The following is a 72,089-nucleotide window of genomic DNA, read 5'->3' on the forward strand; positions in this document are numbered from 1 at the left end:
CCTGTTAAGGCATTACGGAATAACTTCCATGGTACTAGAGGGAGCTGTAGAGTGTAAAAACAGTAGAGGAAGACAGAAGATGTAGGTTGCAAGTGTTACTCTAAGATGAAGAGGCTGGGACAGAGGAAGAATTTGTGGCGGGCGCATAAAATCAACCAGAAGACTGACGACTCAAAAAAAAAAAAAAGTTAGAGTGGTCAGTTAGTACACATCCTGCACCGGCAACATCTTCGCAATTATGTACGGCTATAGAGGCAGCATCGCTCAATATTTCTGCAGGGGCTTCCAACGACTTGTTGAGTCCATGTCGCGTCAAGCTGCTGCAGTACGCCAGACAAAAGGAGATTCGACAAATTAGGGAGCTACCCGACGACTTCAGTGTATGTTCCCATGTCGTGGCATTTTAATAAACTGGCATTACAGGACCAAATGGAAGAGAATAAATTTGCGAATACTTTTGACTTCTTTTTTATTGTGAGCGCTTAAGTTCCAAGGTCTATTAGCACGAAGTTGATTTAGGCCTAATCACAGGTTTTGAATGTGACATTTCTGTTAACAGATTTTCATGTGTATAATCCTCTCTCATTTTAAACCATTCTCTGGACCTGCGTCTTATTTTTTTCTTGGTTTTCGCGTTCCTCTTCAAAAACATTGCCAGAGTCAATGTTAGAAATGTTTTACCTGCATTTGTAGTCATTAATATCAGAATACAGAGTACACGAAACGCATCTGTTTCAAGGGATTAAACTGAAAAATTTGCTTGATTTGGTAGGTGTACGGACTTGTTTGACACATCCGTTGCTAAATACGAACGAATCTTGACAAATTTTCCCTTTTGCAAGGGCCTTAAAACGTTATTAAAAGTTTAATCTTCCATTCGAAGAAAGCTAATGTAGATAATCATCGGCTTCTGACAGCAATATACCCTTTAGCAGATTTTCAGGGTCAGTCCCCTCGATCTGCGGCTTCTTTTTGTTGTTTGTATTCTTAAAACACTGCGCAGTAAATGCTTGCATTGGGCGCACAGGGAGTGTCACGTGTCCTCTACTGTGGCTGGTTCACGGAAACGAAACAGAGCAGTTAATTTGTCGGACTTTTTTCTTGTGAAGTGCTATATTTTGCCCTTTTCGTGTTTTACAGTTCCACTTCTGTCTTCCCAAGTATCAAAGGATTATTGTAAACTCATCATTTTTGTATAATTCCTAAAATAAAATGTGGGAAACGCTTTGTCTTGTCTGTCTATCAGCATGTTACCTATTGTCACACTATTGAACCGCCAACAGAATCAATTTGGAATTACGAAAGATGAAAAGATGACATGTCTGCCCACATACACACACACGATCTCGTTTCTATTGCGGGTAAACGGAAGTGCTAATATTTGAAGGTTTTGTGGCATTGTCTTTCAACGCTTAGGTGAAGAAGACATAGTTCTGTCAGTTTCTGAGAGTATGGTGCAAACATATTTTTATCTTGCTTGTTTGTTCGCGGGCTACAATGAAGCGTGGAATTAAATTAGGAGCCGTTATCTTTCTTGTCTGTGTTTTTATTATCATCGTTGCGCCAGGAAAGTTTAGTTACCAGCATACTCTAGACGTGAGTAGATTTCTCAGCGTTAGATTGTGTACAACATTGTGCAGTGCTACATTAACTGTGAAATTGTGGTTATTGCAGATGGCAATCGACTGGAAAACTGTTGATATTTTGGGTAAAGAAATTCCTGAAGAAGCTATTAAGAAAAAAAATGATGTACAAATCACTTCCCACACGCATAAAATACACGTATGTACGCCAAGTTTTGTACGAATCCAACGTTTGTTCACATTAGCGTTTTAATACAATAGTAAAACATATGTCATTTAATAGGGCGTTGACATGTTTTACCGAGAAGCCGAAATTCCAAATGGTGTAAAGGCATCCGGACAATCGCTTCTTTTCCTACATGGACGAAGTTTTAAGTCAGAAACCTGGGAAAATCTTGGGACACTGCAGTTAATGGCAGCATTAGGTCATAAAACGGTTGCAGTTGACTTACCAGGTAACTTCAAGACTTTTAAACGACACGTTATAATGACTACAAAATAAAAATGTATGTGGAATCACTAATGCATCCGGTATTTTCATATTTTAGTAGAATTATATTGGACCTCAGATATTTGCCCTCAGAATTGGAGGTACCTGTTTAATATGTATTTAAGTACTTATATTTTGACTAACTCTCGTACTTTGTGCTATGACTCCTCATTTTGATAATATTACTTTTTATCAATCTATTCATTATACTGACATTTCAGTACCTGTTTGCAATAACAATACCTGTGCAGAAGGTTGTAAGGGACTTCAAACGAAAGGACCATCTAATCTTTGTACTGAATTCACAATTTATTCAAGTGACAAAGTGGGAACTTGCCCAGAACACATTTTATGTGCTGAAAATTTCAATACATTGTATACTGTAATGATACATTAAGATATAAGTAACATGAAGCAGTAGATAGATGCCTGAACAGGGGAGTACTCTCCCCCCTCCCAGAACTTTGCAACCTGTAACTCTAGACAGAAAGTGATACCGTGAGGAAGGAGAAAGTACTTTAACCCTGTGGTGCATTAATTTCACTGCAGTGGACAACTTCTAATGGTCAATTCTCTGCCATTTTCAATCAGTCGTGAGGCTGCAAATGCAGGCAGTGCACAACACCAGTAGGGAGTGTGCACTGCAGTGATCTGTGTGCATTTCCAGCCTCAGGACTGATTGAAAATGGTAAAGTTGTCCACTGTAGTGGACACTATGTGCCACAGGGTTAAGGTTACTAATAAAATTAAATTATGTGTGTGACAGAGAGAAATGTAAACCTCATGAGAGTGAAAACATAAAGAGGATTATGAATTTGGCGGGACCATCAAGATTAATAAGCCTTTGGCGAATATTATAAATACATTCTCCAGAGAGGAAATGTATCCTGATGAGTTAAAAATAGCAATAATGGGTCCACTGAACCTACTGATTCTGGATGTCGGCTTCGTAATATAGGCTAATGTAATGGAATGATAAGGTGGCATGTCATATCCTATGTGCTTTTATACAAACAGAAAGAGTGCAGGCCACTGACAGTATTTCTTTTGTGTTTGTATCAGATTTTGAAATGGTTGGTTGGGGTGACAATGATCTGTAATGTAACCCATAGTTGAGGTTACGTTGGAACATGACAGTTTGGTTGAGGTGGCAGAGTCACAGGATGTAAATACTTCATCTTAGATAATAGTGAAATAATTACTTATCCATTGCGTGGCCCAAGGTCAAGATTTTTTTATGTTGAAAGGTGGTAGTTTAAGTCAGTTAAGTGGCATCGATTGCTTCAGTTGATCGACAAAAGATAGACTTTTGTATCAGAAAGGGAAAAATTGGCTTAACTAATTACGGAAAAATTGCAATATTGGGCTAAAACTATGTCTTACTTTCTCTCCCTCCCCAAAATTTTGGTTGTGGTGACAGACTGATATATATAGTGCAGCCTGAGGTCTAGCCTCAGTTGGAAGGTGACAGTTTGGTTGAGAATTGAAGCCTATTGTTTACAATCACACCATACTGCAAAATGCAAGGGGTTCCAATACTTACCTTGTGTCTTCCTGAAGATATTCAAATATTCTTTGATTTAACATCAGAGAGAATCCTAACCATAAACTGTATTATTTCATTTTCACAAGAGCATAATTTAATCATAGCTAACACTGAAAGAAGGTTATATATGTTGAAGAGACCTGGAGACAATGGAGGGTTTCAGAGTGATTATATAATGGTAAGACAGAGATTTCAGAACCAGTTTCTAAATTGTAAGACTTTTCAGTGGCGTATGGGGGAACTGACCTCAATTTATTGGTTTTGAACTGTAGATTAATACTGAAGAAACTGCAGAAATGTAGGAATTTAAGGAGATGGAACCTAGATAAACTGAAAGAACCAGACATTGCAAAGATTTTCAGGGGGAGCATTAGGGAATGATTGACAGGAATAGGAGAAAAGAATGCGGTAGAAGAACAATGGGTAGCTTTGAGAGATGAAATAGTAAGGCAGCAGAAGATAAAATAGGTAAAAAGATGAGGGCTAGTAGAAATCCTTGGGCAAAATAAGACTTTAAATTTAATTGATGAAAGGAGAAAATATAGAAATGCAGTAAATGAAGCACGCAAAAGGGAGTACAAATGTCTAAAAAATGAGATTGATAGAAAGTGCAAAATGCCTGAACAAGAATGGCTAGAGGATAAATGTAAGGCCGCAGAAGCATATATCACTAGGGTAAGGTAGATGCCGCCTGCATGAATATGAAGAGTTCAGATGGAAAACCAGTCCTAAGCAAAAAAAAGGAATGCAGACAGGTGAAAGGAGTATATAGAGGGTCTATACAAGGGAGATGTACTTGAGGGCAATATTATGGAAATGGAAGGGGTTGTAGATGAAGATGAGATAGGAGGTATGATACTGCATGAAGAATTTGACAGAACACAGAAATACCCGAGTCAAAACAAGGCCCAAGGAGTACCCTACACAACATTCCGTTAGAACTGTTGATAGCCTGAGGAGAGCCAGCCACGACACAATTCTTCCATCTGGTGGGCAAGATTTATGAGACAGGCGAAATACCCTCAGACTTCAAGAAGAATATGATAATTCGAATTATTTAGAAAGCATGCGCTGACAGGTGTGAAAATTACCGAACTATCAGTTTAGTAGGTCACGATTGCAAAATACTAACATGAATTCTTAACAGAATATGCCACGGTTGCAAAATGCTGACACGGATTCTTTACAGAATGGACAATAAACAGTTTAGACAAGAAAAGAGTAGAAGCTTTTAAAATGTGGTGCTACAGAAGACTGCTGAAGATTAGATGGATAGATCATGTAACTAATGAGGAGATACTGAATAGGATTGGGGTGTAGATAAATTTGTGGCACAACCTGACTAGAAGAAGGGATTAGTTGGTAAGACATATTCTGACAAGGTAACCTCCCTATCGCACCCCCCTCAGATTTAGTTATAAGTTGGCACAGTGGATAGGCCTTGAAAAATTGAACAGAGATCAATCGAGAAAACAGGAAGAAGTTGTGTGGAACTATGAAAAAAAAAAGCAAAATATACAAACTGAGTAGTCCATGTGCAAGGTAAGCAACATAAAGGTAACTCTGAACTCGGGAGCACCGTGGTCCCGTGGTTAGCGTGAGCAGCTGCGGAACGAGAGATCCCTGATTCAAATCTTCCCTCGAGTGAAAAATTTATTTTCGCAAAGTTATGATCTGTCCGTTCGTTCATTGACATCTCTGTTCACTGTAATAAGTTTAGTGTATGTGATTTGCGACCGCACCGCAAAGCGGTGTGATTAGTAGACGAAAGGACATGCCTCTCCAATGGGAACCGAAAACATTTGATCGCAAGGTCATAGGTCAACCGATTCCTCCACAGGAAAACACATCTGATATATTCTATATGACACTGGTGACAGATAATAATTGTCTGAAAATAAAAAATTGAACTCTTTACTCAAGGGAAGACTTGAACGCAGGACCACTCGTTCCACAGCCACTCACGCTAACCACGGGACCACGGCGTTCCTGAGCTCGCTTTTTCTTGGATGTTGACTATCTTCCACATGGACTACTCAGTTTGTATATTTTGCTAATTTTTTTTTTCATAGTTCCACACAACTTCTTCCTGTTTTCTCGATAGATCTGTGTTCAGTTTTTCAAGGCCTATCCACTGTGCCAACTTATAACTAAATCTGAGAGGGATGCGAAGGGGAGGTTCCCTTGTGAGGCATCAAGGGATCACCAATTTAATACTGGAGGAAGTGTGGGGGCTAAAAGTCGTAGAGGGAGACCTAGAGACTAATTCAGTAAGCAGATTCACAAGGATGTAGGTTGCAGTAGTTACTCAGAGATGAAGAGGCTTGCACAGGATAGAATAGTGTGGAGAGCTGCATCAAACCAGTCTTTGAACTGAAAACCACAGCAAAGACAGGACCTCGACACATGCTAGTTCATAGATCAGAAACCACCAGGAATGTCAAAAGTATTGTTGGTAAATGGTCTACCACTTAACATAGGCACCGAAAAAATTCATCCAATTCTGTGCAAGGTGACTGTTTGCCACATTTATATATTTAATGGGAAAATTTTAGGAAAGTGTGGTTCATCTGTAAAGGTGACCTTTTGTAAGACTCTGGTGCGACCAGTTCTTGAGTACTACTCAAGTGTTTGGGATTCCCACCTGATTGGACTAAAGGAAGACATCAAAGCAATTCAGAGGACAGCTGATTGTTACCGCTAGTTTCGATCAACGCACGACTATGACGGAGATGCATTATGAACTCAAATGGGATTGGAACAAAGACAATGTTCTTTACGAAGAGCACTATTGAGACAATTGAGAGAACCTCCATTGTAGAACTATTCTACTGCCACCAACACATATTTCTCATTAGGACCATGAAGATAAGATTAGAGATATTACAGCTCGGACAGATACATATAGACAGTTTTTCCCGTTACTCTATTTGTAAGTGAAACAGAAAAGGAAATGACTATTATGGATAAGTGTACCCTCCGGTCTGCAACATATGGTGGCTTGCGGTGTATTTGTGTAGATGTATATATTCTCATCACTACAGGATGAAGGAAAGGAAATGTTTATGAACTGGTTGTTCAAACTTCATGGGTGTTCATATTGATCAGCACTTTAATTTGAAATCAAATATTATAGATTTCCTCACATTGTTTCTCAGTAAAATTTACTGTTGACTTTGGTGATAAAAACATTAGAAAATTATTGTATTTTGCCTAGTTCCTTCTGTTGTTGTTATATGACAGAATTTTCTAGGGTAACTCCACACACAGCATTCATTGCACAGAAACGTGGTGTAAGTATGTCATCCTCAAAAAATTAGATACAAGCCAACTAATAATGCCCCTGTACTTTTCACAATATTTTTTCTCTCTTACGAAGTGCAGAATCGGGCATAATTTGAAAAATAGCATGTGCTATCTACAACTTAACCTTACTTTAGCATGGAAAGGAGCAAATTATGCAGCCATAAAAATATATCTCAACCTCCCTTATGAATTAGATACTGGGAAGTAATGAAAATGTTAAAAACAAGTAGTAATCATTTCTAATTGACAGTCCGTCTACTACATAGAAGAATTTCTGAATATGTAATATATATGTCCTTCGGTTCATTTAGTAAATTTTGTGTTAGGTTAAAATTAAAAAAATATATGTACACTCCTGGAAATTGAAATAAGAACACCGTGAATTCATTGTCCCAGGAAGGGGAAACTTTATTGCGACATTCCTGGGGTCAGATACATCACATGATCACACTGACAGAACCACAGGCACATAGACACAGGCAACAGAGCATGCACAATGTCGGCACTAGTACAGTGTATATCCACCTTTCGCAGCAATGCAGGCTGCTATTCTCCCATGGAGACGATCGTAGAGATGCTGGATGTAGTCCTGTGGAACGGCTTGCTATACCATTTCCACCTGGCGCCTCAGTTGGACCAGCGTTCGTGCTGGACGTGCAGACCGCGTGAGACGACGCTTCATCCAGTCCCAAACATGCTCAATGGGGGACAGATCCGGAGATCTTGCTGGCCAGGGTAGTTGACTTACACCTTCTAGAGCACGTTGGGTGGCACGGGATACATGCGGACGTGCATTGTCCTGTTGGAACAGCAAATTCCCATGCCGGTCTAGGAATGGTAGAACGATGGGTTCGATGACGGTTTGGATGTACCGTGCACTATTCAGTGTCCCCTCGACGATCACCAGTGGTGTACGGCCAGTGTAGGAGATCGCTCCCCACACCATGATGCCGGGTGTTGGCCCTGTGTGCCTCGGTCGTATGCAGTCCTGATTGTGGCGCTCACCTGCACGGCGCCAAACACGCATACGACCATCATTGGCACCAAGGCAGAAGCGACTCTCATCGCTGAAGACGACACGTCTCCATTCGTCCCTCCATTCACGCCTGTCGCGACACCACTGGAGGCGGGCTGCACGATGTTGGGGCGTGAGCGGAAGATGGCCTAACGGTGTGCGGGACCGTAGCCCAGCTTCGTGGAGACGGTTGCGAATGGTCCTCGCCGATACCCCAGGAGCAACAGAGTCCCTAATTTGCTGGGAAGTGGCGGTGCGGTGCCCTACGGCACTGCGTAGGATCCTACGGTCTTGGCGTGCGTCGCTGCGGTCCGGTCCCAGGTCGACGGGCACGTGCACCTTCCGCCGACCACTGGCGACAACATCGATGTACTGTGGAGACCTCACGCCCCACGTGTTGAGCAATTCGGCGGTACGTCCACCCGGCCTTCCGCATGCCCACTATACGCCCTCGCTCAAAGTCCGTCAACTGCACATACGGTTCACGTCCACGCTGTCGCGGCATGCTACCAGTGTTAAAGACTGCGATGGAGCTCCGTATGCCACGGCAAACTGGCTGACACTGACGGCGGCGGTGCACAAATGCTGCGCAGCTAGCGCCATTCGACGGCCAACACCGCGGTTCCTGGTGTGTCCGCTGTGCCGTGCGTGTGATCATTGCTTGTACAGCCCTCTCGCAGTGTCCGGAGCAAGTATGGTGGGTCTGACACACCGGTGTCAATGTGTTCTTTTTTCCATTTCCAGGAGTGTATAAAGTTACGCAAATAGCCAGCAAGTGACCACGTTTTACATGTGCAAAATCTGTATTTATAAACATGCTGACAAACTTTATATCATGGTGAGCTGTCATGAATATGGAAAAGAACTAAATCCACTGTCGGCATATTTCTTGAATAGTGAAAAGCATTTAATATGGTCAGCTTTGAGTTACTCGTTGCAAAACTTGTGAAATATGGAATTTGAGATGCTGTCTGTAATCAGGGGCGATTCTAGAAGTCTTACAAGGGGGAAGGGGGGGGGGGGGGCTAATGGGGGAGGGGTTTGGGGGAATGGAATATCATTTAACAAAAGGAGAGTTGGGGTCCTCCGGTGACATACTGGTAAAATTTTGTTACGCTTAAAGTAGTTTTTGGTAAGAGTTTTGTAGTTCAGGGTAAAAAATGTGTATTAATAAATAATAAGATGCCCATTTTAAGTTAAATGATATTTATTGGCTTAGATAGTGTGCTATTTGCCACTCTTATTCTTTTGTTAAAGTATGTTTGAAATACATTGCAACCTGTATTACTACGTAATTATAAAAAAATGGTTGAATCTGCTGGAGTAATATATTCTCTGATTTCTGAAGTCATTTTATCCAGTCTAATATGATACTCCTTTGCGGGGGGGGGGGGGGGGGGGGACTATAGCACCCCGCTCCCCTTGCCACTGTCCCTGTCTGTAACTGATGTTGTAGCTGTCTCTATGGAAAGGGGCAGTTTGCCGAAAACAGGAACTCTAATAAGTCTTTATCTTACTGGCCAAGTAAACAAAGAAAGTAAAATATATTGTTCCTACATGGCTTGGTTCCTGGTCCTGCCCTTTTCGCATTTTCGGGCCTATATTAATGACATGCCTAAGCATATTCCTAAGGCTAATTCATTTTTATATGCAGATAACACATAGGTACTGATAACAAGTGGAGAGAATACGCTTGATGGTGTAGTCAATGGAAACACTTCTGATATAAAATCCTGGTCTAAGCAAACATAATTTATGGACACACAGAAAACTATAAGCATGAATGTTACCACTTGCTTTGCAGATATACGCTGTGGCGGAAGTAGTCTTGATAATACACAAGAAAATTAAATTTCTTGGGCTTACTACACTAAAGTGGAAATAGAAGCTTCCAGAATGAATATTTCACTCTACAGCTGAGTGTGTGTTATTTTGGAAACTAGTTGATAACTACAGGCAGAATGAAACTGTGAAGGTTGGTTGTGTGTCATCCATGATAGCTCAGTTGGTAACAGCAGTGCCCACAAATGGCAAGCTTTTGGGCTTGAGCAGAGATCTGTCTCAGAGTTTTAATCTGCCAGGAATTTTCTTTCACATATGTAATTGAAAACCCTTCCACTGTACATTGTGCCTCGACTGCAAAGTGAAAACAAAGGAGCTCATCCTGATCAAAAGTTGGATATGACCTCATCAGAAGTCAGGACAGTGCATTGGCAGTGGCATACCGTGTAGTACACCTAAAATGAGACAGAAACAAGGCCGAATATTGGAGATGATGTGCTTCATTCTCAAGCAATGAATTAGAAGGATGAAACAACATAAACAAAGGCTTGCAATCTGTAATGACGTGGAACGTAGATCCATACAAGAACACACACAACTTTTTGAGGGCGTCTAAGATAACAAGTGCTTTCTTTTCAACTTGGGAGTAGTGCTGCTGAGCGGAGTTGTGTGTTTTTGACGCGTAAGCTATCGGATTCTCAGAACCGTCCTCACAGCTATGTGCAAGAATGGCCCTGTGACCATACTGAGAGACATCTGTAAACAAGACTGGGTGGTGGCTAGGATGGAAGGTAGACTGCAGAATGTAATTTAGATTTCAAAAGCGTGTTCGCAGGCCAGCGTCCACCAGAAAGCAGCATGTTTGTGAAGCAGTTCATAGAGAGGATGGGCCAATGTGGCCACACCTGAAATGAATTTACGATAGTAGGCAATTTTCTCTAAAAACATTGGAGTTTTTTGACATTGGAAGGGCGAGTCAGAGTTTTGACAGTGCCAACTTGATGATCCCGAGAAACCACAAACCCCAAACACACAATGGATGGCCGAAAAAAGTGGCACTTGGTCAAGTTGCACTTCAGCCCTGCTGTATGTAAGACTGTGAACAAGGAACATAAACTGCATTTTTCTCTTCCATGGATGCACCCATCATGACAATGGCAGAGAGGTAGTTGATGCACCCTGGAAGAGACTTCATCAATTGTTGCAGAAAATGCTGAAAAATCAAAGGGGTGCTACCAAACTGAATGGGACGTGCTGATTTTGGTACAACCCAGAGGGTGAGTTGATCATAAGGAGCTTTTTGAAAGCCTCATTCAATGAAACCTGTAAATAGGCTTTAGGTAAATTTATTTTAGGGAAAAGCTGGCTCTCTGTGAATTTGGCCAACAGCTTGTCTTGGCAGGGCAAAGGGCAAGTGTCACTGATAGATGAGCATTAATGGAAGCTTTTAAGTCACTGCAAAGGCAGAGCTGGACATTCAGTATTTAGACCACTCATTTGACATAATAGGCTGTATGACCCCAATGGTGTCAGTCTGTACATTTTTAATTTCACTTGATCGTGCAAAGCCATAGGGGTAGGGCAAGTAAGGAAAAAATGCAGCAGTACCGTAGGTTTCCTGATAATATGGGCTGTACAATAAGTGACATAACATTACTCATCTGAAAAAAAAAGAGGGAAGAACGCAGAATAACGCTTATCTAACTGCTGGTAAGGCCTGCTTGGTAACAAGGTGCAATGCATCTGCAATGAAAAAACCAAAAGCATCCAGACTGAGCAGATTGTTGGCATCAGCATCATTAACTACCAAAAAAGTTAAGGAACAGACCACAGATGTATATGCAATGGGAGCCATAAATTGCCCCCATATTGGAATATTCTGCCTGTTGTAATTCACCAAACGTCAATTAATTGGAGACAACACTTGAGATCCCAAGTCCACATAGATTTGTGTGTTCATAAATGTAACAGCTGCACCCATGTCCACTTGTAGCCTGAGTTCTTTGCCCATCACTCACACTTCAATAAACAGTTTGTCTAATTTGTAAGCAGGAGACAGGCAATTAACATCCATATCCATTTCTGCAGCTGGGAACAATACACAGATACTGTATGTCATTTTTTCCAGTAGTTGTAAGTCACCTAGCACTTAAGGCACATGGTCCTGTCATGTTGCACAGTATGGGCAAGATGGGAGTGCTGCATATGTTGTGGCTGTTTTTGTTTAGGGCACATCAATGTCCTGTGTTGCAGAGGCTGTGTATGCATGGCTACCTCACGGTCCTCCTCCTGGGAATTGACTGATGCCTGATGACCAGAAATAGAGCCACCATGGTCACCAAGCCTCAATCTGATCACCAGCAGAATGAGATACCTTGAAAGATTGACCAACATTTCAGCTAAAGATGGATTCTCCCACTGTAGTGCATGTTGATGCGCCTCCTTGTCCAGGGCAAACCGAATGGTGGTAGCACGGACCGTAGAAGTTGCATAGGAATCCTGATGAACATCAGTAACAAACTGACATATGCAACTGAGGCTGTGGAGTTTATCTGACCAAGCCCAGTGGGACTAATGGAGCTGTTTATGACAGTGATAGACCTCAGTCCATGCTGCAATGATGTATGCACTCACAGTGACAACTGGACAACAACTTATGCTTATCATTGAGCAAAGCTGATGCTGGTTCCTGGAGCAGGGCTAACTGGTAAACAGCTGGTAAATCCGAGGGGAAATTTAAGAAAGGAGCAAACCCTTACATGTTTGCAACTGTCACACCCAAAACAAGGAAGTGTTGCCAACGCCACTTCTTTAAGGGTCTCAGTCATCGGCTGCATCATCCTAAGGGGCAAATGGCGAGGAGTAGGCTGATGGCATAGAAGACTGCATAGTCGATGTGACTGAAAATTTGTGGTAGCATCCATAAGAGCTTGCTGCTGCTCGAGGAGATATTCGAGTACTGCCTCCATGGACATTAGAACCAACAAAACAACCAAATAGGCTTAACACCTGGAAGTGAACACCACACTCATAACCAGTTGTGCCATAATGCTAGACTCAAACAGTAGTGTGGCTCGACCACAAAGAACAAAAGTTTATTTGTCCACATTCAAGTAAACAACAAGCACAGAAATGGTACAATAAACAGCAGAATACAATCTGAGGTCAAGCACCTGCTGTGCTGTGCTTATATAGAGGGCTCCAGTAGATGGCATGTTGGGTGCCGTGCAGTGTGCCCAAGTCACGGACAGCGGCTGGCGCACTCAGGTGCTGTTGACAGAGTATTTGAGTATAGAATGCTGGTGGCCAGGTGCCGTGACACGTGTCCAGATGTGATGCACAGGGTTATAGTGCTGAGGATACTGGTCAATGATCTGGGATTTTTTTTCTGATTTTCAACATTAGACATATTGTCTGCAAACAGAACTGATGGGGAGCTGATATTTAATGGTAAATCATTAACACAGAATGGAAATAGGACTGAGCCAGGTATGGAGCCTTGTGAAACACCCTGAGCTATTATTTTCCAGTCAGAATTATAATTTATCCCATTTGAAGTAATGCCAACTCTTTCCTTTCTGTTGCATAAGGGATTTAAGCCATTGTAGATTGCTGCACCTAATGCCATACGTGTCAAGTTTGTAAATAAATAAGGCATAGTTTACAGAATCAAAAGCCTTTGTGAGGTCACAGAAAATTCCTACTACCTTATTGCTCTTCTCTAATGATGTACTTATCTTGTCAACAAAATTGATTTCTGTTAAAATCAATATTTGTTCCTAGAGGAGATGTTCTGCTATAACCAGCTCATCTCATTGGAAAACAGTTTCTTGTAACAGTTGTACAATGGAATATTTTGCTGTGAGGTATTGGATTTGGGTAACAGCAAATATCTCAAATATTGTAGATATGACAGGGAGACCTGAGATAGGACAATAATTTCCTATAATCTCTCTTGATCCCTTTTCGAAAAGTGTTTATCTTTGGCATACTTCAGCACACCGGGAAGCAGAATCTCCAAAACAATAATTAATTGCTTGAGCTAGTGGATGTATGATTGTATTGTGTATTGCTTTTACAACTTTAGTGGGTATTTCATACCAACCTGCAGAATTTTTGTTTTTTATGCTAAAATTGCATTCTCTGTGTCCTTCATGGAAACTTCTGAAAACTTTGTAAGGTGTTCAGAATCTTTATCAAGGCCAAAGGGATATCTATTGTTGTAATAATCTGTTACGCTGACATCAAACTTCACTACAGTTATAAAGAATTCATTGAAACATTCTTGCGTTTGGGTTGGACATACACGCTTACGTATCTGTGTACCTAATCAGTGATAATTAATTGTCCATTGTACTTTGCAACCTTACATTCAACAAAAATACTTGAATTCTGGTAATTCTAGCCATAATTATTCTGCCTCAGCGTAGATTAGTATAGCTCATAAATGTACTTTATAAAATTGTTTCTCATGGCTGCTAAAACTACATTGGTTACCTGTTTTTTCATAAATAACTCGCCCCAACTTCATTATATTGATGTACTGCGTATCATATGTACAGATATTTAATGATCACATTTAAAGGACAAATAAGAATGAAAGGAAATGAAACAAGTAAAGGGAGCAGAGACAGATGTATGGCGGTGGAAGTTAAAAGACTGAAGGGTGCGTGGGAGGGACAGTTCCCATTTACAGAATTCAGAGTTACTGCTACACAGTGTTGAGGATGAATGTATATGTATGATCCAATTAGTATGTGTTGTGAACTGCTGAATCTGACCACACTGATCTGCAAAAAGATCGTGTATGCCATTTTCCTGGATATTGGACTATACATTTTCAGATCCACCAAATAACCTTTGTATGTATAAACCAGTCAACCATAAACCGTATATCATTTTCACTTTCGTGTTTGATATTCCATACTCACTAACAAGTCTCTCAGTTATGGCCATTTTTCATATTTGTTCTACAATTGAACTGAAGGTTCCACATTATTCTCACACTGAGTGCACAAATGTGTTACATTCTAATGCGCTTTTAATTCTTAAGCCACACCTGCTGACCAGCCACAAATAGCATAACTCTTATTGTTTTGTCTGAGTAATAGCAGTCATTGTTACCAGCTTAAACAGCAACAGATCAGCATTTGATTTTGTGCCATTTACTTTCATGTGTGCTGAAGTGAATAGGATCTTATCTTGTCTGTCTTAATTTAGCTGTCTTATTATGTAAGGTTATTATTGTTACATGTGTGTATTGACTGTGTCCGGTTTAATTGCTTTTCCCTCCACATGGTAGCAGTAAGAAGTGTCTCAACTGATTCTTAAGTTAGTGTTCTTGAGGTTTTTAGCTTAAATTATTTGGTTATATTAATGCGTACTGTCTGTTCCTTTGAAAGAACAGACACCACGCAGATTCCGCAGCTTCAAAACATTAAATTTAAATGGAAGGGGGATTGCTGCTGTCAGCTACAGTGGGACATTAAGTGGAGTCAGTGGCAACAAGCGAAAATGCATACCATCCGGGATTTGAACCCGGCATCTCTTGCTTGCTAGGCAGATAGGTGGCACTCGGTGGGAGTGTGGATTGGCTGTGAGGCGTACTGAGATAGCATGTGCAGTTGCAGTAACATTGTGTCCCAGATGGCACAGTGGTTATTGCACCTGCCTAGTGAGCAGGAGATCCCTGGTTCAAATCCTGGTCCAGTACACATTTTCGCTCATTGCCACTGATTCCGCTTAATGTCCTGCTGCAGCTGATAACAGTGATTCCCCTTCTACTTACATATAAATTATTCGGTTTTAGTATTTTTTTTTTTTTTTTTTTTTTTTTTTTTTTTTTAATTTTCTTAAGCTAAGATTATTCTGTTTGGTTGTGAAAGATGCCTAGGGACCGTACTAGTTATAGAAGCTGTGTTGCCTACTGTCTACAGGCTTTGGCTGCTGTCCAGAGCTGTGCTGGAGTGAGGGTGCCCAGCATAAAAACTCTGGCACCTAAGGTGCCTTTGATGTCACCTGAGATCTCGAGCTGTACATTCTGATGTGACTGAGGAGATTGGTCAGCTATGTCAGGGGTAGAATGACAGACTGTTCACAGATCGTGAGTCTTTGACTACAAGGATATCAATTGCCTGGTTGTCGTTGACATAGTCTGTTGCTGGAAAGACTCTCGAGCTAGCCTCAGTTGTTTAATCTGTTGCAAATGAGATTGCTCTTTTTAGAATGGCCAGAAAAACACACAGGGAAAGATTTGGTCTCATTGGGTACTCATGTATCGGAGGAGAAGGGTTGGCGTGAAGAGTGTAATCGAGACTATAGAGGGAAGAAACAGCCAGCTTGGATGCCTTTGTTAGTGGCTTATTTACTGTCAAAAACAGTCACACATAGTGAGATGAATGCCAATTCAGGATGCCACACCATCTGGGAGAAGCTGTGCATGAAAAATGGCCCAAAAATATTAACTGGTTATCTATAGCAGCAAGTACATGAAGTATCAAATTGATTAAAAACTTCCAAGAAAGGTCAGTGAGTCTAAAACCATCAGTTCTCTTATCATGCTGTTGTAATGGGGAAGAGTGCAGTTTTCCAGGTTGTGAGATTCATAAGTTTAATACAGATGGCAGGGTTGAAGATCTACCGAGTGTTGTATTAAATGTCTTTTCAGAAATTTATCTAGGATAATTAGACAATCTACACACGATGGTGAGAACTTGAATCTCATGTAAACAACAAGATACGATTCCAGATTGAAAATTTTGCAGGAGCGCTTTTGCGAAGTTTGGTAGGTTGTAGATGAGGTACTGGCAGAAGCAGAGCTGTGAGGATGCATCATGAGTTGTTCTTGTATTCCTCAGTTGGTACAGTATTTTCCCGTGAAAGACAAAGATCCTGAGTTAGAGCCTCAGCCTAGCACATGGTTGTAATCTGCCAGGAAGTTTAATAAGGTATGAACTTTACAATTTATTAAAATTTGAGAAAGGAATTGGTGACCTTATGGCAATTGGATCTGAATGATTACTTGTTTCCATTTCGCGACCGATCGGACCTTAATTTTGGAATAACCCTCGTACATTTTCTTTCACATATTCATCAACTGTATAAAAAGATTTCTCTATCAGGTACTCCTTGAGAGTTAGTTTGAATGCCGGCAATATTTTGTGAAGGCATTTGATGTGTGGTGGGAGAGCATTAAACAGCTTAATGCTGGAGTAGTAAGCTCCTTTTTGAACCATAGTGAGACTTTTCAGTTCAATGTCCAGACTGTTATTGGTTCTCATGTTAAAGTCATGAAATTGGCTATTATCTTTGTAGATAGAATGGTTTTTATAGACAAAGGTCAACAAGGAAAAGATATATTGTGAGGAAGTGGTAAGGATCCCAGTCTTTCGAAACAAGTGCCTGTGATGGACACCATTCATTATTCTAATGGCTTTTTTTTAATGCAGTGATTATTTTCTTTGTGAGAAGTTGGTTCCCCCAGAATATAATAGTATATGACATTAATGAATGAAAATAGCCAAAGTATGAAGCCTTAATGGTGTCCACTTCAGCCACTGAAGCAATAACCCGTAGTGCAAATATTGCTGAGCTAAGTGTTTTATAAAGATGAAGAATGTGTGCTGATGAGTTACGTTTCCTGTCTATATTTATCAGGAATTTTGTAATCTCAGGTTTTTATATTTCTTGATCTCTGCTCTTAATGTTAATTTCTTCCAGATTTCTTTGTGGAGTATGGAATCCCATATAAAGGGTTTTATCTGTATGAGTGAGAGACCATTTTAAGAAACCCAGTTTACAATATCTTTGAAAACTTTATTCGTAGTTTGTTCAAGATTGCTGTCTGTAAAATCGTCAATTAGAATTGTGGTGTCATCTGCAAAAAGAGTAAATTTACTGATTGTAACAGAAGAAAGTGGGAGATCATTAATGAAGATGAGAAATAGCAGTGGACCCAAAACAGAGCCTTGTGGCACACCACAACTTACTGAGCCCCACGCATATGAAGCAGATTCTCTGGATGAGCCATTCAGCATTACAGTCTGCTTTCGGTCCTTTAGGTATGATTAGAGCCACAAACCAATGGTACCATCCAACCCATTATATTCTGCCTTTTTCAAAAGGACTAGACAGTTTACACAATCAAAGACTTTTGAGAGGTCACAAAAAATACCTACTGGAGACATTTTTTGTTCATGGCTTCCAGAACTTGGTTGGTAAAACAGAATACTGCTTGTTTTGTAGAAAGACCAGCATGAAATCCAAACTGACTCTTGTTTAGGATATTGTGGAAGCTAAGATGATTGACAATCAGCCTGTGCATGAGTTTTTCAAGAATTTTGGAAAAGATGGTTAAGAGGGATATTGGGCAATAGTTTGTAACATTGTTTTTCTCACCTTTTTTTAAACAGTGGTATCACTACAGCTAGTTTTAGCCTGTCGGGGACTATTCCTTCTTGCAGAGATATATTGAATTTATTGCAAAAGTCAAGACTTATATATTTATAGCAATATTCCACTATTTTACAGGAAATATTGTCCACACCAACAGACTTCTTATTTTTTAATGAGGTAATAATTCTTTCAATCTCTTTTACTGTAACACGAGGTAAGGGGGTCTATTACTGATAGCTTTCTGTAGAAGAGCCAATGACTCATCCGCAGAACCTTTACAGCTTGCCTTCTCTGCTGCTGACAAAAAGTGCCTGTTGAAGATTTCTGCAACCATTTCAGATTTCTTTACAATATTAGTATCTTGTTTAATTTCAATGGATGTCCTGTTCCCCCCCCCCCCTTTTTTTTTTATTGCTAGTTTCCCACTTTATTACATTCGAAATTGTTTGTATTTTGTTGTCAGACTTATCAATTTCAGACTTAATGCACATATTTTTTCATTTATTTATTACCTGCTTTAGGATGCTACAGTAAAGTTTGTAGTGCTGACATTTCTTTGGATCATTACAATATCCTTTGTTAATCCTGTTAGACATGGGTCTGTGGGTCCCACTCACGTGAGTAGTATTCTAGGATAAGTTGCACGAGTGTTTCATAAGCACTCTCATTTATAGAGTGACTGCATTTTCTCAGTATCCTACCAATAAACTGAAGTCTGACTCCTTTATCTGCAATGTAGTCTGTGTGACCATTCAATTTCATGTCTGCACAGATTGTTGTAGCCAGGTATTTGTATGAGTTGACTGATTCAATTCATATTATTGACATAGAACTACTTTTTTTTTAATTACAGTATCTTAAGTTGTTGAACATTTATTTATTGGTCCTGTGAATGTAGGACTGTACAGTGTACAAAAAGTATTGGACCATTTCTTAATCAATATACACATCTCTTGAAATTTTTTACAGACATCAGTTTAACAAAAGGTAATATTACACAATATTACTGTTTACACATTATAAAAACAATCTTAATTGATGGTACAGTTTTGCTTGTCTAGATATCCCCTTTCTGTAGAGATGCAGTGCTTCACAAAGTGACCCTTCACTGTTGATCTGAAAATGTTTCAGTCTATTATTATTCTTTTGGAATTTGGGAATGCATTATACAGTTTGATGCCAGGATGAGGTATGCTTTCCTGTAATGGTGCTGTATTTGTCAGTTGTCCATATACATAATTTGTTTGTCTTGTGTGTACAGATTCATTGCAGGTGATGCATGGGCTGTTACTGTTCAATTTCTCTTTTATATTAATAACATTTTCAAGTATGTAAAGACATACAAGTAGAGTACTTTATTTTTCTTGAGTAGTGGTTTGCATGATGATCTCTGGTCTATCCCTTCCATTAGTCTAATGATCTTTTTTCTGTAATCTAAATGATCTCAAACTTACTCCACAATTTGCCCAAAATAGTGCACAATATTCCAATTTTGAGTGGACATAGCAAAATATATCGTCCTGAGATTATCATATGATGTGCAATTTCTTAGTAATTGTATTATGAAACAAGTTTTACTCAGTTTTATGTTCATGTAGTCTGTATGTCTGTTTCATGCTCAATTGTATCCATGTACCAAGAAAATTTGTACTCTGTTTTTCCAATTGTTCTTTCATTTATTTCAGTATGAGAAATAGCTGGTGTCCTATTCTGGGTGGTGAGTGTGTCCATTGCAACAGCTTTTTCCAGTTTGATTATAAAATTGCTTTCATCAGTGTATTCAGTTTCTGTTCAGTTTATTCACCATTGACCACATATGGCAGAATAGGTTTGAATATTAAATAAGCAATTAACAGTTTTTACCGTAACATTTTTACAATGTAATTCCATAACTTTTGTACGAGTGTTGGAACTTAAATAGTGGCAACTATTTATTCACAACCGATATAAAAGAGTTACATGTTTGCACCTGTTACTGTCCTTCAAAGTAGTTACCAGCATTGCTTAGAACCTGTTGCCAGCAATGTGAATGGCATAGTATACCGTTAGCAGAGCCTGTTCTGTTGATGGTGCGAATGGAATGGTCTGAAGTTATGGTGATTCTCATGTATGACTGTGATGGTGTTATCCTAACACATTATGTTCCTCCACGACAGACCATCAATGCACGGTATTATTGTTCATTCTTGGAGCATCACTTGCGACCAGCTTTGCGAAAGAAGCAGCAACACTTTCTGCACAACCCACCCATCATTTTGCACGACAATGCGCGGGCTCATACAGCGCAAGCTGTCACTGCTCTGTTTGGTCAATGGGACTGGGAAGTACTGTACCATCCATCATACTCCCCAGATTTAAGTCCGTGTGACTTTGATTTATTTCTGAAGATAAAGGAACCACTTTGTGGCATTCACTTCAGAACTGTTCCACAGATTCGATAGGCAGTAGACCACTCTATTCGCACCTTCAAGAGAACAGGCTCTGCTAATGGTGTACTACGCCTTCCACATCACTGGCAGTGGGTTCTGCACAACGCTGGTGACTGCTTTGAAGGGCAGTAACAGGTGCAAACATGTAAGTCTTTTGTATCGGTTGTGAATAAATAGTTGCCACTATTTAGGTTCCAACCCTCGTAAGTATCCTTAAATACTATTGTCAGTCGCATTTATTTCATATAGTTCGACTATCTTGTAAAATGGGTGTTTGAGTAACCAATCATATATCTCAATTTTGAAAATACTATAGGGTATTGCCCAAGTAGGTATTGGAAGTTTATTAAAAAAGTTTTAAGTGTGTTGTTTTGTGTGAGTTTGCAGTCTTTGTGACTCTGGTCTCAGTATATCGAGGTCCATGTTGCCTCTGGTAGTGGGAAGGTGTATAGTCTCACTCATTTAACTTGCTTTTGACATAAAGCAATGCTGTGTAGATATATAGATTAACATCAGTTAATAACTGGAGCTTGATAAAGAGGGGACAGCAGGGTTCCCTGCTCTTAATTTTTATATATTTTTCACTGACGTGACAAGTGTGTTCCCAAAGCAGTATACTGTAGGAAAAGTGTGATTGAAATAGGCCAAAATAGGCCACATTCGGATACTTTTCAGTGACCGCATCTGTCACTTTCCACATGAGATAGCATACTCTCGCTTTTCTCTTGCAGATGTGGCTAATATGTGCCTCACAGTTTAATTTGGAATCAATGTAAAAGCCTAACAATTTTATTGATTTGCTTTGCGCGGTTGTAGCTAAACCCAGAATTAGTTGCTGTAAGATTACATAGAAGCCCAATGAAAGAAAACCAATTCATTGTTAGTTCTAATGTTTCCTGTGCTGCCTGATACAGGTTTATCATGCCATGGTGCATACTGAGCAGTGTTATGTCATATGCATAAGAAACTATTGAATCTGCTCCTACAAGGTAAGTCAGATTGTTAATGGCAAAGATGAATGGAAAGGGGCCTAGGGCCAAGCCCTGTGGCACTCCACACCAGACTTCATTCTATGAGGAACATCTATTTTTAACTGATACAAACTGCCTCTTGTTGCTTAGGTATAATTTGATTACTGTTAAAGACGGGCTGTTTATGCCATTATATGCCAGTTTTGCAAGTAGGACATTAAATGGTATACAGTTGAAAGCTTTGCTGAGTTCACACAACACAGCTAATACTAGTTCCTTACTTTTAAGTGCAGTTAACATCTGGTTAACAACTTCAGTGACAGCAGTAGTGGTGTTTTTGCCTTTTTGGAATCCATACTGTCTGTTGGGGAGAAGTTCATGCTTTCCGAAATCATCGAGTTGTTCACGTGATATTGATTGGACTGTTGCCTGTAAACACATGGCCAGCCACTGTGGCCGAGTGGTTCTAGGTGCTTCAGTCCGGAACCACACTGCTGCTATGGTCGCAGGTTCCAATCCTGCCTCGGGCATGGATGTGTGTGATGTCCTTAGGTTAGTTAGGTTTAAGTAGTTCTAAGTCTAGGGGACTGATGACCTAAGATGTTAAGTCCTGTAGTGCTTAGAGCCATTTGAATCATTTGTAAATGCATGACACATCAGTGCTCTTGGAAGAGAGCTGTGGCTGTGATGTGGCTCTGTTGTTGTTCCCGCACAGTGATTTGCAAAGATGGAAAAAATTGAGATTCAAGCAGTGATTAAGTACTTCATAAAGAGATATATGAAACCAAAGGACATTCATGCCAACTTCCAGAATACACTGGAGGACTATGCTTCTTCATATTCAACTGTTGCCAAGTGGACAAATGAATTTAAATTTGGTCTGGAGAGCTTAGCTGATGATCCGCACAGTGGTCAGCCAATAAGTGTCACTACTCCAGAAATCATTTCAAAAGTGCACAAAATGGTCATGGAGGATCACTAATTCAAAGTGCGTGAAATTGCTCATGCTTGCCAGATGTCATCTGAAAGGGTATATCACATTTTAACTGAAGAATTAGAAATTAAAAAATTATCTACAAGATGGGTGCCGCGACTCTTGACGCTGGATCAAAAACGCATGAGAATGGACATATCGCAGCAATGTTTGGCTGGTTTTAGGAGAAACGAACAAGATTTTGTGCACCGATTTGTGACCACAGATGAAACTTGGGTTCACTACTATACCCTAGACACAAAACAGTCAAAGCAGTGGAAATATGCTGATTCTGCACCACCAAAGAAAGCAAAGACAGTTCCTTCAGTGGGATAGGTCATGGCATCAGTCTTCTGGGATTTGAAGGGGCATCTTGTTTGTAAATTCTCTCTCCACTGGGCAAACAATTACTGGAGAATACTATACTAACCTCCTGGACAAATTGCAACAAAAGATATGTGAAAAATGGCCAGGTTTAGCATCAAGACAACGCACGCCCGTACACATGTGCCTTCACTATGGCAAAATTACATGAATTAAGGTATGAATTGTTCCCACACCTGCCTTATTCACCCGATATGGCTCCATCAGACTTCCATCTCTTCCCAAAACTGAAAATTTTTCTTGGTGGATGAAGATTCACTTCAAATGAAGAATTGATAGCTGTAGTTGACAACTATTTTGCAGGCTTGGAGGAAACTCATTTTCTAGATGGTAACAAGACACTGGAACATTGTTGGACCAAGTGCATTAATCTACAAGGAGGCTATATTGAAAAATAAAAAAAATTCAGTGATGTACATACTTTATGTCCATTCTGTTCCGAGAACTTTTCAAACCATCCTTGTAGTTATTTAGGTGGTTGTACATTGTATTCTAAAAAAGTTTGGAGTAAACTGGGACAATAGAAATTGACCAGTAGTATTGGGGCAGATGCTAATCTCCCTTTTTTAAAACTGGCATCATCTCAGCAATTTGGAGTACATTGGGGAAAACTCCAGATTCTAAACACATATTATAAATGAAAGAAAGACGTGGGAAAGCACTGGTAGATAGACACAATTTAAAAAATCACACAAACACACACACAAAATTTTAAGCTTTCGCAACCCACGGTTGCTTCATCAGGAAAGATGGAAGGAGAAGGAAAGATGAAAGGATATGGGTTTTAAGGGAGAGGGTAAGGAGTCATTCCAATCCCGGGAGCGGAAAGACTTACCTTAGGGGGGACAACTTATTTTTTTTAATATATTTTCCCCATGTGGAATGTTTCTTTATAAAAAAACAAAGATGATGTAACTTACCAAACAAAAGCATTGGCATGTTGATAGACGCACAAACACACACCTGTCCTTTTTCCCCCCTAAGGTAAGTCTTTCCGCTCCCAGGATTGGAATGACTCATTACCCTCTCCCTTAAAACCCACATCCTTTCATCTTCCCCTCTCCTTCCCTCTTTCCTGATGAAGCAACTGTTATTCCACGTGGGAAAAATATATCTAAAAACAAAGATGATGTGACTTACCAAACCAAAGCGCTGGCATGTGGATAGATACACAAAAAAACACAAACATACACACACAATTCAAGCTTTCGCAACCAACGGTTGCTTCATCAGGAAAGAGGGAAGGAGAGGGAAAGACGAAAAGATGTGGGTTTTAAGGGAGAGGGTAAGTAGTCATTTCAATCCCGGGAGCGGAAAGACTTACCTTAGGGGGAAAAAAGGACAGGTATACACTCAAAATCCCTGCAGTCCCGCTATCCTCTGTGTCCTCGGTGGCTCAAATGACAGAGCGTCTGACATGTAAGCAGGAGATCCCGGGTTCGAGTCCCAGTCGGGGCACACATTTTCATCTGTCCCCGTTGATGTATGTCAACGCCTGTAAACAGTTAAGGATGTTCATTTCATTGTAATTTCGTACTTCAGGAGTTTGAGAACCTTGACACAGCTTTTATAATATCCTTGTGGGTGACAACTTTCCAGTGGAAGCCATACCTCTTCACGTGATTCAGTACTAAGGTCTAAAGCACATACATACATAAATACTTGTTCCGTAGATCATGAATACAACATTTCATAATGATGTGGAACGTGTCACTTTACCATAAGTGGTTCGCCCCCCCCCCCCCCCCCCCCCCCCCCCCCCCCCCCCCCGACCAGAGGCAGTTCGCTCCGCACTCTTGTATGTGCAAGTGCTGAATAAGCCTTCATTAAGTGAAGTTAATGTTTGTCATTCATCTACTTACACCTTCCTCTATGTGATATTATTCTGGTGGAGGTGCTGGGTATTGGAACCTGTGATAAGGCACATTATTGACGACACAGTGGCTCCCATTAGACCATGACAGATCTACCGTTTATGTGGCGAGAAACCCGAGTTCGAGCCAGATTCAACAAACTGCTATCTATCTGAGACAGAATAAGAACATGACATCACAATGACAGCAACTACGTGCCACCACATGTGACATCCTTCCGGGTTCTCTGGTGACAATGGCAAAGATCCAAACAAGTGGCAGAAAGTATATGAGCGTATAACTAAATTTAACAAATGGGATGACACCGTGTGTTTGGCTAACGTATTTTTCTACTTGGAGGGCACTGCCAAGCAATGGTATGTGAACAATGAGGAAAAGTTCACTAGCTGGGAAGTATTCCAGGCAGAACTGCGGAAGTATTTTGACGACACACAACAATAGAAGTGCAAGGCTGGAGATAAATTAAAGTGCAGAGCACAGCGTCCAGGAGAAACTACAGCATCCTACATTCAAGACGTCTTAGAGCTGTGTAAAATAGTGGATCCTATAATGGAGGAGGAAGATAAGGTTGCATATCTCATGAAGGGTGTGCTGTGGACTTATATCAAGCCCTACTCCTGAAGGAGGTTTCGACAGCAGACGACTTCATAAAATTGTGCCAGTATATCGAGACAATGCATCAAAAAAGAATTACAAGCAAGAAGTTTGAATGGCTTCCAAACATCATATCTGTGATGAAGGAAGAAACTGATTTCACACGTGTTCTTCGTCAGATAGTGAGAGAGGAAGTTCAGAAGGCACTTGGATTGCACGGCGAGCAAAAACCCGAGACACTTCAAGAGGTCATAAGGGAGGAAGTGGGACGGACATTGAACCCAATCTCTCGTCCTTCATTTCCCTTTAAAACACTAAAAAGGCAAAACCCAGGTAAAGTTACGTTCCTACAATACCGCACTAGGAACCTGTTTGGGCACCAAGGAAGACTGATGTCTAGAGGACCCAGGATAACCAACCAGTATGTGTCCACTGTGGATGACCGGAACATGTGGTGCACTATTGTCGAGAAAGGCGGCGGATGTTTGATGATGCCTGTGCCAGAAGACAGCAGACCGATCTTAGCCGCCGCCAACTCTGGGACGACGGAGATTAACAAGATGATGTGGGTGCAGGACGACTTAGGTCACCATCGCACAAGCTAGCCGCTGGAGAGGACACTCCCCAACATGCCGATCAAGGCCTCCATCGCTGTTCGGAAGCTCCAGCCGATCACCTAGCCGCCACCACCCTGAAAGCTACATGGTGCGACCTTCCTTGGAGGTGAGGCCGCCAAAGAGAAAAAGCCTCTGCTGTTGATCAGTGCAAAAATGATAGGAAACTTCATCAATATCCTCATGGATGGCCAACCAGCCAAAGCTCTTGTGGACTCTGGAGCATCATATTCAGTCATTTTGGAGAAGCACCATTGCCAGTTGCAGAAAACCTTATTCATCGACAACAAAACATCTCTGCTGAAGGTGGCTAATGCGAAATATGTAAAACCTACAGGAAGATGTGTCATTCGTGTGGGTATAAGTGGCTATACATAGCCCTTAGACTTCATCGTCTTACAAGAGTGTAGTCATGACGTCATTCTTGGATGGGACTTTTTGAAAGCTTCTCAAGCAACTACAGATTGTGGTTGCTCAAAGATTATGCTAGACGAGATGAGATACTGTGGACAGGAAGATGTGCATCCAAGTGTGTGGAGAACATGTGTGCTGGATGAAGTGATCATTCCTGCAGTCAGCGCTAGAAAGGTAACTGTCTCGTGTCAGTCCGTGCATCACCTCATGGATCTTGTAGTGGAATGTAAGAAAAGCATACCACTGAAGAGTAACTTGGTCACCCAGCCTCTGTCATCTTGTTTAAGAACAGATTTGGTGAATTGTGGATAGTTAACTGTTGCTGAGAACAGCAGATCCTTCCAAGACACATGTGCATAGCAAACGCTGAGCCATTAATTGCAGAACAGCTGAGCGTCATAGAAACCTCCCATGCCGAGTCTGTGGGCGAAATTAGCACTACCATTATGAGACAAGATCTTCTAGCTCGACTATCACCAGATCACACTAAGGAACAACAGAAGAAGCTACCTGCTATTCTTCAAGAGTTCTCTGAATGCTTCAATCCACAGGTGAAGAGCAAATTAGGCAAATCAACGGTGAACACTGGAGACCATAAACCAATAAGCCAGAGAGCATACAATGTGTCAGCAACGGAACGTCGAATAATTCGTGACAAGGTAGAGAAAATGAAGAATCACATCATTCAGCCTTCGCAGAGCCCATGGTCTTCACGAGTGGTTCTCGTCAGGAAGAAGCGTGGCAGTTGGCACTTTTGTGTTGATTACAGGAAGCTTAATAAGATAACTAAAAAGGACGTTTATCCTCTTCCACGAATTGACGATACACTAGATTGTCTGAAGAGGGCTAAGTTTTTCTCGACCATGGACATGTACTCGGGGTACTGGCAAATTGAAGTAGATGAGGCTGATCGTGAGAAAACTGCATTCATCACCCCTGAGGGCCTGTATGAGTTTAAGGCAATGCCGTTTGGTTTGTGTAATGCACCAGCAACTTTTGAACAAATGATGGATAATCTTCTGCGGCACCTGAAGTGGACGATGTGTCTTTGTTATTTAGATAACATTATAGTGTTCTCGGAGACATTTGATGAACACATACAAAGACTGAGGGCCATTCTTAACTGTCTCCAACAAGCCGGACTGAAACTTAATCCAAGAAAGTGTCTCTTTGGAGCAAAAGAAATCAAAATATGTGGGCACCTTGTGTCAAATGAAGGTGTGCGGCCAGACCCAGAAAAGGTGAGAGCTATAATGGAATTTCCTATTCCTAAAAGTATTAGAGATGTGAGAAGCTTCCTCAGATTGTGTTCTTATTACCGTCGTTTTATCAAAGACTTTTGTATCAAAGCCAGGTGACTCCAAGAGTTGTTAAAAGCTGATGATAAATTTATCTGGGATGGTGCTCAACAAGATTCTTTCGATGTGCTGCGAAAAGCTCTGTCGACTGACCTTGTACTTGGTCTGTATGATGAGAGAGCACCTACAGAACTACACACAGATGCCATTGGGTATGGGATCGGTGCTGTTCTGGTGCAGATTTTGGATGGAAGAGAGAAGGTTACAGCTTATGCTTCTAGGACACATGCAAAAGCCAGGAGAAACTACTCAACTACTGAAAGAGAATGTCTTGCTGTGATCTGGGCCATGTGCATATTTCGACAGTATCTTAATGGATGGCCATTCACAGCTGTTATAGACCATCATTCACTTTGTTGGTTGACAGGTCTTAAGGATCCAATAGGGTGACTCGCCAGGTGGGCACTACATCTTCAAGAGTACCATAGTGTACAAAAGTGGAAGGAAACACCAAGACGCTGACTGTCTCTCAAGAAACCCTGTGCAAGACTTTGATGAAGATAGTGACTGTCTCGCTGCACTCCAGGATCTCTCTGCTGAGCAGAAGAAGGATGCCAAGATATCTCAAATTATGCTTGCCTTAAATTGGTCAGGGGATGTGAAAGGACTATTAAGGTATTTAATGGATTACTTTGCAAGAAAACTTTGATCCGTTGAAAAGAGGTGGCTACCAGTGATTCCTAAACACATGCGCTTAGATATTCTACAGAAATTCCATGACACACCTGAGGCCAGACATTTAGGATTTATTAAGACATATGACAGGATCCGCAAGAGATTTTTCTGGCCAGGTTTATTTAGGAGTGTCCGTCACTGTGTGTCGCACTATTGAGAGTGCCAGAGGAGAAAGGCAGTTCCTCAGAAACCACCTGGAGGACTTATCCAAAACGCCTTTCCAGCTTCTTGGGATTGACCTTCTTGGACGATTTCTGACATCTGCTAGTGGCTATTGATGGATTATTATTTGGACTGATTATCTGATGCGCTATGCCATTACAAAAGCCGTGAAAACAGCCGAAGCATTTGAGGTAGCCAAATTCATTGCAGAAGACATTGTATTAAAACATGGCGCTCCAAGGTCATTAATTACGGATTGAGGGAAAGTTTTTCAATCGAATCTTGTGACAGAGATAAATCGTTGTTGCAATATTACTCATCACATGACGACTGTCTACCATCTGCAAACTAATGGGCTTACTGAACGCCTTAACAAGACCTTGGCCTACATGCTATCAATGTTCGTCAATGTTGAGCAGAGCAACTGGGATGAGGTGCTACCTTTTGTGACGTTTGCCTACAACACCGCCAAACAAGACACCACTGGATTTACGCCATTTTTCCTGGTGCATGGGCTGAGGCGATGACGACGATGGACACTGTTTTTCCGTTACATCCTGATGACGTGGACAACGACTACATTGGTCAAGTGTTAACCAAAGCTGAGGAAGCTCAGCAGTTAGCTCGACTCCACATGCTGCAGGCTCAAGAAAATGATTGCCAAAGGTATGACGCGAGCCACCGCCCTGTTGTCTATTAGCCTGGTGACCTCGTCTGGATCTTCACTTCTGTTCGGAAGGTTGGGCTCTCTGAGATGCTCCTCAGACGCTACTTTGGACCTTATAAGGTTGTAAGACAGTTGTTTGATGTTACAAGTGAAGTTGAAGATTTTAACCCTGACACAAGATGACAAAAGGTCAGAGATACGGTCCATGTCCTTTGAATGAAGCTCTATAAGGATCCTGCAACCCAGGGTAAATTCGAAGCTCCAGCAGCAGGCAAGTGGAAAGGTAATAAAGAACATAGTGGCAAAGGAATTTCTATGATGATCACTGCCAGGGAAAACATCAGTCATCAGGAGTTGGAGTATGCAGGACCGATGACTCATTCCCGGACTAGGACGACGTAACACCGAGACACTGTTCTCTTAAGGAGGAAGCAGTGTTGCAGAAGAAGCCAAGTAGCGCAGTCGCTGTAGTGTAGTGGTTATGATACTAGATTGTTGCATGGAGGGTCGTGAGTTCAAATCTCACCTGAACTGTAAAATTTTATTTTCTATATTTGGTTCGAGTACATTCTAAAAGTATCCACAAATGGCAAGAATCATTGTACTGGAATGTTTTTAGCTGTATATACACAGTATGTGTTCTGGCCGGAGGCAGTTCGCTCTGCCCTCTTGTACGTGCGAGTGCTTAATAAACCTTCATTAAGTGAAGTTAGAGTTCGTCATTCATCTACTTCCTCTACATGGCAGTATGGTTACATTCTGAACGTTTCTAAGTTTTTAATTTTTTTATTTTTTTTATTTTTGTAATTTCAAAAAGAAAAAAAAGATTTACATATTTGAGTTAGTAATTCATATACACCACCTTTTACATATTACAGTAATAGAAATCTTTCTGCGGACTAGGAGGAGTTGTTAAGGGGAAACTTCCTCAGTTTGTTATCAGATTTTACTTTGCTGTCTGTCAGTCTTTTTATATCACTGGGTAGGTGATAAAGAATTTTTGTTTTGGCGTTATGCATCCTATTTTGTGCTAAAGATAACCTTAATGTGGAGTAATGGATGTCATTTTTACTTATGTTATTGTAATTATGTACTTCATTATTCCTTTTCAACTGTAGTGTGTTATTTATTATAAACTGCACGAGGGAATAAAGATACTGTGAAGCAGCAGTCAGAATGCCCAACTCCTTAAACTGATATCTGCAAGATGATCGTGAGTGAGAACCACATGTTATTCGTACAGCACGTGTCTGTGCAATGAAGACTTTCCTTTTTAAAGATGAGTTTCCCAGAATGTTATTATAATATATTGAATATTATTTGATATGACATTATTGAATGAAAGTATGCAAGCTATATGAAATTACTAATTTGTCTCTTCCCAAGCTTTGCAATGATTCTATGCACAAATGTGTCTAAACTAAGTTGTGTTAGGAGTTCCAAAATGTGTTTTTTCCAGTTCAAATTCTCATCAATACGGACCCCTAAGAATTCTGAAGTTTCCACCCTATTTATTATTCCCTTATCTTGTATTACGCTTATCGCTGGTGTAGTACCTCTAGATGTGCAGAACTGAATATGTTGTGTGTTTTAAAATTGAGGATATGACCCTTCACAGAAAACAAGTCAATGATTTTTTTAATAACTTTGTTTACCATTTCTTCTGTTTCTTTATGTATGCTTGGATTGGTTACAATACTAGTGTCATCTGCAGAAAGAAGTAATACTGTTTGTTGTATACTAGACAGAAGATCACTTACATATATGAGCAACAGTAGTGGACCTAAGAGTCAACCTTGGGGAACTCCATATGTGATTTCTCTGTAATCATAATTATATCCGTGCACTATATTGCTTGAATTGCTAAGTACAATTTTCTGCATTTCATTGGTGAGTTATGACAGTATCTATTGATTCACTGTACCATCAATCCCATAAAATGTCAATTTATCTAGGAGAATACTGTGATTCACACAGTCAGATGCCTTAGAGAAGTCACAGAAAGTACAACCAGTGCCATTTTATTGTTTAATGCTTATAAAATCTGGTGAGTGAATGTGTAAATTGCATTCTTAGTAGAGAAACCCTTCTGAAACCCAAACTGTGATTTGCTGAGGATACCATTGTAGTTAAGGTGAGATACTGTTCTAGAATACACCACCTTCTCGAGAATTTCAGCAAATGGTGTCAGCAGTGAAACAGGTCACTATTTATAAACATCTCTCGTGTTGCCTTTCTTAAAGAGGGGTTTAACAACGGCATATTTCAGTCTCTCTGACAAAATGCCTTGAGTTAGCGATGTGTTACATATTTTGTATAAGATTGGGCTTATTACATGGAAGTAAATTTTTAGTAGTTTACTGGAAACACGATCAAAAGTAGGTGAATTGTTATTTTTGAGAGAATGTATAATTTTTTTAATTCAAGAAGGAGAAGTTGGTGACACATTTATATGATTGAATTTTATGAAAGTTTTGCTCTTGAACTGTTTGTCCCTATGCTTTCTTCTGCATTTAAGAAATGATTATTAAATGCATTTGCTACCTGTGACTCGTCGTTTGTAGCCATTCCATTCAGTTCAGTAGTGATGTTGTCTTGTTCTGTGGCTGGTTGTCCTGTCTCTCGTTGCGCTACATTCTATTAGGCTTAAGTCTGTTGTCAGAAGTACTGATTTCTGACATTATGTACATGTTCCTTGATTTTTAATAACCTTTCTTAGTAATTTTGAGTAGTTTTTGTAGTGTATAGCTACTGCAGGATTCCTACTTGTTCTTGGCAAAAGATACATTTCCATTTTCCTTTCACATCATACTTTAATCACTCCAGTGATCCATGGCTTTTACATGGCTTTTTGGTGTCCTTTCCGATTAGCTGAAGCGGAAAGCAATTTTCAAATAATGATATGAATTTATCGTGGAATAGATAAAAAATGTACATTTGCATATGATTCATTATGAATTACATGCCATGTCATCTCCTGTAAACTATTCTTGAAACATTTGTCATGGAGTCATCAATTACTCTAACAGATTTCCACTGAGGAGTATCCATACTGTAAGGCACAGTGTTATTTATCTTAACTAAATGTTCCTCATGATCATATGATGCATTTATTACTGTGTAAACTGTTATTTTCTTGCTTTGAGCTTCATCAAAGAAAATATTATCAATTAGGTTCCTACATTCCTTATCCACCCATGTTTGAGATCAAATTGCAGGATCCAGTTTGTTTGTTCTACACAAGTCTAAGCTAACATGGGCTAGTCTGTCTGTAAATAAATTAAACAATGGAAATCCAGGATGGAAATTGCATAATATTAGTAAACAAATTAATATATTCATGTTTCTGGCCTGCTATCCATGTTGCATTAGACTGGATGCTGATTGATGTGTCTGACTTGGATAACTGATCCAAGTGTACTGTAAAAATTAATGGTTCATGATCTGCTGGTGCGCCACTAACAAGTCTGACATCACACATATCTCTAGAAAAATTAACTATAACATTATCCAAGTAGGTATTTTTTTGTGTGGTGCTGTAGTTCATACAATGTCAATTTAGAGATCTTATGGATTAAAAATAATTCTTATAACTTGTTCATTATTGTTGGTCATTTCAGTGTTGAAATCACCATAGACAGTGACTTTTGTTTTAGATTTTAAAATTTTCCTCATAAGCAGCTCAAATCTTTCAAAAACTGTATTATCATCTTCACCTGGAGATCTATGTAAATTAACAATTATGGTATTCTCTGCAATCAGCCTAATATAGCAAAATTCTCCATCTAGTTCAGTACAATAAGAGCTGACACATATCTTAGAAAACATTAAAGTGTCTCTAACAAATAAAGGCACCTCCATTCTTTCTTTCACTTCTGCCCATAATGTCACCAACAGCATAATCTCTGAGAACGAAATATTCTATCTGATCTTGTCTCATCAAGTGTTCTGAAACAATCACAACAACATTTTCAAATGTTGTAGATTTTTTTTTTTTTTTCACTGCAGCAACAGATTTATGTTCTCTGTTTATTGTCTGTAAACACCCACCCTTTTGATGTGTGTTGCTTTTAGTATCCAGCTCAAGTGCTGGAGATTTATTGCCTGTCGTGTCACTGTCTTTTATCCTGAAAAAATTGCATCCATTCCTGTTATTATTCAAACCACTACATTCATAGACAGTTTTATTCTATTTGATTTTTTTCATTGGTTATTTCATTGACATGATCACAGACTAACCTTTTCCCTTCATAGTTTTGATGGAACTCATGCTTGTAAAGGTTACACTGCTGTTTGCTTGTACTGAGTGCAGCACAGTTTGTGTATTCAGTGCACAGTTTCTTTCTTTTAATGTTTATTTTCTGAATTTCTGTATTTACACATGAACTATATATTAGAATGTGCCAATGTGGCACTGCAGCAAGTATTGTGTCCTTGATTTATTCTTTTCTAGAAAATTCTACAGAGCTTTTATGTTGTTTTTTTTCTGTGGCTGTCTGTTAGTTGTTTTGTCTGATGATGTACTATACTCTTTGTGATGACCTCAATGTTATTTTCAAAGGTTTCTTGAGTACTTCCTGTAATTAAGTGGCTGGTGTTATCGTGTTATCTGCAAATTAGTATAGTTTACTGTTTAAATATAGATCATTTACATAAAGTAAGGACAGGATTAGATCTGATATGGAACCTTGGGGAATGTCAGGTTTGACCACTAATAAATGTGACTGATGGGTATTGACTTCCCCATTCACTTCACATGTTCTCTCTGTGTGAGCTCTTTTCTTTCCTGGATGTGTGTTTTAGTCCAGTTATATGCTACTCACCTGACACCCTGACTCTGAATCATACCAAGTAATTTATTATGATGATTTTTGATAACTCTAGGAAAATGTGTTCCTGCTTTTCTAGGGCTGGTAGTATTTCATACAGGAAACAGAAGGTTGTGGTTTTGGCTGAGTGATTTTTCCTAAAACCATGTTGTCATTCTATTAATATATTAAATTTATTTATGAAATTAGGCAGTCCTTAAAAAAAGTTCTCAAGAATTTAAAGTCATTTGTCAGTTTTTGCATCAGTTTAGGTAACAGCATCAGGCTTTTAGTAATTATTGTCTTCCAAGTTATTAATGTGTAAATGAACACTGAAGGTCCCTACACACTTCCTAAGTGCACACATAAAGTTGCTCACATGTCTGTTAACGACTTTCGATACTAGATGAAATGCTGCATCCTGAATCCAGTCACAAATTTTGTTTGACTCTCCCATTTACTCAAACTTTTGTTAATAAGAATTGCTGTGGTACTAAGTCAGTTGTTTTTTGAAATCAAGAAGTATACCATCCACCTGATTGCCTTGATCTATGGCTTTCAGTATGTCATCTGAGAGAAGTGTGAATTGGGTTTCACTTGATCACTGTTTGCAGAATCCATGCTGGTTGGAATAGAGGAGGCCATTCTGTGCATAATACATTCAAGATGGATGTAATACTGGACATTTGGTGTGTGAATGACTTCTATTACCTTCCTTGTAGGTGGATTTAACATATGCTTTCCTCCAACCTCTGGGTACAGCTTTTTGTTCCAAATATATGTGGTCTATTTTTGTTAATTCTCTATGGAATCTGACAAGAATTCCAGTAAGCCCTGGAGCATTGTTCCTTTTTAGAGATATCAGCAGTTTCTCAATACTACTGACACTAATATCTTAGCAATGTTATAAAAATTAAACTAGGGCACCACTCCTGGATCGTCTTTAGTGAATGAACATTTTAATGTGGAGTTCAGCACTTGTAATTTTGCTTTGCTAACCTCAGTTCAATTTCTGAGTTATCCATGAATGTCTGGACACTTAACTTTGATGTCGCTACCAACTTTATACAACATGAATTTTAAGGGTTTTGTGAGAGGTCTTTAGTATGATTGTGCCTTGCTAGTTGTTGGATGTTTCATGCATTGCCCATTTCAGAGCTAAACACATTTCATTCAGCATCTCTTTCAGTACTTTACAGTGACTGTATGCTATTGGTGGTGAGAGGGAGTTCTTGTCGTCTTGCGAAAGCAGAGGGAGCCTCAACTACAAAGTGAAAATTGGTATGAAGGACAGCTATGTGAGGAGCATTCTGTATTTAAAATCAATAGCTCCTCCTTAAAAAAAATGGTCTTATGGAAGACAATTAATGAAAATAAATCACCTGTCCAGTTACTGATTACACTGGCAGTAAAATGCAAGGAGTTTGAAGTATTAGTTACCTTCTTGCCTCACTGAAGAAAATTGCACTGCAGTTCCAATTATCAAATCATTCAACTGATGAAAAATTACAGATGTAAAGAAAAGGCATTACGTAACTGAAAGTAATAGGGTGAAGACCAGTGAACATGATGGAGTAGCTGTTGTGTCTTATGGTGATTGCATGTTAGAACCAGCCTGTCTTCCAGCATTAGTTTATCATAGACCTCGGCTGCAGCTGAGTGTTGTATGTGATAACAGCATATATAAAAAAAGGAGGTTGCCTGGTATAAGTTTTATTACAGTTTTGAAATAAGCATTTTGTTGACATATGAATTATGTTGTGAAACCCAGCTTGCTTTTTATTAAAGATATGCAAAAGACAATGGGAAACGGTTGAGTTGGTACTGTGGCTGAGACACCGGACTCATATTGAGGAAGAGTCTGGTTCTAATCCCTCACAGACCATCTTTATGTAAATTTTCTGTCCTCCCACTAAAACATTTGAGTCGTGTGTCTTGTGGTGTCTCCACCACGCCCTCAGGTCTCTCTCTCTCTCTCTTTCTCTCTCTGTTGCTCACTCACTCAACGTACAAAAGAGTTAGTTCCACAGCAATGCTTATTTACAAAGGTGTGATCACATGGGGGAGTCATACATAATCAGATGTAATGTAATATGCACAATAGGTCAGAATAGTGAATTTGTAGTATTACACCATCATAGAGTAATCAGTGATGCCCATTAAATGCTTATTCATATCATCCACCTCTACAGTTTCATTGCCCTCCCTTTATGTCTACCAAATGCCAAATCTCTTCTGCATTCACCCAACCAACCTTATCTGAGACATCTGCCCTACTGCTCAAGTCACAGCATTCAGAGAAAGTTTAGCAGATGTGTATATATGTTCTCTTATAAGTAGAGGGGCAGCAGCAGGGGCAACAGTCTGGATGACTGACTGATCTGGCCTTGTAACACTAACCAAAACGGCCTTGCTGTTGTGGTACTGCGAACGGCTGAAAGCAAGGGGAAACTACAGCTGTAATTTTTCCCAAGGGCATGCAGCTTTACTGTATGATTAAATGATGATGGCATCCTCATGGATAAAGTATTCCGGAGGTAAAATAGTCCTCCATTCGGATCTCCGGGCGGGGACTACTCAAGAGGATGTCATTATCAGGAGGAAGAAAACTCGCATTCTATGGATCGGAGCGTGGAATGTCAGATCCCTTAATGGGGCAGGTAGGTTAGAAAATTTAAAAAGGGAAATGGATAGGTTAAAGTTAGATATAGTGGGAATTAGTGAAGTTCAGTGGCAGGACAAACGAGACTTTTGGTCAGGTGAATACAGGGTTATAAATACAAAATCAAATAGGGGTAATGCAGGAGTTGGTTTAATAATGAATAAAAAAAATAGGAGTGCAGGTAAGCTAAGCATAGTGAACGCATTATTGTGGCCAAGATAGACACGAAGCCCATGCCTACTACAGTAGTACAAGTTTATATGCCAACTAGCTCTGCAGATGATGAAGAAATTGATGAAATGTATGATGAGATAAAAGAAATTATTCTGGTAGTGAAGGGAAATGAAAATTTAATAGTCTTGGGTGACTGGAATTCAACAGTAGGAAAAGGAAGAGAAGGAAACATAGTAGGAGAATATGGATTAGGGCTAAGAAATGAAAGAGGAAGCCGCCTGGTAGAATTTTGCACAGAACATAACTTAATCAATCATAGCTAACACTTGGTTCAAGAATCATGAAAGAAGGTTGTATACATGAAAGTACCCTGGAGATACTAAAAGGTATCAGATAGATTATATAATGGTAAGACAGAGATTTAGGAACCAGGTTTTAAATTGTAAGACATTTCCAGGGGCAGATGTGGACTCTGATCACAATCTATTGGTTATGAACTGTAGATTAAAACTGCAAAAAGGTGGGAATTTGAGGAGATGGGACCTGGATAAACTGAAAGAACCATAGGTTGTACAGAGTTTCAGGGAGAGCATAAGGGAACAATTGACAGGAATGGGGGAAAGTAATACAGTAGAAGAAGAATGGGTAGCTTTGAGGGATGAAATAGTGAAGGGAGCAGAGAATCAAGTAGGTAAAAAGACGAGGGCTAGTAGAAATCCTTGGGTAAAAGAAGAGATACTGAATTTAATTGATGAAAGGAGAAAATATAAAAATCCAGAAAATGAAGCAGGCAAAAAGGAATACAAACGTCTCATAATTGAGGTCGACAGGAAGTGCAAAATGGCTAAGCAGGGATGGCTAGAGGGCAAATGTAAGGATGTAGAGGCTTATCTCATGAGGGGTAAGATAGATACTGCCTACAGGAAAATTAAAGACACCTTTGGAGAAAAGAGAACCAGTTGCATGAATATCAAGAGCTCAGATGGAAACCCAGTTCTAAACAAAGAAGGAAAAGCAGAAAGGTGGAAGGAGTATATCGAGGGTCTATACAGGGGCGATGTTCTTGAGGACAACATTATGGAAATGGAAGAGGATGTAGATGAAGATGAAATGGGATATATGATACTGCGTGAAGAGTTTGACAGAGCACTAAAAGACCTAAGTCGAAACAACGCCCTGGGAGTAGACAACATTCCATTAGAACTACTGATAGCCTTGGGAGAGCCAGTCCTGACAAAACTCTACCATCCGGTGAGCAAGATGTATTAGACAGGCGAAATTCCCTCAGACTTCAAGAAGAATATAATAATTACAATCCCAAAGAAAGCAGGTGTTGACAGATGTGAAAATTACCGAACTGTTAGTTTAATAAGTGACAGCTGCAAAATACTAACACGAATTCTTTACAGACGAATGGAAAAACTGGTAGAAGCTGACCTCAGGGAAGATCAGTTTGGATTCCATAGAAATGTTGGAACACGTGAGCCAATACTGACCCTATGACTTATCTTAGAAGCTAGATTAAGGAAAGGCAAACCTATGTTTCTATCATTTGTAGACTTAGAGAAAGCTTTTGACAATGTTGACTGGAATACTCTCTTTCAAATTCTGAAGATGGCAGGGGTAAAATACAGGGAGCGAAAGGCTATTTACAATTTGTACAGAAAGCAGATGGCAGTTATATGAGTCGAGGGACATGAAAGGGAAGCAGTGGTTGGGAAGGGAGTGAGACAAGGTTGTAGCCTTTCCCTGATGTTATTCAATCTGTATATTGAGCAAGCAGTAAAGGAAACAAAAGAAAAGTTCGGAGTAGACATTAAAATCCATGGAGAAGAAATAAAAACTTTGAGGTTCGCTGATGACATTGTAATTCTGTCAGAGACAGCAAAGGACTTGGAAGAGCAGTTGAACGGAATGGACATTGTCTTGAAAGGAGGGTATAAGATGAACATCAACAAAAGCAAAACAAGGGAATTGGATTAGGAAATGAGACACTTAAAGTAGTAAAGGAGTTTTGCTATTTGGGGTCGAAGTAGAGAAGATATAAAACATAGACTCGCAATGGCAAGGGAAGCGTTTCTGAAGAAGAGAAATTTGTTAACATCGAGTATTGATTTATATATCTGGAAGTCGTTCTGAAAGTATTTGTATGGAGTGTAGCCATGTATGGAAGTGAAACATGAACGATAATTAGTTTAGACCAGAAGAGAATAGAAGCTTTTGAAATGTTAGATGGGTAGATCACATAACTAGTGAGGAGGCATTGAATAGAATTGGGGAGAAGAGAAGTTTGTGGCACAACTTGACTAGAAGAAGGGATCGGTTGTTAGGACATGTTCTGAGCCATCGAGGGATCACCAATTTAGTACTGGAGGGCAGCGTGGAGGGTAAAAATCGTAGAGGGAGACCAAGAGATGAATACACTAAGCAGATTCAGAAGGATGTAGGCTGCAGTAGGTACTGGGAGATGAAGAAGCTTGCACAGGATAGAGTAGCATGGAGAGCAGCATCAAACCAGTCTCAGGACTGAAGACCACAACAACAACAACAAGTAGAGTTGCATTGTCAATACTTTTACAATGAGCATATCTTCTGCTCAATGCATATTCTATGAAGTAAATGTAATTCCTAAGGTTGGTTTTATGATTCATGGAAGGGTTATTTCAGTTTCAGTTTGCAATAACAATCCAGGATAAAACATTTGCAACTTCTAGGCTTGTTAATTATAGGTGAAAAATTAAACTTTTGATGATTACCACCATCATCTTTGTCAGCAACGACTGGCTGTCATGGCTTGTGCTGTGGTGGACTTGTGTAGCCCATGGACAGCTTCTCATTGGTTGGCATATGTCGTTATGCTGTCATGGATGATGTTAAAGTCTGTGCTGGTGGCACCACCACTGTCATAGGAGTGCAAACAATTTGGCAAATTGCATCGAAAGCTTTCTTCCATTCACTGCTAAGATTATTTCTGGTGTTGAAGTTGCTCCCAGGGACAAAAATTTTGTTTTCCCTATGGTATTTTGTGTTTTTTTGTGAGACAGTGCTCACCAACTTTTGATTCCTCAAGTTCCCAATTTTTTATGTGTCTTTGACGTTCTGCACAGTGATCGGAAATTGTACAGATGGACTAATCAGTGTAGTTTCCTCTGCACTCACAAGTGTTGATATAAATCCCTGTGTCTGTGAGGATTGTCATTAATTGGGTGCAGCATCTTATTTATTTTCTTAGTTTATCAGAAAGTAGGTCTTATTTCTCATCTTTCCAGGTCTGTGCCTATTTTGCTAGATGTAGTACCACAGGTTGTGAGGAGCACAATCAGTGTCTCACCACGTGATTGTTCAACATTTTCATGTTATTTTTTCTTGGAGAGTACGACCTTTATATCACATGCTCTGTAGCCATTCATTGGGACATATAATTCAGATGTTTACTTTCAGACACTAAGTGGTGCTCATCAGAAATAGTTTTAGCTTGGTATATCAGTCTATTTTAAATGGCTGTCCTCGAGATTGTATGGCTGAAATTCTGAATGCTGAGATGTAAAATCAGCTTGCAGTAGACAGAGCGGCCTTGGTCCCCATCTGTCTCACTCAGATTGTAACTGAATTATTGTGGCCTGTTACGTTTTATGCTAAAAAGAACTGGTACTTTTCTGTCTTCTTTCTTGGCTATGGTAATATTTGCTTGACTTACTCAGGAGACAAAGCTGCTTTCTTGAAGTCAATAATAGACGAACTAACATTGACTAAACCTATTGTAATTTCCCCTTGAGTGGTGGTTATTCTGTAAGCTTTTCTTTTGCTCGACCAACATATCCTTTTCTCTCCATCTTGACAGTGAACCGGTTGTTTCACTCCTTACTGTTTATGTGGTCAAGTAATAGATCAAGAGTCAAGAGCTTCAGTGAAATATGGCCAGTCCGTAAACATGTCATCAACATAATGATAAAATGAAGATGGTTGAAATGGAACAAAATGCATGTTCCTCAAAACATTATATCAAGAAATTAGCCACTACTGGAAACTATGGAGAACCCATAGCCATTCCATCAGTCACTTCATAAAATATATGTCATTACCATCTCTTTTTATCTACATGTCTCTCACCACTTGACTGGGAGTGAGCTGGTATGACCACAGCAGCTCATCAAAGAGCTCATCACAGCATTGTAATGACAAAACCCAAAAAAATTGAATGACTTGCAGTTAAGCTAAGAATGGTGTTATCTAATGGAACAGAACAGAATGTACTGTCAAGAAGCCCTCAGACAAGAACCTATATGGAAGAACTAATTTTTTCCTGAATAGAGGATTAAATTCACTCTTATACTATGCACTGTGCCTACTGTGGATATTATAAGTGAAATGCAACAGACAGTGATACATCTCACACAGGACATCACTGATGGCGTACAAGTTGCCACAAGTTGTGTCTTAACCATAGCCAAGCCTCCCAAGTCAAACAATAGCAGAGCAGAGACAGATGGAATTCCTGCATTGCAAAGAGATAAAGGTCTTATTTTGGTTCCAGTTGCAAAGGGAAATACCACTGATGTTCTTTGGAGAACAATACGTACAAGTGCCTAAAATGGATCCCTACCCTTTCATACAGCGGAAAAATGGTGGAGTTGCTGAAGAATTAGTGTGTATGGGTTGAAGAACTATACCTCCCAGGTGAAACAGATTATCTCAAATCACAAAGAAGGTGTCTCATTGACACATATTGATAGTGTCATTGACACATAATGTTAGTGCTGTTGGTCCTCCCATCTACTTGCAGCCAAGTATCTGACCAAGTTAATGACTCCCATAGCTGACTGCTATGAACACCACATTAAAAACTGTTATATATATTTATTTAGAAAATCAAACAAATTACAGTTGGTCCAAATAATATTTTATTCAGTCTGGATGGACTTTATGTACAAAAGTTAATATGGAAGACACATTGAAAATGTTGGCAGAGCACTTTTTTTGTTGTTGTAATTATAAAGTTGTTCCAACCTTCTTTGACCACCACCTACTTCTTGTATGGCAGTAAATTTTGTGAAATGACTGATGGAATAGCTGTCAGTTTGCTATTGTCTCAAACTGTTGGCTAACTTCTTTATGGAACATTTCAAGGAACTCACATGAAATTTGGTTCAATTTCACCCAAACACCTAAGAAGAAAAAAGTCTTGGCTTCAGGTACCGGCAATTTTTAGTATCCCTAGTGAGTGCAGAACAACTACATCAATCAGTCCATGTATACCATATCCGACAGCTGTGTAGAGTATCAATGGCACATTAAAAGCCAAGAACTTGAGAAATCAGGAGCTGCTGATCACAACCTCGTAAATAAATATAAAATTCTGCTTGGTGGAACAATACTTATTTTTTAGAGTTGTACATGCTGCAGTTCTAGTACTAATGTGACTGTAGAAATTAGAATGTGTGAGAGCAACTTCAACAGTGAATATAATTTTAGTGGTGCATGGGCGCAAGATCTCGATGCAGAGAAGAAACGGAGAAATTTGCCAAATTGCTTACACTCCTAGCTGCTGTGGTGGCACCAACAGTGCACGCTTTGAAACTATCTGTTGCAGCATGCCAATGTAAGCTGACCAGTCAGAAACCATCCTGAAGCTGCAAAATCCACCACAGCAGCAGCCACAGTGCTCAGTTGCTCCTGGAAAAGGCAATGGTAAATGTCATAAGTTTAAGGTTTTACCCAGAGCTGATATGGGAAGAAGTTCAAGAATGTGTTATTCATTTTCAGATATTTGCATATCATATAGAATGTATTTCCTTAATGTATAATTTCTATGGTATTATCTTCATTTTTAGATATGATTTGATGCCCAGCAGCTATAAGAAACATTATTCTAAATAATTCACTGAATTTCAATTTCATGACATAAGCTGCAATGGGTATAGATGTATTACCCAATTGTGATGACATATGAAAATTTGTACCAGGTTCAAGTCCTGGTCAGGCAAAAATTTTCGTATCTCACAACTGTGTAATTCATGTATATCCACTGCACTGATGTCATGAAATTTGCATTCAGTAAATAATTTGGAAGAATTCTCTTCATTCTCATTTTTTTATTTATAGCTTTGTTTCTTGGCCACTATTTCTCGTAAGAAGGTATTTCTTCTCATTTTTGTTTTGTATTATTACCTCATACACCAGGAAATTTTCTCACATTTTTTCCCAACTGATGTCTGTCTATCTTTAGTACATTAAGTGATTAGCGAAATGTGAACTTATTTTATTTTGTTATATCTCTATAGTAATCTAACAAATAAATTCTTTTTTGTGGCATAGTCTACAGTTTACATTGTGTGGTCATTATATTTCTATGCCATTGTATGACATCACATTGTCTCACCCAGATTGTAACTAAATTTTTAATGGCTTGTTACATTGTATGCTGAAAAGTACTAGTACTTTTCTGTCTTCTTTCTAGGCTATGGTAATACTCACATGACTTACTCAGGAGACAAAGCTGCTTTCCTGAAGTCAACAATAGAAGAACTAACATTGACTAAACCTGTTGTAATTTCCCCTTCTATGAGTGGTGGTTATTCCGTAAGTTTTTTGGGAAAATACGCTGACCTCATATCTGGTTATGTGCCTGTAGCTCCAGTGGCCTCAGATTCTGTACCAAAAAGTGTTCTCCAGCATATTGAGGTATGTTTTATGTCTCCCTCTTCCATAAATAATAAAATTGAAAATCACCTTAAAACATCAATTGTTTCTCTTTTAATGTTGCATACTTCTTCAAGAGTGAAATCATTTCTTGCATAGCTGGTGAAGGCAATTGGAGCTTATATTTTTGGTTAAAAAATGGAGTGATAAACCATTCACCAACAGATGGTTTTCTAATGGCATGTTAGCTTACCAAGCAAAAAACATTAATTTAACAATTTCACAGAGTCTAGTTTCACAAAGATTTATGCATAAGGTACAATGCTCTTTTCTGTATACATAGTTACAACCAAGGTAAATGACAATGCCAAAACTAATTGTACATTACGTATTCACATTTCATCAATTGTCGCTGCACACACCACACACGTCTTTGGACACAAAATATCCATTTTGTTCATTGCCAAATGGTTGATCAAGGTGCAGTTTTGTCTGAATGTGTTATATTATGTTAGAAGATTTAAAAAGATTGTCTTACTACTTTAAATTGTGTTTGATCACCATCACATTTTCAAGAAAATATTGTAGTTTTAGACTGAGGTCAGTTAACTTGAGGAGTGGCGCATAGGAAAAACCAACTGTATAACTAACAAACCTGCACTTTATGTTTGAAGTGACATTGTTTTAGAGGCTCTATGTTCGTGTTAATTTCATATTACATGAGTTTAAGAAGGGTGCCATTAACTCACAACTCATATGCCTCAAGTACCAGCAAAATACAGTGTGTTTTACTGGCATTATTACATCTGAGACTCAATACCCAGTTTGCTTATCAGAATCTGAAACACAAATAGAGGACATTTTAATATCAAACTGCTAATGACATAAACTAATTCCATCCAATCCTCAGAAGAGTTGTCATTTACAGAGAAAAAAAAAACATATTCAACAGGGACTGAGGTGTCCAGTGCATCAGACTTTACTGCAACTGTACTACTCGTTCCTTCACTCTAACTGTATCTCTTCAAGTTAGCTGTGCACTGTGACAGATGCCTACCTTCCGTGTCTAGCTAGCAGAATTAAGCAGCTGTGGTGTCTCCTTAGCTTCCCAGAGTTCTTCATGGGAATGAAAGTTTCTTTTCTGTATGATATGCTCCATACTGTTACAGAGAGCAAGCTGAGACAAAGATTGTCAGTATACGACAGCTAGTTCAATGCGATACTGATATTGAATATAATAGAGGGAAACATTCCACGTGGGAAAAATATATCTAAAAACACAGATGATGTGACTTACCGAACGAAAGTGCTGGCAGGTAGATAGACACACAAACAAACACAAACATACACACGAAATTCAAGCTTTCGCAATAAACAGTTGCTTCATCAGGAAAGAGGGAAGGAGAGGGAAAGACGGAAGGATGTGGGTTTTAAGGGAGAGGGTAAGGAGTCATTCCAATCCCGGGAGCGGAAAGACTTACCTTAGGGGGAAAAAAGGACAGGTATACAATCACTCACACACACACACACACACACACACACACACACACACACACACATCCATCCGCACATACACAGATGTGCAGATGGATATGTGTGTGTGTGCGAGTGTATACCTGTCCTTTTTTCCCCCTAAGGTAAGTCTTTCCGCTCCCGGGATTGGAATGACTCCTTACCCTCTCCCTTAAAACCCACATCCTTTCGTCTTTCCCTCTCCTTCCCTCTTTCCTGATGAGGCAACAATTTGTTGCGAAAGCTTGAATTTCATGTGTATGTTTGTGTTTGTTTGTGTGTCTATCGACCTGCCAGCACTTTCGTTCGGTAAGTCACATCATCGATACTGATATTGTACGTAGGTAAAGGAGGATGCAGAACTGGCTGTTGAAAGTAAGTTGTAAATCAGGTGTAGCTTCTTTAAAGGACTGACAATGACATTTTCACACACTATAATAATGACTCACGTAGCCATCTTCTTCATGGGCCATCAGTATCTCATGTGTGCTTGCTGTATGTACTCCCATCAGACTGTGATGTATTTTTATGTCACAGCCCTATTTATATCAGAGTTTTGCTCCTGACACTTACTGCCCCCCTTTGTCACATGCAAGTTTTTCTGTACATATGCCATTATCTTGTGAAATGCACTTTTCCTTGATGTTTTCTGGGTATTGGATGAAAAGCCTACAAGAGTCGTTACAGGTGTAGTGCCAGAACTCAGCTCTTGCTTACACTGAAATATATACACCTGTTTATAAGATTTGTAACATCCGTCTTTCAATTTATTCCTTAATTGTTCTGTACCAAAAACTTGGAGCCTGTGCCATAATACTGTTCTTGTCATGTCTCATGCCATGATGGTTTTCTGAGCATCACTCAGTGAAAGCTGATTTGGTTGGCTGTTTTAATTAAGTGCATCATTGATGCTCATTGCACAACCCCTCTCCTCTATCACAAAATTTTTCTTGGAGTAGCCCAGTTTGCAAGAAATTGCCCATCATTATGCATGATTATACACATTAAACATGTAACCTATCATAGTAAATATATATTTTTTACATATAACTGTACAGCAAACAATTTCTAATTCTGTAAATAATCTTCATTATAAAATCCTATTTTTTGCATCAGGCAGCGTCCTTTAATCCTTCGTCCATGCGACTGACACAATCTAGGACTCTTTGTTGGTATTGTCAGCTGCATCAGTAAAGAATGTCAGCGGATAATCATTTTTTAAAAATCAGTCATTTTTTGTTTTGCTGCTTGGTAAATTTTATAGTTTCAGTAGTTTTGCGCATTTGCTAGTTCACTCTTTTCGCCATGGATAGATCTGTAATAAGAAAAAAGAAAACCTTAGATGTTGACAGCTCTTCTACATCTGAGGAAAGTGGATATAAATATACTAATATTCAAAAGAGAACAAAAGTTGTGCTGCGGGAACAAAAGTTGTGCCGCTTTGGTCATCTGGTAACCAGAGAAACATAAAACCAGGATCAAGCATGGTCCAACATAACCACCACTATAAAGAAGAATACATAAATGTCAGAGTTATGTGGCCAGGTGAGGTGCCAAGCCTACACCAAAATGTTTGGTGTTCTGCAAAGTGCTGTTAAATGGGTAAATGAGCCTGTGGTACTGTATTTAATAACCTGAGAAAGCATTTGGAATGAAACCACCACAGTGTCTTTCAAAACCCATGAGAGTATTTTGAACATCTGTGCACTATCATTCAGTCATCTTCTGTCATGATGAAAAAATCAATAAACCTTGGCATCATTCAAATTTCTGAAATGGTTGCCATGAAACAGAGCTTATTTTCCTGGCATACACAGAAATTGTTGCTACTGGAAGCAGTTGAACGGCTTTCAAAAGTACCTTTGTCAAATGATACAGTTCATCATAGGGATTGTGGGTATGGTTGAAACAACCAAGTTTTGGTTGTGTTGGTTTTTTCAATGCTAATTTAACCTTACTGTTAAAACCACTAAAAAAGCAGTTTCTTAAATAGCTAATGTTTGGTTTTGTTTCCTATTATTTGTTATAATAAACGTAGGAATTGAACAGAGATTTAAAAATTTAGCCTTCCTCAGTTTGAAGATATATAGGATCAAAATATTAAATTAAATAGGCAAATAAAAGAAGACTTAGTTTGCTCACTGTTCACTGCTTTTCTCGAAAAGTGATAAGTGGTTGAATTTCTCATACTGAATCTAATGATTTGAAAACTCTGCTCAAAAACATTTTGTAATCAAGAAACATACCGCTATTTGGGCATTATGAATAGTCAGTAGTAAAGTGTGAAAACTGATGTTGAATAAATCTGTTTTTCATGTTAACTTGTCAATTTTCAAGACCACAAGTGGATAAAGGCATATTATGTAGACATGGATAGCAGATCAGCTACTTTCTATTTTTATCGTAAACTATGAATGAGTTGTTAAGTCTTAAGTTTTCTCCTCGCATGATATTGCAAGCTTGTTGTGGCTCCTCCCATTTTTAATCTTTCAAAGCAAATGGTGCATTTTACTTTGTTGGTACCATACTTCGAAAAATACTTCCAGATTAAGGATGGTACCATTCTGTAATACAAGTGATGTCGGACGATGACAGTGAGAAACTACCACGCAGAGCAGATGGGCAAGTCATGCATACTGCATGCACATGTATACCATCTAATAGGCCACACAACATGGTAACGTTACAGTATTGTCTCAGCAGTGCTGAAACATTTCTTATCCCATGTGTTTGTTGCTTGTTTCTGTCAGCATTGTCATGAAAATAGAATATTTGCTTATCCCATTTTCTGTTATAACCCAATATTTCAAACCAATAGAAATTTTATGTATAAAAAAGGTTTATTTAAAAACCATAAATTTTAGCACTGTTGCTATAGCTAATTGGCATTTTTCAAACAATGGAAAATCTTGGATGGAATGTAACAATATTGTGAAAAGGAAAGTTGCTACTCACCGTATAGTGGAGACGCTGAGTCACAGATAGGCCCAATGAAAAGACTATCACAGATATAGCTTTTGCCCAGTAAGGTCTTTGTCAAATTAGACGACAAGTGCTCCCTCCCCCCACCCCGCACCCCCCATGCTGAAACAGGAAAATTAAAATATTTGGTATTAAATAAATCTGTAGATATCGTTACACGCGCACACACACACACACACACACACACACACACACACACACACACACACACACACACACACACACAAAACTGCACACTCAGTTGAGTGTGGCCTCAGTTGCCTAAGACTGCAGTTGTGTGTGTGAGTTGCATTTGCATGAGTATGTATGTAAGTGTTTGTCGTCTAATTTTGATAAAGGCCTTACTGGCTGAAAGCTATATTTGTAACAGTCTTTATGTTGTACCTGTGCGCGACTCAGCATGTCTGCTATATGGTAATTGATATTTTTTTTCTTTTACCTGGTTATTAGTAAGCAATTAAAAAAAAGCTTGTTATAACTCAGGCGAAAGAAATACAGGTAAATACCAGTTACTCAGAACTAAAATAATGGTATCAGTTTTAAACATTCAGTTTTTCCCATCCCTACTTCATTGGCTTATTATGGACACGTCAGTTGCTTTTCAAAGTAATGCTATAGAAAACAAACACGATAATTTGCGCTGCAGTTAGAGGAATACTGATATTTCTGGCAAACCTCAATTATTATCTCTTGTGAGATTTGTTGTAGATCGAAAATTACTGAGCAGTACCTATTTTGTCAAGAACTGGAAACAACAATCACAGGAGCTGATGTATTTGGTGCTGCTGAGAGTTTCTTTCAAGGTAATGGATTCAAGTGGATGGACTGCATTGCTGTATGTACTGATGGCACTGCTGCAACGACAGAAAATATAAAAGGGTTTCTAACTTCTGTTCAGAATAAAAAGCCATAATTAACAACAACTCATTACTTTGTAGATAGAGAGGCTCTAATGGTGAAGACTATGGATGGAAATCGTTTGTGTTATGTCATTCTAACAGCTGTTTTAATGATAAGCTACGTAAAAACTTGTATAAAATCGTGTGTGTTTGAGAAACTCTTTAAAGAAATGGGTGCAGATCATAAAGCATTATTATTCCAGAACAATTTTCATTGACTTTCCAAAAGAAAAATATCTACTAGATTTTAAGAATTTAAAGACAAACTACTTGCATTTTTCTAAAATAATAATAATAATAATAATTTGATTTATTGAGCTTGTGTACCTTTACAATATTTCCAAATTTACTTACGCACAGATGATATGAAATGATTATATCATCAAGCAATAAAATCAGCACATTTTTTAAAACACTCTCCCTTTGGACCTCAGCTATAGGGGAGAATGATCTAACTGCATTTCCAACTATGGCTACCACACCAGGTGAATTGAACGCAGAAGAAAAAGTCAGATAAAGGAACGCGTAAAAGGACGCATATCTGTATTACAAGAAGGGATACCAAAAAATTTCTCTCAGCCTTGACTACTGGCCAGGAGAGGTTGATTGTACCTGACAAGGAAGACATCTCAAAAACAGAATTGAACACCTCTGAAAAAGAGCAACATATCAAAATATAATTGAATACAGTCCTGAGATTGAAATTTAAAGAAACTGATCCCGACATTTTTCAGATCTCAATAAAAAGTGAATATCCAGGTATTACAAATACAGCAGTATCTCTTTTATGCCCTTCTCAGCATCCTACGTGTGTGTGTGTGTGTGTGTGTGTGTGTGTGTGTGTGTGTGTATCCTTTACATTGGAGAATATAAAATATGACTACAGGTCTTACCTCCTTATGTGGATGGTGAGATGAGAGTGTGTCTTTCAAGAGTTTGTCTGTGTGGCATAATAGCACCTCTGCTAACTAAAATATTCAACCAGTCTTTGAACAGGGATGCTTTCATGATGTTTTGAATTATGCCAAAGTCAGACCTCTGTTCAGAAAGGGTTGAGGAAAGAAATGGGAAACTATCGGCGTATTTCTATTCTTCCAGTCCTATCAAAAGTGTTAGAGAAAGTAGCTGCAGGCGTATTTCTATTCTTCCAGTCCTATCAAAAGTGTTAGAGAAAGTAGCTGCAAACAGGATCAAACACTTTATTGTAAAAAATGATATTATCATAAGTAACCAATTTTTCTTTCAACCAGGAAAAAAACACTCTGGATGCAGTAAATAACTTTATTGAAAAGATAGGCAAATCATTGGATCACAGGAGTAAAGTTGCATATATATTCTGTGACCTCATAAAAGCATTTGACTCCGTGAACCATGACTTGCTTATCTACAAATTAGACAGATATGGGATGAAGTACACTGCTCTAAATTACCTAACATCATACTTACACAACAGAAAACAAAGGGTAGCTATCACCTCAGATGTGGTGAATTATCATTCTAAACGAAGTGCAGTTTCGCAAGGTGTGTGTCAAGGCTCCATTTTGGGGCCAGTCCTTTTCCTGTTCTACATACATGACTTACCCATAAATATAAATTTCCCATCAGTTCTATCTACAGATGATACTTCTGTTTTAATTGAAGATGATGGTGCAGAAAAAATTCCAAGCTCCAGCGTAAGCACACTGGATACTTTAGAAAACTGATTCCAGTTAAATGGGTTGAAACTGAACTTTGAAAAAAACCCATATGGGACATTTCAAAACCGAAACTCAAAATATGTGGACCTTAAAGTACAACATAACAATCAACCTATGAAAGAAGTTGACGCAATCAAATTCCTCGGACTAAATGTGGACAAGAACCTAAGCTGGAATACACATATTGACTTCCTATCAAACAAAATAAGCAGTTTTACATTTGCAATGCAAATACTAGCAATTCCACTGACTTGCGTACACATAAAACTGCTTACCATAGTTATTTTGAATCTGTCATTAGATTAGATATGGGATAATTTTCTGGGGAAGTTCAAGTAGTGTACCTCGAATACTGAAGAAAATTGTCTGATACATGTGTACTGCACAGCAAACAGAGTCTTGTCACCCATTATTTTGGAAACTACAAATCCTAACTTTTCCCTCCATATATATTTATGAAATTATAATCTTCCTACAAAACAAGCAAAAATTATTTGAGGAGAAACATTTTAACCAAAAATATAACGCAAGAAATAAAAATAATTATATGCTACCCTCACACCAGTTGAAATTATATGCATGGACTCCTCAGTATATGGGGATGACAATACAAGAAGTTAATACGCAAAAACATATTTAATATGAATCCAGAAATTTTAGAAAAGAGGCTATAGCAGATTCTGTGGGAGAAATGCTACTATTCAATAGACGAATTCACAGAGGATGAAAGGATAATTTGAGCAATGGGTAATTAAGTGTTAGATTTTATTGTATGTATGTGTAACAAATTTGTACCATTAGTATGATTCTGTTTGTTAACATCAGCTGTTCTTTGTATATGGTGAAATTTTACCACAAATTGACGTGTCTCCTGTATCTGAACCAAATAGATTTAGATTATGTATGTTATGAGACAAATAAACTACAATTCACAGATCTACTTCGAAAAAATCACCAGGGCAAATATCTTACTAGTTTTAAGTTTTCAGTCTCTCTATATTTCTGATGTTAATGCTTATTTTTTATGTTCCTGCTCGCACAGCACAATTTCTGAAGCAACTGGAAAGAAGTGCAGGTGACCCCTGTATATAAGGGAGTAGAAGGACGGACCTGTAAAATTACAGACCAATATCCCTAACATTGGTTTACTGCAGAATTCTTGAACGCATTCTCAGCTGGAATGTAATAAATTTTCTTGAGACCAACAATCTTATGTCCACTAATCAGCAATGCTCGTGTGAATCTCAGCTTGTCCTTTTCTTACATTATATCCTGCTTACCATGGTTGAAGGGCAACAAGCAGATACCACATTCCTAGATTTCTGAAAAGGGTTTGACACAGTGCCCCACTGAAGACTGTTAACGAAGGTACAAGCGTAACAAATAGTTTCCCAGCAGCTCGTAGATTGCTTAAGTAATAAAATCTGGTATGTTGTTCTCAACTGCAAGTGTTTATCAGGGACAAGAGTATCGTCGGCAGTGCCTCAAGGAACTGTGACAGGGCCACTGTTATTCTCTACATACATAAATGATCTGATGGAAAAGGTGAGCAGGAATCTGCAGCTGTTTGCTGATGATGCTGCAGTGTGTGGGAAGGTCTCATGATTGAATGGCTGCGCAAGGACACGAGATGAAACAGAAAAAATTTCTAGTTGGTGAATGGCACCTACCTCTAAATGCAGAAAAATGTAAGTTAATGCAGATGATTAGAAAAACAGTCCTGTAATGTTGGAATACAGCATTAGTGGTATTCTGCTTGATGTGATCATGTTGATTAAATATCTAAGTGTAACATTGCAGAGTGATATGAAATGGGACGACCATGTAAAGATAGTAGTAGGGAAGGTGAATGACCAACTTCAGTTTATTGGGAGAATTTTAGGGAAGTGTGGTTCATCTGTAAAGAAGACTGCATATAGGACACTACTGTGGCCCATTCTTGAATACTGCTCAAGTGTTTGGGATCCCCACCAAACTGAATTAAAGGAAGACATTGAAGCAGTTCAGAGACAGGCTGCTAGATTTGTTACATGGTAAGTTCAATCAACATAAAACTATTACAGAGATACTTTGGGAACTCAATTGGAAATCTCTGCATGGAAGGCAATAGTCTTTTTGAGGAACACTATTGAGAAAATTTAGAGAACTAGCATTTAAGGCTACCTGCAGAACGATTCTACTGCTGCCAGCATACAATAAGGACCACAAAGATGAGTTAAGAGAAATTGGGGCTCATCTACAGGCGTGTAGAGAGTGGTTTTCCTTGCTCTATAAGGGGTGTTCAAAAAGAAATGAGCCAGAGGCATTATTACAGAAACCAGTACCTGTGTGTTAGAAGTAGTAACCCCGACTGTTGAGACACTTGTCCCACTGCGACACAAGACGGTGAATGGCTGTCGCATAAAATTCCCAGGGCTGCGATGATAACCAGTTCTGCACATACAGGTGGATGTCGTTGTCCAACGTAAGTTGTTTGCCCTTCAGAGTTTTTAAGGGGACCAAAAATGGCGTAATCACAGGGAGAGAGGTCTGGACTGTATGGAGGGTGCCTGAGAACCTCCCATTTGAATTTCTGCAGGAGTGCCGTGACTGTGTTGGACATATCAGGCTTTGCATTGTCGCGGAGCAGAATGACCCTACGGGTGAGATTGCGTAGTCATTTTGATTTGATCGCTTGGCAAAGGGTGGTCAAGGTTTGCATTCACTGTTGTCCCATGCCACAGGAAGTGAACCAGAAGGGGGCCATCTTGGTCAAAGAAGAATATCAGCATAACCTTTCCTGCACTCACATGGATGGCCTTGGCTTTTTTTGGTGGTGGTGACACAGCATGCTTCCACTGGAGACTTTGCTGTTTTGATTCTGGTTCGAAGTGATGACACCATGACTCATCTCCAGCCACAACTCGTGCCAGGAATGCATTGCCTTCCCAAGCATAGTGCTGCAGATGAGCAAGAGAGTAGGCCATTCGACATGATTCATGGTGTGGTTGAAGACTGTGGGGCATCCACTGGGCACACACTTTGCGCATGTGCAGTTGTTCCTTCATGATGGTGTGAACACTTCTGACGCTCAATGCGACCATGGCTGCTATGGCTTTCACTGTCACTCAGCAGTCCTAGGTAATGAGTGCATCCATCAGCTGGGCGATGTTATCAGTAATGCATTGTGATGCTCCAGACAGTGCATCATCGGCTAACAACACTCATCCTGCCCTGAAGCACTTATGCCACGCCTTGACCCTTGCAAAAGACGTGCAGTGTTTGCTGTATGCTTGTGACATTCGTTGATGAATGTCCGTTCATCGTACTCCTTCTGCTGTCAGAAAACAAGCAACACTTCTTTCTCATCTTTTAATGCCTCCATGTCACTGTTTGAAAAGCAACTGACAGCGTTGGACGATTGATGCATGCTGCTGCTAGCTCTGTATAATCACGTGACATGCACGCGTGCCCTCTAGTGATGGACTGTGACCTTCCACGCTCTGGTTGGAACCACACCTCGTTACAGACGCCACATTATTACCCTCCTGTCACGAGTTTGCACATTCCAAACTCCAGCTCATTTCTTTTTGAACGCCCCTTATATTTGGGAGTGGGACAGGAAAGGAACTGACTAGTAGTGGTAGAAAGTACCATCCACCACACACCATATCATGGCTTGAGGTGTATGTGTGTATATGTAGAAGAGGCATAAGTTCCCTTATTAAATGTCTTATGTTTATATTCAGGTGTTTCTATTCAAAAGTCTTAACATAATAAATTTGTATCTGTTAGTTGTTCTGTAATTAAATAAATGAATTGTATTTGCTTTATGTGTTTGCATCATGGAATGAAGTCACATTTAGGGAGTGCCACGTACTTTGTTGTGCCCCAAAGGAAAACCGGTTGTGAAATGCAGTAAATGGGCACCTCTATGGTGTGATTATTTTTCCTTCTTGTGGTAGGTGCTTCTGTGGGTAGCCTTGCTGGACAGTAGCAGGAGGCACCAAATCAGTCACCCAGGTACACAGAAAATTCAAGTTCTTCAATGTTTTCATTCTTATGTATTGATGATCACATTTTCCTGAATATCATGATATAATATTTGTGTAATAATGAGTACCCCTTACCCCATGAACCATGGACCTTGCCGTTGGTGGGGAGGCTTGCGTGCCTCAGCGATACAGATAGTTGTACTGTAGGTGCAACTACGACGGAGGGGGTATCTGTTGAGAGGCCAGACAAATGTGTGATTCCTGAAGAGGGGCAGCAGCCTTTTCAGTAATTTCAGTGGCAACAGTCTAGATGACTGACTGATATGGCCTTGTAACATCAACCAAAACGGCCTTGCTGTGCTGGTACTGCGAACAGCTGAAAACAAAGGGGAACTACAGCCATAACTTTTCCTGGCGGTATGCAGCTTTACTGTATGGTTAAATGATGGTGGCGTCCTCTTGGGTAAAATATTCCGGAGTTAAAATAGTCCCCCATTCTTCGGGCGGGAAATACTCAGGAGGGCGTCGTTATCAGTAGAAAGAAAACTGGTGTTCTACAGTTCGGAGCGTGGAATGTCGGATCCCTTTAATCTGGCAGGTAGGTTAGAAAATTTAAAAAGGGAAATGGATAGGTTTAGGTTAGATATAGTGGGAATTAGTGACGTTCAGTGGCAGGAGGAACTAGACTTCTGGTCAGGTGAGTCCAGGGTTATAAACACAAAATCAAATAAGGGCAATGCAGGAGTTGGTTTAATAATGAATAAAAAATTGGAGAGCAGATAAGCTACTATGAGCAGCATAGTGAATGCATTATTGTATCCAAGATGGACATGTAGCCCACACGTATCATATTAGCACAAGTTTATATGCCAACTAGCTCTACAGATGATGATGAAATTGAAGAAATGTATGATGCAATAAAACAAATTATTCAGATTGTTAAGGGAGATGAAAATTTTAATAGTCACAGGGGACTGGAATTCGTTAGTAGGAAAAGCAAGAGAAGGAAAAGTAGCAGGTGAATATGGACTGGCAGTAAGGAATGAAATGGGAAGCCGTCTGGTAGTATGTTGCACAGAGCATAACTTAATCATACGTAACAGTTGTGTTAAGAATCATGAAAGAAGGTTGTATATGTGGAAGAGGCTTGGAGACACTGGAAGGTTTTAGATAGATTATATAATGGTGAGATAGAGATTTAGGAACCAGGTTTTAAATTGTAAGACATTTCCAGGGGCAGAAGTGGACTCTGACCACAATTTATTGGTTATGAACCGTAGATTAAAACTGAAGAAACTTCAAAAATGTGGTAATTTAAGGAGATTGGACCTGAATAAACCGAAAGTACCAGAGGTTGTAGAGAGTTTCAGAGAAAGCATTAGGGAATGATTGACAAGAACAGGGGAAAGAAATATAGTAGAAAAAGAATGGATAGCTTTGAGAGATTAATAATGAAGGCAGCAGAGCATCAAGTAGGTAAAAAGACTGTTGTAACCACAACCAACAGTGGGAACGCCTTGGGCTGCGGATCGGAGCCGCCAGGTGGGGAAGCCGCCGGCGGTGGAGCACGCACCACCGGGTAAACACAGGACGAGTCGGACGACAGACCAATGGCAACTGACAACAACCGACCATGACCGACTATGAGCGACACAACAAGGAAGAGATAAACAACGGAGGCTTGTGGAAACCACAACACCAAACACCAAACGTAAATCCACTCGGAACCAGAGCCAGGCAAATGTCAACAACGAGCAACGACCAGAACGCAGTACCGCCGAGATAGAAACGAAATCCAGAGCGAGTACCAGACTGGCTGGACTAGGGCAGAGCGGGTCCCTATATACGAAACCGGAGAGAGCGGCTATTGGCCGCTGTCTGCACGTGGCTTAGCGGTGGCGCCCTCGCTGCGCGGAATAGCCGCCGCGGAGGCGGAGCCCTCTATGGGCTGACCATGTCCATTTGTTCTGCCGCGTGTTCAACTTCCGCGGCAGAAGGTACTAGAAAGACGAGGGCTTGTAGAAATCCTTGGGTAACAGAAGAGATATTGAATTTAATTGGTGAAAGGAGAAAATATAAAAATGCAGTAAATGAAGTGGGTGAAAAGAAATATAAATGTCTCAAAAATGAGATTGACAGAAAGTGCAAAATGGGTAAGCAGGGATGACTAGAGGATAAATGTAAGAATGTAGAAGCATTTATCACTAGGGGTAAGATAGATACAGCCTACTTGAAAATTAAAGAAACGTTTGGAGAAAAGAGAACCACCTGTATGAATATCAAGAGCTCAGATGGAAAACCAGTCCTAAGTAAAGAAGGAAAAGGAGAACGGTGAAAGGAGCATATAGAGGGTCTACACAAGGGAGATGTACTTGAGGGCAATATTATGGAAATGGATGAGGATGTAGATGAAGATGAGATGGGAATGTGATACTTCATAAAGAATTTGACAGTGCACAGAAACAAGGCCCCGGGAGTGGACAACATTCTGTTAGAATTGTTGATAGCCTAGAGAGAGCCGGCCATGACAGACTTCTTCCATCTGGTGGGAAGGATGTATGAGACAGGCAAAATACCCTCATACTTCAAGAAGAATATCATAATTCCAATTTCATAGAAAGCAGGTGCTCACAGGTGTGAAAATTTCAGTTTAATAAGCCACGGTTGCAAAATACTAACATGAATTCTTTACAGAAGAATGGAAAAACTGGTGGGAGCTGACCTCAGGGAAAATCATTTTGGATTCCGGAGAAATGTAGGAACATGCAAGGCAATACTGATTCTAAGATTTATCTTAGAAGACCGATTAAGGCTGTTTACAATTTTTACAGAAACCAGATGGCGGTCATAAGAGTTGAGGAGTGCAAAAGGGAAGCAGTGGTTGAGAAGGGAGTGAGGCATGGTTGTACCCTATCTCTAGTGTTACTCAATATGTATATTGAACAAGCTATAAAGATAACAAAAGAAAAATTTGAAGTAGGAATTAAAGTTCAGGGAGAAGAAATAAAAAGTTTGAGATTTGCTGATGACATTGTAATTGTGTCAGAGACAGCAAAAGACCTGGAAGAGCAGTTGAACAGAATGGACAGTGTCTCGACAGGAGGATATAAGATGAATATCAACAAAAGCAAAACGATTGTAATTCAATGTAGTCAAATTAAATCAGGTGATGCTGAGGGAATTGTATTAGGAATCAAGGCACTTAAAGCACTATCTAGGTTTTGTTATATGGTCAGCAAAGTAACTGATGGTGGCTGAAGTAGAGAGGATATAAAGTGTATACTGGCAATGGCAATAAAACTGTTTCTGAAGAAGATAAATTTGTTAACATCTAGTATAGATTTAAGTGTCAGAAAGCCATTTCTGAAAGTATTTGTATGGAGTGTAGCCGTGTATGGAAGTGAAACATGGACGATAACTAGTTTAGACAAGAAGAGAATAGAAGCTTTCAAAATGTGCTGCTACAGAAGAATGCTGATGGGTAGATCATGTAGATGGGTAGATCATGTAACTAATAAGGAGGTACTGAATAGAATTGGGGAGAAAAGGAATTTGTGGCACAACTTGACTAGAAGAAGGGATCGGTTAGTAGGCCATGTTCTGAGGCATCAAAGGATCACCAATGTAGTACTGGAGGGAAGTGTGGAGGGTAAAAATCGTAGAGGGAGACCAAGTGATGGATACACTAAACAGATTCAGAAGGATGTAATTGCAGTAGTTACTTGGAGATGGAGATGAAGCAGCTTGCATAGGGATAGAGTCGCATGGAGAGCTGGATCAATCCAGTCTCTGGACTGAAAACCACAACAACAACAACAAGTACCAACAACAACAACAACAACAACAAGTACCTGTGAAGTAAATGTGCTTTCTGCACATTTACTCATCTGGAAATTTTACACTTAAATCTCAGCACTAACTACACCTGACGGTTATATTTACATTCTGATATTTATGGAAATGTGAATCCTTTTAAGTGACTTATCCATACTTAAAACAAAAAGAATACAAATTTTGAAATTTAGAATGATGGCTTTTTCCTTTTATGGGATATCTTTTGAAAATATGTCTTAAATCTATGCAAAACAACCATGCACTGAAGTGCCGAGCATAACCTGGAACATCCACATTTTCTCATCAAGGGAAAACTGCCACATTTTAAAACAGGAATGACATCATATTCAAAATGGAAAAAAACTCTGAAATATAGTCTCTCTTTTTCATTGAAAATTCTTACTTGACTGATGTAAAAAATAATTGTGGGCAGAGTTTTGTATTGACTCTCATTCTTTATAATGTAGTAAATTTATGCTTCACCCAGACTGAGTAGAAAAATTAGAATAATGCTTTGTAAATCATGAATGAGATCAATATATACATCACATGTTACTGATATTTTTTATTGTAGATTGAATACAGATTCTGGAAGTTTACAGGATACAATTTTCAGTTTTGCTAAAATCTTTTTCCCCCAGGTTCCTACACTAATAGTCTATGGAAGTGATGACAACACAGGTTTAGCAGAAACTTCATTTAAAAATTTGAAAGTGCTACCTAATAGCAGGGAGGTAAAGATTGAAAAGGCTGGTCATCCAGCGTATCTCAACCAGCCCGAGTTGTGGCATAAACTGTTGTATAACTTTATGAAGTTATTGCAGTAAGTTAGAGGTTATTTTACTGACAGAACTTAAAAAAAAATGTATTGTCAGCTGGTTATGCCACATGATGTGATACAGTATTTTTGAGTGATATGTAATATTTTTATAGGCGAGAAGTTTGTGCATACGTTCTTTATTCTTCATCAGATTCTTGAAACAGAATTTAACATTGTATGTGTCGCATGTGTCATTATTTCTGTATGCTCTGTCAGCTGTGTAGTGGGTAACTGTCACTGCCTCATTGGTTTGTTCTTTTGTGAAATGTTGAATGGCAAAGTAAGATAGCCTTGGTACATTTAATAAAGACTGATATCTCAGGCTAAACTGCATTTTGTCTTTTGTATCCCCTACCATCAAAAGAGGTGGTCCCTCTCAACCTGGGACTCTGAGTGAGTGTTTCTCCATTCCAGTCTTCTCCTACTTATTCCTCTTTCCTGCCCAAGAAAGGAACTTACAAGGTCAAACACCTACATATAGTCTTTTTTTTTCTATTTTTTAAGGTTTCATTCAAAAATCCTGTTCTAATTTTGTCTCCTGGAGATAAGTACTGATCGGCCATTCTTCTCCTGTTGTTTTACATGCTACTTAATTACATTTAGACTGTTCATTTGTGTATAGTTTGAGAATTGTTTATTTTTTAGCAATTGTATTTATCCTTTCTCCATAGAGTGGAAATTTATATTTTATTCTGTAAATGAAATTTTAGTATTGCATTTGGAAGAATAATGTTTAAAATTTTTGGGCCAACCATTGTGTTAATCTCCCTGCTTTGTATAAATCACATTGTGTGGAGCTACAGTTCATTCCTTGCTCATTTTTTCCCAGTAGTCCCTTACTCGACAACACAATATACCGGGTGATCAAAAAATCAGTATAAATTTGAAAACTTAATAAACCACGGAATAATGTAGATAGAGAGGTAAAAACTGACACACATGCTTGGAATTACATGGGGTTTTATTAGAACCAAAAAAGAAAAAGTTCATAAAATGTCCGACAGATGGCGTCAGTGACTGCACATGACAATTGCGTATAAAAGGAGCTGTAGTGAGAGACAGAATCTGATGCACCAGCAGTCGCAGCATGTTGATGTTACCTTTTAGTGAAGCTGTATTATCAGAATGAGAAACGTGCTAGTTCAGCGCTACGATCCTATCGCCATAGGAAGGTGATTCGAATGGGTAAAGGTCCATTGACAAATGCAGTTGTGCCGAGAATGATTTCGAAGTTCGAAGCCACGGTTTGTTTAGACGATAGACCCCGTAGTGACCGACCAAGCACAAGGTGTAATGCTGCTGAGACAGTTCAGGAAAAAATGGAGACTGGAGCGGGTTCGTCTATGCACGGGGAAGTCAGCTCTCGTGCAGTTGCATGTCGCACCGGCATTCCATACACTACTGGTTGGTTGGCACTGAGGCATACCCTCTGATGCTACCCGTACAAAATCCATCGGCATCATGAACTGTTACCTGGTGATTTAGTGAAGCGGAGGGCATTTGCGGTGTGGGCGTTTCAAAAGATGGCGGAAGATGACGATTGGTTGAGTAATGTGTTGTGGACCGGCAAAGCTCATTTCACGCTCCTAGGGTCTGTCAACGCCCACAACTGCAGAATTTGGGCTACCGAAAATCCTAGAACTGTCGTGGAAAGTCCATTGCATGACAAGAAAGTCACAGTATGGGTTGGATTTACCACATCTACCATTATCGGGCCTTTTTTCTTCGAGGAAATGCGTGATTCTGGTTTTGTAACTGCTACCGTGACAGGTGAGAGGTACACCGATATGTTACAGAATCGCATCATCCCCAGCCTGACTGATAAACACCTACTGGAACGTACGATGTTTATGCAGGATGGTGCTCCACCCCATATTGCTAGATGCGTGAAAGATCTTTTACGTGCGTTGTTTGGTGATGATTGTGTGCTCATCCGCCACTTGCATCATGCTTGGCCTCCCAGGTCCCCAGACCTCAGTCCGTGTGATTATTGGCTTTGGGGCTACCTGAAGTTGCAAGTGTATCGTGATCAACCGACATCTCTAGGAATGCTGAAAGACGACGTCCAACGCCAGTGCCTCACCATAACTCTGGACATGCTTTAAATTGCTGTTCACAACATTATTCCTCGACTACAGCTATTGTTGAGGAATGATGGTGGACATATTGAGCATTTCCTGTAAAGAACATCATCTTTGCTTTGTCTTACTTTGTTATGCTAATTATTGCTATCCTGATGAGATGAAGCGCCATGTGTTGGACATTTTTTGAACTTTTGTATTTTATTTGGTTCTAATAAAACCCCATGTCATTCCAAGCATGTGTGTCAATTCGTACCTCTCTGTCTACATTATTCCACGATTTATTTAGTTTTCAAATTTATACTGACTTTTTGATCACCCTGTATATTCAAAATACTTAAATTTGTGTGATAGTGGCATTCCGTATTGGTTTTTCTTAATTACAGTGTCATAATAGTTTGGTTGATTTTAGAATAATTACTTAATTACTGTGTTTAATAAATATAAAACATGCATAACTGTTAACTATTGACTTGCACTTCAAAATGTTTATAACTGCCTATCACTGTTCTTTACATTCCAAAGTCCATGTATCAGTTTAAATTTGTAACACTGTGACTTTTCCTTATTTGATCTTTTCATGGGTTATCTCTCTTTGTCTGGTGAATACTTGGTACTGTCAGATACTAAAACTCTGGATTGCAAATATGTGTGAAGCTGAATTCAGTTTCATGTCAGCTATTCCCAAATCTACCGTTGCATTTACAGGGTACATCAGAAACACTTACAAACTTCAATGGTGAATTCATAATAACAAAATAAGAGAAGAATCTCACATAAACATTGAAAGTCATTCATGTATATTAATTAAAGATTGTTTTAAAAAAATTCCAACTAGAAAAAAAATTCAAAATATCTTCTATTTGCTTCTACACGTGTGTGCATTCATTGGGTCATGTACTATTACACCCATCCTCCAAGTGGTGTGATGTTGAACAGTTTTGTAGGCTTCTGTGACATAGATAAATTATGCCTGTGTTCCAGTTGCCTACTGTCTGTGACAGATGAATTATGCCTGTGTTCAAATTGCCTACTGCATGCACACACAGTAACCTGCAACTCTGACACATTCATTAGCCAGCTGCTGCTGTTGTTCACCTTAAAATTCAGCATGAGGATTTTTATTCTCCCATAAATATTGTGGGAGTGCATCCATTGTAGAGGCAAGCTGAGGACAACATTTTTATGCTTGAAAACATTGAAAAAAATTTCAGTAATAACTGAAAAAAAGGATTTTTGAATGTATTTATATGGAATATTTGTCTTTTGCTGTCGGTACTGTACCTCCACAATTGGTAAAAAGACCGAGCAAGGTGGTTCATTGGTTAAGACAATGGACTTATATTTGTGAGAACAATGGGTAAAACCATTCAGATTTAGGTTTTCCGTGATTTCCATAAATTGCTTATGGAGAATGCTGAGATGGTCCATTTGAAGGGGCACAGCTGATTTCCTTTCACTACCATTCCCCAATCTGACCACGTGCTCTATCTCTAGTCACCTCAGTGTTGCTGTGTCATTAAACTGATCTCTCCATTCCTCCTTTCTGTTGTTAAAAATATTTCTGATACATCCCATTCACCTGGAAAGCCACAGGACTGTGCATAGCAGATGGTACTTTGTACCAGTACTTGTGATTTTCTATCATATTCCATTTACATATGAACCACTTGTATGAATATCAAGAGCTCAGATGAAAAACCAGTTCTAAGCAAAGAAGGGAAAGCAGAAAGGTGGGGGGAATACATAGAGGGTCTATACAAGGGTGATGTAATTGAGGGCAATATTATGGAAATGGAAGATGACTTAGATGAAGATGAAATGAGAGATATGATACTGAATGATGAGTTTGACAGAGCACTGAAAGACCTGAGTGAAAACAGGGCTCCAGCAGTAGACAACATTTCATTAGAACTACTGGTAGCCTTGGGAGAGCCAGCCCTGAGAAAACTCTACCATCTGGTGAGCAAGATGTATTAGACAGCCGAAATACCCTCAGACTTCAAGAAAAATATAATAATTCCTGTCCCAAAGAAAGCAGATGTTGACAGGTGTGAAAATTACCGAACTATCAGTTTAATAAGTCACGGCTGCAAAATACTAACACAAATTCTTTACAGATGAATGGAAAAATTGGTAGAAGCCAACGTTGAGGACGATCAGTTTGGATTCAAGAGAAATGTTGGAACACGTGAGGCAATACTGAACCTACAACTAATCTTAGGAGATAGATTAAGGAAAGGCAAACCTACATTTATAGCATTTGTAGACTTAAAGAAAACTTTTGACAATGTTCACTGGAATATTCTCTTTTCTGAAGGTGGCAGGTGCCAAATACAGAGAGCAAAAGGCTATTTACAATTTGTGCAGAAACTAGATGGCAGTTATAAGAGTTGAGGGGCATGAAATGAAAGCATTGGTTGGGAAGGGAGTGAGACAGGGTTGCAGCCTATCACCAATGTTTTTAAATCAGTATATTGAACAAGCAGTAAAGGAAACATGAGAAAAATCTGGAGTAGGTATTAAAATCCATGGAGAAGAAAAAACTTTGAGGTTTGCCGATGTCATTGTAACTCAATCAGAGACAACAAAGGACCTGGAAGAACAGTTGAACGGAATGGACAGTGTCTTGAAAGAAGGATATGAGGTGAACATCAACAAAAGCAAAATGAGGATAATGGAATGTGGTCGAATTAAATCAGTTGGTGCTGATGGAATTAGATTAGGAAATGATACACTTAAAGTAGTAGATGAGTTTTGCTGTTTGTGGAGCAATGCAACCAATCATGGTCAAAGTAGAGAGGATATAAAATGTAGACTGGCAATGGAAAGAAAACCGTTTCTGAAGAAGAGAAAATTTTTAACATCGAGTATAGATTTAAGTGTCAGAAAGTTATTTCTGAAAGTATTTGTATGGAGTGTTGCCCTGTATGGAAGTGAAACATGGAGGATAACTAGTTTAGACAAGAAGAGAATAGAAGCTTTAAATGTGGTGCTACAAAAGAATGCTGATGGGTAGATCATGTAGATGGGTAGATCACATAACTAATGTGGAGAAATTTGTGGCATAACTTAATTAGAAGAAGGAATCAGTTAGTAGGACATGTTCTAGGGCATCAAGGGATCACCAATGTAGTACTTGAGGGAAGCATGGAAGGTAAAAATCATAGAGGGAGACCAATAGAGGAATACACTGAGCAGATTCAGAAGGATGTAGGTTACAGTAGTTACTCGGAGATGAAGCAGCTTGCACAGGGATAGAGTAGCATGGAGAGCTGCAGCAAACCAGTCTCTGGACTGAAGACCACCACAACAACAACATGAAGTTGGGAAAAAATAAGTTGCTGAATTTGGCTTGTCCTCCATCTTCTGTATACAAGATGATTGTGAATAAAAACAATATATGTTTCAAATGAATAGTAGAACCTGTGCTGGGGGGAGATCAGCCTCTATTCCTTGAGAAATGTCATTATGTTTGGATTAGGATTTCCTGTAGGATCTTTCAACATATTTGTGTTACATACGTTGGTCTTTTAATTCTGTGCATGCATTTCTTTTACCCTTTTATTAACAGGGCGGCAGGGAGGGGGGGGGGGGGGGGAGATGCTTTCCTCATCTGCAGTGTGTGTGTATGTGTGCAATAAGCCACATTGCCCTGTTCTGTCAAATGAGCAGGACCTCAGACCACAGAGAACTCCACTAGGTTTGCTAGGTATCAGCTCGATGCTCTGAAGGCTTCCAAACTATGAGGTCATAAGCTCAATAATTTTTCTGATCTGGACATATTTTAGTGGCCACCATGCAGTGATGGAAAATTGTATGCTACAGGAAACAAGCATCTGTGCTCAACTGACTGGATCTATATGCTGGGGTTGTAGATGGCTGTTGAGTTGATATAGTCATTCACGAGGAAACTCTTGAGTTGTTGCCTCACCTCAGTGTTGTTATGCTTGTCCTGATAACTTGTGGCTTTGTCTGGATCAACCCAAATTTCCCTTGTTAATGTCAAATTCAGAATCTGAAAACGTTAAATATGAAGTCCCATACTGGCTTGTCAGCTCTTGACTTGCAAATATATTGGAGTACTCTTCAAAATCTTTTGTATCCATAGATGGTACAGATATACTGATAAAGGATGCAAACATGTCAACACCAGACATAGCCAGGAGAACAGTGGAACTGGCTTACAACAGATTTGCTGTAAACAACTTGACTTCTATTTTGCCTGACAAAAACTCATGTTACTTAATAGAAACCAAATAAAAACACCTTACAAGAACCAGAATAGAGATCAGTGTGCATACACTAATTTAAATTCTGTGTATAAAATTTCTTGGCATCCACATAGATAAGAAAGATGAAGTGGAATCAGCATGTGTAATTATTCAAAACACTCAGTTTTACTTGTTTTGCATGTAGAAAATTCTCTTACTGTGTTGTCCTGCAAATGAGATGGCTAAAATACTTCATCCACTTTCACTGAATACTGCCTCGTGAAATCATCTTCTGGGATTGTGCAGCTTAAGTGAGAAAAGCTTTTATTCTGTAAAAGTGTACAGTAGGAGTATTGTGTAAGTTGGTAAGTGAACATTATACAGATGGCTCTTCAGGAACCTTGGAGTTGTTACACTTATGTATTAATACACCTATTCCCTAAAAGTACAGGGTGACAGTTATTTAACTGTATGGAAAAAAAAAATGTAAATTAGTTACAAACTACAGCATGCACACACTTTATTCAGCTTGCAAATGTCACTACAGATATCCAGATTTAGGTTATGATATGTTCGCTATGCCTGCCTTCCTTGGTGATGATGTGGTGCAGATAAATAGCAAAATTCTGCATGATCCGCTGAAGTGACGAAACTTTGATGATGTTGATGACCTCCTGAATGGCTGTTTTCAGCTCAGCAATGGTTTTGGGGTTATTACTGTACACCGTGTCTTTAATATGGAAATGAAGTCCCATGCTTCTTGACAAGGCCCATGCCAGTGGCCTCTACATACCCCAGAGCTGAATGCTGTTCCCAAAGTGCTCCTCCAGGAAATTAGATGCTCTCCTGCTTCGAAGGTGTCGAGCTTTGTCTCGCTTGAACCACATCTTGTCGAAATCAGGGTCACTTTGTATAAAGGGGATGAAATCATCTTCCAGAATCTTCAAGTACTGTTCGGTAGTCTCCATGCCATCAAGGAATATCAAATAGATTATTTAGTGACTGGACATAGCACACCACACAGTCACCCATCGATCACGAAATGCGGATTCTCAGTCCCCCAAATGGCCAATTTTGCTTATTGACGAACCCATCCGAATGAAAGTGGGCTTTGTCACTAAACCAAACCATATTCACATCAAAGCCATGTTCGTCAATTCTGTGGAAAATAGTGTTGGCAAAACACAACTGCTGTTCCATGGCCTGGGGCATAAGCTGATGGGTTTGAATTTTGTATGGGAGGAGATGCAGGTCTTCAACAACAGTTTGCCACAGTGTCTCCTGGTTGATTCCCACCTGTTGTGCAAATTGTCTAATCAATTTGCTGGGGCTGGTTTGAAACACAGTGCGTGTCTTCTTGATGTTTTCAGTTGTTTTCATCCTTTCTAGATGAACAACGCTGCCATCACAAACACTACCTGTTTCCTCAAACTTGTGAATCAAATTCTTGATTGTTAGCATATTTGGACAGGTTGTCTTGAGCTTGAACTCAGTTGCAAACTTCATTTGCGCCACAGGTGGGCTGTTGTTGCTAGCATAGTAGGCCTTCACAAGCACTATATGTTCAGGTATGATGTATTGTGACATTTTCACGTGCAAATGGCTGAGAACAACAAAAATGGTTCAAATGGCTCTAAGCACTATGGGACTTAACATCTGAGGTCATCAGTCCCCAGCAGCACAGTTCCAGACTGAAGCACCTCGAACCGCTCAGCCACAGCGGCCGGCTGAGAACAACAAGGAACGTGCATATGCGCGTAATAATTCCCATTATGCCCTGCAGTCAACCATGGAGTTTGAACATCCAAATGCAAAGCTTTCAGAAGTTATGATGATTTTATTTCATATAGTTCAATAATTGTTTCCCTATATTTGTTGTTAATAAGAGTGATTTTAGGATGGACTGTGGAATCCATAACCATAATACTACAAGGAAATCTGCATCCCTGTTTTACAATCTGATGCAAAACTCTTTAATAGCTTTCCAGTAAAAATCATGCAGGAAATTGGAAATTTCCATATATACATATAAAAGTAAAAGTTTACCTAATTTGTCATTCCTTTTATAATATACACAATGTCTGGGTTTAGGCAAGTAAATTACTGCTAGCACTAATGTTCACGTTAAATAGCCTTTCACTTGGCCAGTATACAGGGTGTAAATTTTAAGTTGACAAACCAAAATAACTCGAAAAATAAGCTTCACACGAAAAAATGTGTAGAATCCAAAGTTGATTATTTTCGAGGGGGACATCTGCTGGTGCTAAAATTAGCCTTCCATCCCAGCCCCACATGTGTGGGGTCAACATTTGTAAAACTCTAATTCCTCTCTCTCAAAACCCACCCTATGGGGGGGGGGGAGAGTTTTAGCTTAAGTGAATCAAAATTTACAAAGTAAATAAGTATGTTTTATTTATCCGTAACCATTTTCCGTGTAAAAATGAAAACATGGATTTTCTTGAATTACAGCGTCAACTACCAAGAACCAAAACAAATGTTTAAGACAAAATGTATGTAGTTTTTTATGTAGAATCTGATTCTGCAATAAAGAAATTGAAAGTTGAAATTTTAAAGTTGCCTCCTGCCCCACCCCCAGGGGGCTGGGCAGGGTGCTAATTTTAGCACCAGCAGATGTCCCCCTCGAAAATAATCAACTTTGGATTCTACACATTTTTTCGTGTGAAGCTTATTTTTCGAGTTACTCTAGTTTGTCAACTTAAAATTTACACCCTGTATAGACGTCTGAAAATGTTTTGTATAAATTAACAAGAATTCTTTAGTTTTAGCTCTCTGAGAGTGTGTGCAAGTTGCGTTTGCGTGAATCTTTTTATTGTGCCTATCGCGACTCAGCATCTCCGCTATATGGTGAGTAGCAACTTTCCTTCTCTGGTATTGTTAGAGTGGACATAGATTTTTCTGGTGAAATGATTCAGTTTGATTATGGAGAAGATGTTAGGGGAGCAATGTGAAGGAAGAGGTCAAGGGATGAGCTAAGCCTAGCAGAATAAGATGTACACTATCCAAAAGTTATGGGACTCTGTACTATGGTGATGAGTACTGAGTTAAAAGTTGAACACATAATCACAATGTCAGTGGAAGGGAAATGTAAGCTGATTTTTCATGGGTGGGATCAGTTACTCGCACTGCTGAAATGAAAACAAGCATTCTTACTGAGACAATGAGTGGGAAAAAGCATCACTTGTAAATGGAGGATTAGTCTCTAGAAACGAATTTTTCTTAAAGCGTTTCCAGTCTGAGTAACTATTAAGAAAATTATTAGGTTTGGATTGACCAACTGGTGCAGTGAGGGATAATGAAAGCCCCTCAAAATTCTTATAATAACCACTTTGATGGTGTGAAGAAACATGGTGGTTCAGTGTATTCATTGTTGGTTGTCCGTTCTCTGAATTGTTACATTAAAACTGAACAAAACAGATTACTAGTAATTACAGAAATCAGGTTACCTTTCATTAGGAAAATGGGTGCACTCAGTGACTGTGATATGATTTATAAATTATAGAGTGCAGCAATCAGTCTTTTTTTTCAGGCTTTATTTGGCAAATCCAGATTTCGGCTAGTGCCTAGCCATTATCAATGCACTATTTTTTATTCTTGATTCATGTCAGTTCCTTGTTCTTTGGATGTCAGTCACAGTTTTTTTAATACTACGACATTGATAACGGTTAGGCACTAGCCAAAATCTGAATTTGTCAAAAAAAAAAAAAAAAAAAAAGGGAGGGGGGGACAACTAATTGCTGTGCTTTATAATTTATAAATTACAGAATTGATAATGAAGCTTGCTAGAGTGAACTACTTTCATCTCAATAGTGGGATACGAGAAGATGCTTCTAAAGGAAGAGTTGTGGCCTTACACAATGTTTTTATTCAAAGGTCGTGCCTGTCAAATTAATGTCTTGCTTTTTAGAATTAAGGGGTCTGCACATGTGTTTATGAGTGAGTTGGACATGACCATAGGATTGGAACTAAAAACACAGCCATGTATGTAGATGTGGTAATTGTCTCAAAGACCAGTGACATCCTCTGTTGGCTTTTGAACTGATTAGCAGGGCAAGGGATCACAATGAAATTATTAAAATATTAATATGGAGTAACTGAGGTTATGTTTCTTGGACATATGGTGAGTGCAGAAGGGTTAAAACTACTCCAAAGAAACTCAAAGCTGTCAGAAAATGTTGTGAACTGTAAATGAGATCCAGGTAAAAGCCTCTTTAAGAATGATAGAACTTTACCAAAAGTTTTTTTATTGCTAATGCAATTGCTATACCTACAGTAGTGATGTTGAGGAGAGTATGATTGTAAACCCCTAAATGTTGAACAGAATTTATTAAGAGAGGAATTAATGAGTGTGCCCTTATTGCACTATACAAATTGTGACCTTACCTCCAGCCTAGTAACCAATACTTCCGTTCGTGTCCTTAGTTGTTCAATGTTCTGCATAGGTGTGTGTGAGGGGGTGCCGAGGGGGGAGGGGAGGGGACAAGAGGTAGCACTTACCCTGATTTTAAATCTGAAATACAGTGTGTTTATTCACATATTTAGTGGATGACCACCAATTCTCTGGGATATAATACAATTTTTGTGTCACCTATAAAATTTACCACTTGTGGTGTGACATTTCTTGAAACTAACCGACTCATTTACATGAGGTAAGGGATTGGGAGCAGGGCTTCTGTAAGGTTGTACTAGTATATTGTGTAGGCTCAGTGGACAGTGGGATGCCACTGTGGGAGGGGTGGGAAGGATAGTGGGCAGGACATTTCTCATTTCAGGGCACAGCGAGAGGTAATCGAAACCCTGGCAGAGAATGTAATTCAGTTGCTCCAGTCCTGGGTGGTACCGCCTCTGTGGCCAGATGGTGGGGCTTTTTGGAGGTGGTGGGAGACAGGAAAGATAAGCACAGGAGATTTGTTTTTGTACAGGGTTGTGAGGATAATTACGGCCAGTGAAGGTTTGAGTGACACCGTAGGTATATTTCGAGAGGGACTGCTCATCACTGCAGATGTGACGACCACTGGTGGCTAGGCTGTACAGACGGGACTTCTTGGAATGGGTGGCAATTGACGAAGTGGTGGTTAGTAGGTTTGATATGGAAGGAGGTACTGATGTAGCCATCTTCGAGGTGGAGGTCAACATCTAGGAAGGCGGCTTGTTGGGTTGAGTAGGACCAGGGGAATCAAATGGGGGGAGATGTTGAGGTTCTAGAGGAATGTGGATAGGGTGTCCTCACCTTCAATCCAAATAGCAAAGATGTCATCAATGAATCTGAACCTGGTGAGGGGTTTAGGATTCTGGGCGTTTAGGAAGGATTCCTCTAGATGGCCCATGAATAGGTTGGCATAGGATGGTGCCATGCGGGTGCCCATAGCCATACCCCTGATTTGTTTGTAGGTAATGGTTTCAAAGGAGAAGTAATTGTGGGTGAGGATTTAGTTGGTCATGGCGACTAGGAAGGAGGTTGTTGGTTTGGAATTTGTCGGGCATTGGGAAAGGTAGTTTTCAATAGTGGTAAGGCCGTGGGCATTAGGAATGTTGGTGTACAGGGAGGTGGCATCAGTAGTGACAAGCAGGGCACTGTGTGGTAAAAGGGACAGGAACTGTGGAGAGTCAGTGGAGGAAATTGTTGGTATCTTTTATATAGGAAGGTAGGTTCCGGGTAATACGTTGAAGGTGTTGGTCTACAAGAGTGGTGATTCTCTCAGTGGGGACACAGTAACCAGCAACAATGGGGTGTCCTCTGTGGTTAGGTTCAAATGGTTCTGAGCACTATGGGACTTAACATCTGTGGTCATCAGTCCCCTAGAACTTAGAACTACTTAAACCTAACTAACCTAAGGACATCACACACATCCATGCCCGAGGCAGGATTCGAACCTGCGACCGTAGCAGTCGCGCGTCTGTGGTTAGGTTTATGGATTTTCAGAAGCATGTAGAAGGTAGGAATGCGGGAAGTGGTAGGGGTGAGCAGAGAGAGAGACTCCAGGGAGAGGTTCTGGGATGAGCCTAATGATTTTACTAGTGACTGGAGATCCTGCTGGATTACATGAAAGGGGTCACTGTGGCAAGGTTTGTAGGTGTAAGTATCTGACAGCTGGCAGAGTCCTTCCACCAGTTAATCCTTGCAATTCAGAACAACAGTGGTGTAGCCATTGTTGGCAGGTAGGATTATAATGTCAGGATCAGTTTTTAGATAGTGGACTGCAGCTCTTTCTGCAGATGTAAGGTTAGTCTGCATGTTGAGGGATTTGGGGAATGATGGTGAGGCACAGTTTGAGGTTAAGAAAGGCAAAGGTCCTGAGTTCGAGTCTCGGTCTGGCACACAGTTTTAATCTGCCAGGAAGTTTCATATCAGCGCACACTCTGCTGTAGAGTGAAAATTTCATTCTAGAAAAAACCCCCAGGCTGTGGCTAAGCCATGTCTCTGCAGTATCCTTTCTTTCAGGAGTGCTAGTTCTGCAAGGTTCACAGGAGATCTTCTGTAAAGTTTGGAAGGTAGGAGACGAGGTACTGGTGGAATTAAAGGTGTGAGGACAGGGCGTGAGTT

At 39.5% G+C, this 72,089-nt stretch overlaps 1 protein-coding gene across 2 annotated transcripts; it reads left to right on the top strand.

Annotated features, from left to right (window-relative positions):
* Positions 1–1,045: 1,045 nt before the first annotated feature.
* LOC126475088 (putative protein-lysine deacylase ABHD14B) lies at positions 1,046–59,256 on the top strand. 2 transcript variants are annotated; one of them, XM_050102657.1, is made up of 6 exons: positions 1,046–1,596; positions 1,675–1,782; positions 1,867–2,038; positions 43,333–43,556; positions 54,549–54,606; positions 59,054–59,256. In XM_050102657.1, the coding sequence occupies exons 1-6, from the start codon at positions 1,498–1,500 to the stop codon at positions 59,080–59,082; spliced, it is 690 nt and encodes a 229-aa protein (XP_049958614.1). In that variant the 5' UTR covers positions 1,046–1,497; the 3' UTR covers positions 59,083–59,256. The 2 variants fall into 2 exon arrangements, with proteins under 2 accessions (XP_049958614.1, XP_049958613.1); XM_050102656.1 differs by lacking the exon at positions 54,549–54,606 and having other exon boundaries at positions 1,050–1,596.
* Positions 59,257–72,089: the final 12,833 nt, after the last annotated feature.

The sequence above is a fragment of the Schistocerca serialis genome, chromosome 4 (genome assembly GCF_023864345.2).
Source record: "Schistocerca serialis cubense isolate TAMUIC-IGC-003099 chromosome 4, iqSchSeri2.2, whole genome shotgun sequence".
NCBI lineage: Eukaryota > Metazoa > Arthropoda > Insecta > Orthoptera > Acrididae > Schistocerca > Schistocerca serialis.

Excerpts from the sequence above, each read along its gene's own strand:
- LOC126475088 (XM_050102656.1), top strand. The coding sequence starts at position 1,498 with ATGAAGCGTGGAATTAAATTAGGAGCCGTTATCTTTCTTGTCTGTGTT. Across the intron at positions 1,597-1,674 it reads GTTACCAGCATACTCTAGAC|ATGGCAATCGACTGGAAAAC; the intron begins GTGAGTAGATTT and ends TGGTTATTGCAG. Across the intron at positions 43,557-59,053 it reads GTGTTCTCCAGCATATTGAG|GTTCCTACACTAATAGTCTA; the intron begins GTATGTTTTATG and ends TTTTTCCCCCAG.